This window comes from Lissotriton vulgaris, chromosome 2_1 (assembly GCF_964263255.1).
Source record: "Lissotriton vulgaris chromosome 2_1, aLisVul1.2, whole genome shotgun sequence".
Classification (NCBI taxonomy): Eukaryota; Metazoa; Chordata; class Amphibia; order Caudata; family Salamandridae; genus Lissotriton; species Lissotriton vulgaris.
In genome coordinates this window covers 70,187,859-70,259,947 of record NC_141687.1, presented here as the reverse complement: position 1 = coordinate 70,259,947, position 72,089 = coordinate 70,187,859, and positions in this window count along the sequence as shown.

Below are 72,089 nucleotides of genomic sequence, written 5' to 3'. Positions count from 1 at the left end.
GGCTATACACTAAAATGGTATAAGGTGGAGCCACTAGGTTTCTTGGGAAAATTATTCCTGACATCTTTTGAAGATATGTCTATTTGCCTGGCACAAGATGAGGACCCAGAAAAAGTTATGGCCTCCTTTTCAAAAATACAAGTAGCCGCAAAAACTCTACTGACCAGAGAATACAGGGGTGAGGCAAATAAAACCTACAGGTGGTTCGACCGCAAATGCAAGTAATACCAAGAAACCCTGAGTTAATTCGGCAGGCCAGAAAGACATATACAAAGATGATTAAGATTAGAAAGGCCACATTGAAAAGAGAGGCCTGGGTGGCCCTACAAGAGGCATCGCAAAAAAGAGATAACACGGCCTTTTGGAAAGTGGTAAATGCCCCCCACCTACAAACCCAAGAGGCCGACTTTATAGACATAGCAATATCTGGGGATACCTGGGTGACTCATTTTAAACATCTCTATAATAGAGTCACCCCTGGTTATACCGTGAATGTCCCCAGCGACAGGACGGCTAGTCTCCATAATTGTAACCAACTTAGCCCTTTCCCACTTCACATAACTTTTAGCTGCCAAGAAGTGACCAAAGCTATAAAAGACAGTCCATCAGGCAAGGCACCGGGCCCGGATGGCATTCTGGTGGACGTTTAAAGGCAGAGCTAGACCTCTGGGCTCCCATGATCACGAATGTGTTAAATAAGGCTAATCAATATGGGTTTATATCTTCCTGGCCTGATGCCATAGTTGTGCCCATCTTTAAAAAAGGTGATAGGAACAACCCCACCTGCTACCGGCCAATCTCACTCTTGGACGCATTGATGAAGGTGGCGGGCCGAATCATCCTGAATAGGATTCAAATCTGGGGGGAGGAAAATAATGTCATCTCCAACCTGCAGTACGGTTTCAGATCTGGCAAAGGGACTGTGGAACAGTGTTTAAATTTGGCCCTACTTATTTCCAAATATACCCAGGCAAAGAGCGGAAAACTTTTTATCACTTTTATTGATTTAAGCTCCGCTTTTGACTGTGTAGATCACGAGTTATTATGGGTAACACTTGCTGAGATGGGCATTGATAGCCAAACTCTGTCCTTTATCAAAGAACTATATAGAGGGGCAGGAGCAAGGGTGAGGTACGGCCGTATGGGGGAGTGTTCAGACAAATTCTCTATACAAAGGGGCGGTTAGACAGAGTGCATTTTAGCACCCCTATTATTCACCCTATATGTCAATTCCATTGGACAATATCTTAGGGATTCACAACATGATTACCCCACTATCAGCGGGACCCCTGTATCAATATTATTATTTGCCGAAGACGCGGCTTTAATGTCGCGGACTAGATTAGGATTACAGAGGACTGTAGATAAATTTACTTGTTTTATGCGGGAGAGAGGCCTAAGAGTAAATATATAAAAAACCTATACAATGTCCTGCGGGCAAGGGACAAAGAGGGTGCCCTGTCCAATTTTCCTCGATGGGAAAATAATTGAAACCACGGATAGGTTTTCTTATCTAGGCGTGAACTTCGATAGGAGGGGAAATTGGAAAGCAGTAGTAAGCCCTAGACAATTAGCCTTCACACGTACTATCAGAGCCCTGAGTAATTTCGCTGCCAAATTAGGGGAAAAACCAGCTAAAGAATTATTTTACATTTATAAAGCTAAATGTGTTTCAACAGCTACATACGGTGCTGGCCTGTGGGGGCTGGAAAATGCGCAGACGATACAACACTGTGAAAATCAGTTCATTCGCCATCTACTAGGCGTGTCCAAATCTACTTCTACGTACATGCTACATATAGAAGCCGGCCTCCCTTATATTTCTGATATCATAAGGATTTCCCACATACTTCTCTGGCATAAGGTTTGGGTTACACGCGAGACCGCATTGAACAGAGATTTAATTAATGATTGTCTTTCCCTCGACGGAGTAGCCAATATCAAATGGTTATCCTATATAAGAAACATGCTTAATGAGATAGGACACCCGGAATTCTTTGATAGACCAGCTAGCATGGAGGTGGTATCGAGAGGGTCGCTGAAAAAGATGGCACTTGACCATCTAGCGAGTACTAGGCGGAGTTCTGAAAAAAGGAAAAAATACCATCCTTAGATATCAGCAAATTCCTGCCCATGAGGGGCTACAAAGGTATCTCATCTTTGTGTCAAGCCCCTACACCCGCATGTTGTTGACTCGCTTTAGGCTGGGCACTTTTTTTCATCTGATTACTTTTCCCCTTTGTACCAATGAGGAAATATAAATTTTATGGTCAAGTTGTGTTCCCTAGCGTGTACCCCACCGACTCCATGTACCAGCTTTAAGTGCATGTAACTTCCCTCCTGTGCCAGCTATGAAGACGCAAATACATTTGCGTCTAACGTTAACATGTCCTCTTTCAGACCCACCCTGAATGGGTTGAATAGTCCGTTCCTAAGTATGCCATGCCAACGTCTTTTTGTAGTGTACTTTACACGTTTTTCAGCTCTGGCGAAGCAGGCCCTGAATTTCTGCCATCGAGCCTTTTTTCCTGGCTTCTGACTCTGAAAGTCTCAGTCCAGGCCGTCTCTGTACCCGTGAACTCTGACTTACTTCCAGCGCGGCTCACCGTGCTTAGCTCAGCCTGCTGCCTGCCAAGACTGACTACAACCTTCGAATTATCTGTTCCGCTCCTCGAAAATACATTCCTGCCTTCTAGTTTAAGTAAACATTCCCCCAGGTGCAGAGCAAAGGGCCGGCCTACTGTCTCCATGCAAGTAATTCATAGCTCTGTTACCATGGAAGGCCCATGCCCCCACGCTTCTCATGTAGACACTTAGGCGCGTATACACGCACTCACAGTCAGTATAGAATAGCTTCTGCCCCAGAGACCTTTTCCGTTCAGATAATATGGTTCCCAAACATCAGATATCAGATATGATAGAAGTACGAGTTGATCTGACATGCCAGACTTCTGTCTCTTTCCGTCAGTGAAAATGTCAAGTCCCCTGCACCCTCCAGTTTCCACGTCAATCACACGTCATGCAGCTGCGCGCGCATCCAAGCTCCAGTTTTCTGCTGACATTGCAACATTCTGCTTTGTGCCACCCCTTTGTGACACCTATCTGTGACGTTTCTAGCACACACCTCTATGTTCACGCCTAGTTCACGCCTTCTAATTACGTATCCTTACCACGTGGATGCTGTTATCTTGTCTTCTCTCAGCTGTTATGCCTACTATATTGGTTTCTATGACATGATTTAAGTATATAAGCTATGTATTGTCAATAAAAGATGGCTCTATCCCTTCCTGAACCCCTTGTGGTTGCAGGAACATGATATCCAGTTCCGGAACGATTCCTTTTTGAGGAATAAAACCCCTAAGAACTCTAACACCACGGACTCTGTTTTTTTCTTTCCGATTGAGTTATTATTGATTAAGTACTTACCTGCATAGAAATTAAGACGGTAAATTAGATATTTACGACATTTTGGCGCCCGAACAGGGACCCCTCCCCCACCCCACGCGCCGGTTGGTGCGTTGCAAGCTCTGTCCCCTGCCATCAGTTAGACGGAAACTACGCGTACTGGCAGGATTTCCTGTATTTCCCTCTGGCCCACGGAGGTGACGAAGACTGCAATCAGCGCCCAGGCGAGGCGGTGAGGAGTGCGGAGGATCCCGACCAGAGCCTAGCCGAAAGAAGCAAGGTCCGAGGTGTCAAGAGGCCCACCAGTTTCCGAAGTATCCACGTGTCGAGTCGAGTCGAGTCCGGTCCAGTCCAGTCGAGTTTTCCGAGGCCTTCAGTTTCCGTGCTTCCCGGTGAGTACCATTGCTGGGACGTATCAAGACGGGTTTGGGTACACAAGTCCGGTCTACACTGTTTTTAGACAGTGTATCTGTACTGTTTAGCAGTACATCAGTTATTAAAGTCTTTGCATTGTCTCTGACAGTGTATCTGTGCTGTTTAGCAGTACATCTGGTATAAGGGGTAGTCATATATGTCTCAAATGTCTTTCATGTGATTAATGTCGTGGTATGAGTGTGACTGTTTTAATGTGCATTATTGTGTTCTTGTGTAACTAGCTGTATTCAGTATTAAGTAGTTAGGATTGAGCATTCAGTACTAAGTAAACAAGATGCCGTTCTTCAACAAGCTAAAGCAGATAGGAACTAGGAAAGGGATACTAGAGGAAGAAATTCCTATCCCCCCTAGGGACACTCCTGGAAATTTTATGTACCACAAACATGGCTTAGATGCCATATTGTATCTAGATTTATGGGCCGATTATACTAAGCATCTAGACGAGAGACACAGATGGCCTGTTACCGGAACATGGGATGCCGAGTGCATCATGAAGGTAGAGGAAGCGCTATGGAAAAAGAAAACCAGACAATCTCAGAAAGACGCCATAGAGTTTTGGCGTAAGGAATCACACAAGCGTGCTGAAAAAGCACTCCGTAGAGAAGACAGACTTAAAGAATCAGATAAAGCCCAAGAAAACGAATTAGTTACTGAAGGGATCCGAGTAAAATCAGAGCAAATAGACCGTGCACGAAACAATCTCGTAAATGGTATGTATCTCGTGGCCGAGGGTTCGCCTGAAGCCACTTCAGAAATACCGAAAAATCTGCCACCACCATTGGTTCCAACTAAAGTAACTCACAGGGCCACAAAAGACATATTCCTGAATTCCTATCTAGAGGATGTAGCACCCGCTTACACCAATCTGCCTGTCCGCGTCCCGCCTACTGACGGTGACGGAGGTGGCAACACGCCACAACTGCAACCAGGTTTCCCCGTTCGACAGCCCACTATTCCTCCACCTCCACCACTTCCCGTACCTAAAGTTGATCTACCGAAACCGCTTCTACCTGACCCTACTAAAAGACAAAGTCAAGCACAGATACAGACTCCACAGAGAAATAATGTCCAAGCTTCCGCCTCAGGAGGTGCGATGGGGGGTCTTCGGACCCCGCCCGCAACACACAGATTACACCTTAGGGATATGCAGAATCCTTTTATACTCCAATCACCCCGTCTCGACATACTCAAAGAACCGCTCCAAGTTTGCAGATACGATCCAGTACCCGGTAAAGATGATAGGATGTTTTTAGCATCACTACGCTTACGACATGCTGCAGATTACCTATTGTTATTATCAGGAATGAAAGAGCACCTAGATAGAATATATCACTTTGTCCAGACTGGGCAAGACCCCGAAAGTATTAAGGATGCCATGGCGCATCAGAAAGTTGACATTCAAGCATATATATTACGTTTTTTCATAAATTGCCTAATCAGAGAACGAGACAGGCCTGAAACAGAACAGGATGAATTAAATGCACTCAACAAGTGGGGTCAAAATATATCCGATGGAAAGCATGATAAGGGGACTTGCATAGCCAGTATGTACAAGAAAATAAGAAACGCAGTGATAGAAATACACGAAAAAGAAAAAGAAAAAGCTTCCTCCGAGGAGGAAGAAGAACCCGAAGAATCAGAAAAGACTACAGATACGATAGCGTATGTAGGTAAGGGAACTTACCTTAGGAAAGGCATTCGTCCAGAAAGCAAGAGAGTTTTTCTCTCTGCCTTAACAAAACCGAATTCTCCTGAACATCAGTTCCAGGAGACTGATAAAAGGCTTCGAGACCGAATAGGGTACCATGTACTCAATTCTATGGATGAACAAGAACTAGCCCGGTCAGCAATATTATGGGCTGACAATCCAGACATATACAATGATGACACCGTAGCACAGACATTCCTGAACCTTTCCCCAGACGAGCAGAAATTAGCAGGTGTATACATGATGCAGCACCTTCTCACGTTATACAGAAACCAACATTCTGATCCAGGTCCCTTACACGACACATTAGAGGCACTACTCATGGATAGATGGAGAGGTCTAAGTACCAAGTTAATACAAATAATTCTAGAACAGCGACATAGATATAACACTTTCGTAAGCTCCGAATATGTTCCCGCTCCGCCCCCAGAAAGGAAAATGTATCATATAGAACGTCTGCATGGTCTTGAAAGCCAGAACCCCTTACGAGAAGTACATCCAGTAATGGGTGACGATCATACCTTGAAACGTGTGTATGTACACACGCCTCTGACTAAGTTAGAATTGTTAGAAATGAAGAAACTAGTACCCTGTCATGATAAAGACCCTGCAGGTTTCCACAGAGAACTTAAAGACATGTTACTGATGGGGGATTACACATATGAAGATATCATGAAAATGTTGAAGGTACTGCTGCCCACGGGCATTTACGAGAAACTGAAGGAAAAGGAATGGGAGGTGGCAGAGAAAAAGATTGTATGGGCCGAAATAGAAGACGAAGAGAACAAACGTGTCCCAGGGGTAGGCCTTGGAGAGAAAACTAAAGCATTACCAGGTTTGATAGTACAGGTTCTGCCAAGATTACTGACAACTAGAAAGGAAGATTGGGACGCGATTTCGGCCTGTAAACAGAAACCAGATGAAGATACTAGTGACTTCTATTCAAGATTCGAGAAATGTTTTATTATTAATAGTGGTCTTAAACCAAGTAGCGAGTCGTACCCGCATCTTTTTGTATCAAAGTTAGTCGAGAATTCCCTGTTAACAGTTAAAAACCGTGTATACAAGGTTGAGAGTACATGGCAAGCAAATACGCCATCACAGATGTTACAAATGTTACAATACCATCAGAACAGAATTAGAGAAGAACAAGATCATGAACAAAAACGTATGAAAGACACGAAGATGAAAATGTTGGTAGCCCAATCAGTTCCAGCCGACAGTCAGAGAAAGGGTACGACCCAGACAGGTCACACCGCAGCTCCCGTTAAAGGGACATGCAACTACTGTAAGCAGCCAGGTCACTACGTACATGAATGTTCAGTTCTGAAACATAACATAGCAACAGGTAAAACTAAGGAAAGATCACATCCACCAAGACAAGATCAGGCCCGGCAACAGACCTCACAGAACGTACAGCCCATGCAGAATACGCAGCCGATGCATGCTTCATCTCATACAGCACAGACAGTAGCGGTCTCACAGCCACAGCCCCTTGCCGCGACTCAACAAGTTTCCCAACAGATGTACCAGTATGCCCAATCCGCTTACCCCGATTACCAACGATACGCATGAAACTGCCTAGAGAGGGAGTTGGGCTTGCCTCCTATTGAAATTCCTGTAGATCAAGAGGGTCCTTATGTACACAGTCAAGTATTGGGAAAAGACAGAAAGTTTTTAATTGACACAGGGGCAAGCCGCACCACAATAAGCCATGACGAAGTCCCAGGGGCACCCCTCTCAGGCTCACAGAATGTTTCCCTTGGTTTTTCAGGACAGCCCATTGTAAATGAGGTATCAGAACCTGTCCCCCTGGCTGTGGGTCCGTTATCACGTGTCACAGACTTGTTACTTACGAAATCATGTCCAGAAAATCTGTTAGGAATAAAGACATTGAAGGCTCTATGAGCCATAATTTGTTGTTCCCCGGAGGGGGTTAGACTCTTTCTACGGGATTTCAAGGGTCATTATGTATTACGAGAGTTTGATGTCAGATTGAAAAATGTACCAGATCACTTGTGGGCAAAAGGCCCAACTGATGTAGGTTGTATGCATATCACACCATACCGTGTTACACTGAAATCAGGTGTTGTGTTACCACGAATCAGACAATACAAGTTACCACCAGATGCTGTAGTGGCTTTACTGAAAATCATTGAAGAGCTCATTGCACAAGGAGTAGTCGTAGAGACCAACTCCAATATCTGTAATTCTCCTATCATTCCGATTCTTAAACGTACTGATCCCAATGCACCGCCAGTATATCGGCTGGTGATTGATTTAAGAGAATTGAATAAATGCATCGTTCCGCAGTACCCTGTGGTTCCCGATATCTCTTCCCTATTGACTGCTATTGATTCTGAAGCAACGTTCTTCACTGTAATAGATCTCAAGAACGCCTTCTTTAGTGTACCGATTGATCCAGAGAGCCAATACCTCTTCGGATTCAGTTTAAATGGACGAAGTTTCAAATTTTCACGCGCACCTCAAGGATTCACAGAAAGCCCCAGCATCTATAGTCAAGCACTGAAAAGACAACTAGATTGTATTCAAATGCCAGTTAACACCGCTTTACTGCAATACGTCGATGATCTGCTGATCACCGCACGAAGTGAGCCCGAATGTGAACAAGCATCACTGACAGTTTTACATTTTCTGGCCGACAAGGGACACAAGGTGTCTCCTTCGAAACTACAATTCTGTGTTCAGCAAGTTGTGTACTTGGGTCACTTGCTGTCCAAAGTGGGGAGACAGCTCACTCCCGATCGCATTCAGTTAATTGTAAATATGCCACGACCCCAGACACAAAAGGAAGTGCGGGCCTTTATAGGCCTCACCTCGTACTGCAGACAATGGATTCCTCAATATGCATTTCTAGCTAAACCACTCATTCAGTTGACAACACAGGAGGCAGCAACTTCGACTGTCCTCCCTTGGACTCAGGAACACACACAAGCCTTTGAAGAATTAAAGAAAGCTTTATGCCAAGCACCAGTTTTAGCGACACCATGTTATAGCAAACCTTTTACACTTTTCGTTACAGAACGTGATGGTACAGCATTGTCTGTCCTCACCCAAGATCAAGCAGGTTCACATAAGCCTTGCGCTTATTTTTCGAGTACATTGGATTCAGTGGCCCAGGCACTCCCTGCGTGCTTGAGGTCCGTAGCAGCGACAGCTTTAGCAATCAGACAGAGCGACTCAATTGTTTTAGGACATCAATTAACAGTACAAGTTCCACATTCTGTAGAGGTTCTTTTAAACAGAACCCAGACTCAGCATCTGACTATAGCACGACTGACAGGTTATGAATTAACGCTATTACAACCACACATAGAAATCAGACGCTGCAGCATTCTGAACCCCGCAACATTGTTACCTTCCATTATGACAGATCCAGCTCCGCATGATTGTATAGAGATCATTAATGCAGTAACAAAGCCTCGACGAGACTTAACAGATGTTCCACTGACAAATCCAGACCTGACACTTTATGTGGATGGTTCATGTATGAGAACAAGTACAGGAGAATTAGTGGCCGCGTATGCAGTGACCACTGAAACTGAAGTTAAAGAAACATATCGTATTGACACACTGTCCGCTCAAGCGGCAGAGCTTATTGCTCTGACCCGAGCCTGTATACTAGCCAAGAACAGAAATGTTAACATATACACTGACTCCCGTTATGCGTTCGGAGTTGTACACGACTTCGGAATGTTATGGCAAGAACGAGGGTTTTTGACCTCTCATGGTGCCAAGATCCAACATGGTCCCCTCATTCAAGCACTGTTAGAAGCAATACATCTGCCTTCAGGCATATCCGTCATGAAGTGTAAAGCACATACTAAAGTTACAGATTCTGTTTCCCAGGATAATGACCTGGCAGACCAGACAGCAAAACATACAGCACTGACCCACACCCAGACAACTGATGTGACAAAGACAATAGTACCGACACATTGTATGACAGTCAGGGATCCCGCACTAGATGTAATTGATATTCAGACACATGCTACCTCAGATGAAATAAAGAAATGGACTGAACTAGGAGGGATCCAGACAGATCAAGGTTGGATGACGAAGGGAAAATCTACATGGTTTCTCCCCGACTCTATGGTTCAAGTCATAATAAATACAGTACATAGTCCAGCACATCTAGGAGAGAAAGCGATGTTAGACAGTTTACAAAATCTCTGGCACAATAAACACTTACGAGCAGCAGCAAAACAGAAAGTGCGCACCTGCATGATCTGTTGTCAGTTCAATCCAGGTAAAAGCGTCCCTGTAGAGCAAGGTGGATTTCATCCTCCCGATCACCCTTTTGAAGTCCTCCAGATGGATTATATCCAGATGGACCGTTGTCGAGGATTCAAATATGTCCTCGTAATTGTTTGTGCACTTTCCCGTTGGACCGAAGCATATCCAGTCCCAGATTACACTGCTCCGACCACTGCCAGGCAGCTGGTTCGAGAATTCTTCCCACGGTACGGCTTGCCTCGTGTCGTGTACTCAGATAACGGACAGCCATTCTCATCCGAATTAATGAAACAAGTTTCCTAGCTGCTAGGATATCAGTGGAAATTCCATTGTGTCCGGCATCCCGAAGCCGCAGGCCTTGTAGAAAGGCATAATCAGACACTAAAGACCCGCCTTGCTAAAATATGTCAAGAGAAAGGGGTCGACTGGATAGTCGCCCTGCCAGTTGCATTGTTCTATATGAGGATGGTCGCCCACTCGAGATCAGGACTATCCCCGTATGAAGTGGTTTTTGGCAGACCACCGAATATGTGGGGGACGCCCATTCCTAAGAAAATTACTGATGTTGATTGTAACATGTTGACAGATTACCTTGCCTCCTTGATGTCTGCACTCCAATCATGTCGTTCACAGGTTGCCGCAGCTTTCCCTGACAACACTGATGTAAAGCCGCATGATGTCCGTCCTGGGGACCTGGTCTTAATTAGGAACTTTGACAGGAAAAGTCCGCTGGAGCCCCGCTGGAAAGCACCGAAGACCGTCCTTCTTACTACGAGGACCGCAGTGAAAGTGGAGGGCAGAAAGGGGTGGATACACACGAGCCATATTAAACAATGCAACGAACTGAAACCAGACCCAGACTCGTCCACCCCTCCCAAAGACTGTATTGAGCCTAGTGACTTTAAAGTTTCCGAACGAGAGAAAACTCCCCAAGAGGAGTATAAACTCAAACTCCGATCTAGCAAGTCAGACAGTTTAATTGTTTAAGTCCTCCCCTAGGTGAATCGGTTAAATAGTTTCTGACATGTATCCCCTAGATCGAGATAGAGAGAGAGAGAGACAACTAAAGAAACGTACATATTGCAAATCACTCCGCAGTCACTGTATAGTGACATTATTAATTATGTTTTTCCTAAGTCTTCTGATTATTGTTGCAAGTATACTGCTTCCTATCTATTACCCTATTTTCAAGCGTGAACGATCTGCTTACAATGTTTCTGCTGAACATTCTTTTAGCGAGTTACCTCCACATGAACTTTCTTACAGACTTGCGCTGCGCAACAACACATTCATTAGTATGTTACATCACTCCCATCAGACTAATAATGCTACAAACTGCTGGATATGTGGCCGACTCCCTCCCTACCAGAAATACAAGGGAGCTCTGCCCCTCTTTCCGTACCCATTCACTCACAATGGCTCCTGTGGAGCATGGTTTAGAATAATTAATTCCTTAGATCCTGATATTGCTGTTTACAAAGGGAGCTGGGTTTGGGGAAACTTGAACTTAGTTCTGCTTAACGTCTGTTACCCTGACAAGAAGGGACTTCCCATTAGAATAGGAACTGATCTAGAAAATGAAGTATATGGATTAGGTAATTATACAATTAACCTTATGATTCTTACTGTAGAATCCGAAGCTGCACCAATTCTCCCTGCTATGTCAGTATTACCAGTCACTGGTGAAATGTGTGTCAGTAAGAAAGGTTCAGTACACTTAGGTCATAGTAAATGTACTACTGTGGTCGAATTCAGTGATCAAGGCAAGTCTTCTTTTAGAGCTACCCGTCATTCCTACTTTGTTTGTGGTCATATCGCATACATACGCTTACCTCCAGATTGGGATGGTACCTGTTACATTGCATTCCTTCTGCCACCTGTTTTTCTAGCCCCTGCTGATTATCACAGAAATACAAATCTAGTAAAGAATAGACTCCGAAGAGATCTCCCGATTGTCGACTACACTGAAACGGCATGGGAGCAATACACAGATTTCAATAAAGGGCTCTTTTTCTTCTTAGGCCCCGTCCAAAACAGTAAACTCATACGCAGATTAACTAGAACACTTGAAGCAGTAGTAAATGAAACTGCCTCCGCCTTAGGTAACTTAACAGAAGAGCAGTCCGCCATGCGGGTTGTTGTCCTTCAGAATCGTCTTGTTATTGACGTCATCTTGGCAGATAGAGGTGGAGCTTGTAAGGTCATCGGGTCAAGTTGCTGTGTTTTCATTCCAGAAAACGCGCCATCTGTATACAAAGCCATTACACGTCTTCATAAAATTGCAAATCTGATACATCAGAATCCAGGCACCTGGACTTGGTCCGGTTGGTTCTGGACAACGTTAACCGCTTGGGGATGGAAGATCCTATCCTTCCTAGGCATTGGCCTAGTCCTAGTATTCAGTTGCTGCCTGTGCCTACAGTGTGGGCCAGCGATTTGTGGACTGTGCGCCACATCATGCATTGAGCATTCCAGTTTTTTCTCAAAACGCCAAAGAAAGAAAGACGAGCAAATGATGTTACAAGAACAAACTGATCGATTCATGAGGATCGATATATCATGAAGGGTCCGTAGGGAACAAGGAGGGAATGAGGAAATATAAATTTTATGGTCAAGTTGTGTTCCCTAGCGTGTACCCCACCGACTCCATGTACCAGCTTTAAGTGCATGTAACTTCCCTCCTGTGCCAGCTATGAAGACGCAAATACATTTGCGTCTAACGTTAACATGTCCTCTTTCAGACCCACCCTGAATGGGTTGAATAGTCCGTTCCTAAGTATGCCATGCCAACGTCTTTTTGTAGTGTACTTTACACGTTTTTCAGCTCTGCGAAGCAGGCCCTGAATTTCTGCCATCGAGCCTTTTTTCCTGGCTTCTGACTCTGAAAGTCTCAGTCCAGGCCGTCTCTGTACCCGTGAACTCTGACTTACTTCCAGCGCGGCCCACCGTGCTTAGCTCAGCCTGCTGCCTGCCAAGACTGACTACAACCTTCGAATTATCTGTTCCGCTCCTCGAAAAGACATACCTGCCTTCTAGTTTAAGTAAACATTCCCCCAGCTGCAGAGCAAAGGGCCGGCCTACTGTCTCCATGCAAGTAATTCATAGCTCTGTTACCATGGAAGGCCCATGCCCCCACGCTTCTCATGTAGACACTTAGGCGCGTATACACGCACTCACAGTCAGTATAGAATAGCTTCTGCCCCAGAGACCTTTTCCGTTCAGATAATATGGTTCCCAAACATCAGATATCAGATATGATAGAAGTACGAGTTGATCTGACATGCCAGACTTCTGTCTCTTTCCGTCAGTGAAAATGTCAAGTCCCCTGCACCCTCCAGTTTCCACGTCAATCACACGTCATGCAGCTGCGCGCGCATCCAAGCTCCAGTTTTCTGCTGACATTGCAACATTCTGCTTTGTGCCACCCCTTTGTGACACCTATCTGTGACGTTTCTAGCACACACCTCTATGCTCACGCCTAGTTCACGCCTTCTAATTACGTATCCTTACCACGTGGATGCTGTTATCTTGTCTTCTCTCAGCTGTTACGCCTACTATATTGGTTTCTATGACATGATTTAAGTATATAAGCTATGTATTGTCAATAAAAGATGGCTCTATCCCTTCCTGAACCCCTTGTGGTTGCAGGAACATGATATCCAGTTCCGGAACGATTCCTTTTTGAGGAATAAAACCCCTAAGAACTCTAACACCACGGACTCTGTTTTTTTCTTTCCGATTGAGTTATTATTGATTAAGTACTTACCTGCATAGAAATTAAGACGGTAAATTAGATATTTACGACACCAATTGGTCCATGTATAACCTCGTATGCCCCTGTGACGATACTTCTTATCAATCAAACATTCACTGTGTCCTGTTCTGTAAACTTTATCACCTACCAAGAAGGGCTTTCCTGTTACCCGTTCTCAGAGCTTGGGGGATTCAAACTTGTATATTAGCCTTTCTCAAGCTGCAACAGTTAGAAGAAGATCATGTTATACATGCAGTATCAAGCTTTTGAAACTTGTGATTAAATTCCGGAACACAATGTGATGCTTTAGTAACATGTTTTAGCAATATAATCTGTCTTAAATGTATAATATTAAGCTTTTAACCAATTGAGTATATTGTAAAATGTATTTTTATATTATGTGCTTTTATGATTTTTAACTTTGAAATCGAATAAAGCTTGTTTGATACTTGATACCACATACACTGCCACAACACCGCCGATACCACATACACTGGCGCAACACCATGAAGGACCAGGTTTTTAGAACCTAGCGGCGTCAGGGAAAACGCCCGATGCCTTCGAGTTCCCCTGCCTTGGAAACAGAGACACGGGATGCTTCTTGATGACGTCAAAGACCAAAGTTTATTGGCTGCAACCAGGAACAGAGGTCTACGAAGCACAACACGGGTGGTTCGCTAGAGACTGCACAAAGTCAATGAGCGGAGCATGGTCTTTTATGCCAAAAATCACATTCCAAAGTAGCATCGATTACGTACAAACTAGCCAATCACATGGTGACATTTCAAACATATCGTATAACGACAATCCCACTTTCCGTTGTCCAGCCCACCAGAAATGACCAAGCACATTCCAATTTCTTGTTCGATCAGGCCGGACAAACCCATCATAAAACCTCAACCCAAATCAGTGATTATGTCGTAAAGGAAGGAGCAGAAACAGATTGGAAGCAAGATAGAAAGGTGGGTGCAGTGTACTGTAAACTTCGGCATGTCCTGCTCTTTGATCTTTATCTAACCAGCTGCTTAACAAGGAACTGGCTCAGCGAGGTCAGCCTCAGGCAAGGGAGTCAGTTCGGCCAGGTCATTCAGAAGTCAGCTAAGGTGTACGTGTCCCAAGAACTCGCTCGGCCGTAGTCATCGGCCTATGTGAGGGCAACCACACAAAATGGCTGCCGTTCACAAACTGGAACTTGAGGATTCAAACAAAATCCCTGAATACGTAGTGTCCTCTTTGATCGATTAATGCGAAAACACTCGTACATACCGCACTCCGACGACCTTTACTTGAACGGGTTCAGAACCACCGAACCTCATACCCTCAAACTACGGAACTACAGACCCTCCTTTTGCCCTTACATAGGCAACAAACCCAAACCCATGTCAATCTGAATCTGGATCTATATTCATCAGATCATCGATATGTGATATCATCCTAGAACTTAGTACCTCTCTCTGGACAGGTCTCCTTGCACACGAAGTAGCACAAAGGCCACAAATAGCAGGAGCACACTGTACACAGAGACAGAACAGGAAAAGGATAGCTAAGACCATCCCAATAACCATAAAATTTTCCATCCCCAAGTGGATATCAATCCCCAGAACCATCCCATCAACGACCAATCTCCTTTATCTAAATGGACAAACCTCCCTCAAACCTACCCCTTCACCGGATCTCTGTCACTCCCTCAATCACTTCTTTATCCAAAAAATCGCCATTATTAAAGCCAACATCCCCGCCCCTTCCCTTTCTTTTGTGGACCCACAGTGCCCTTCCCCCAAGGCACATCTCACTGCCCTTCCACTTCTTACTCAAGAATCTCTGACTGCTATAATCCCACTCGTCAAAACTGGTTCCCCTCTGGATCCCTGCCCGGCCCATATTCTTCGTCACATCTTCCTTAGCTGTCCTGACCCCCCTCTCCACGCTCTTAATAGTTCTCTTTCTCAGGGCGTGGTACCTAATTCACTTAAATCTGCTGTTATCGTCCCCATATTGAAAGAACCGGGCGCTGATCCCTCAGTTCCAGCCAATTTTCGTCCCATCTCTCTCCTGCCATTTCTAGCGAAAGTTCTCGAGCGCCATGTTACTTCTGCCTTGAGCTCTTTCGTGGAGAAGAATGGGGTCCTCGCCCCCCGCCAGGCTGGGTTTCGCCCCGCACACTCTACGGAGTCCGTAATACTTTCGGTCCTTGACAACCTCAGGGAGGGTATGGATACCAATCAACCTCAGGCCTTAGTCCTCCTCGATCTCTCAGCCGCTTTTGACACGGTGGATCATTCCATCCTGCTCTCCCGTGTCAGGGCGGCGGGGATCGGGGGTACGGCTCTGGTCTGGTTATCCTCCTTCCTGAGGGACCGCACCCAGGCTGTTCGCCTGGGTGACTTCACTGCGGACTTCCGTAATGTTCAGTGCGGGGTTCTCCAAGGCTCCTCCCTTTCTCCCCTTTTATTCAACCTATACATCTCCCCTCTTATTTTTTCACTGCAACAAATGGAGGTCGCCGTATTTAATTATGCGGACGACCTCCAGCTTGTCTTTAACCTCTCTTCCTCCCCTGACTCTGCTCTCAACTTTCAAACTATCATGATTCACATCCGTGACTGGATGAACCACAATCATCTCAAACTCAACCCAGACAAAACAGAGCTGGTGTTGACGGGTGGTTCATCCAGCCCCTGGTCCCCCATCTTTTGGCCCCCTTCCCTTGGTCCCCCGCCTGTCCCCTCGACCTCAGTAAAAACTCTTGGCATCAAGCTCAACTCCCAACTTACCCTTCACTCCCAGGTCAGCTCTGTGGTTTCCTCTTCCTTTCTGGCACTGCGTACCATACGCAAGGTGTCCCGTTTTTTTTCATTTGATGCACTTAAACTGATTACCCTTGCCATGGTCGTGTCCCGCCTGGATTACGGCAACGCCCTATATGCAGGTATTCCTGCATATAGTCTTCGGCGGTTGCAGCAGATCCAAAACCAGGCGGCGCGCCTGGTGTTTAAACTCCCTAAATCCCATCATGTCACTCCCCTTCTGAGGTCCTACACTGGCTCCCGGTCTGTGCCCGTGTCCAGTTCAAGCTTGCCTCTATCACTTTTCAAGCTCGACTGGGCACGGCCCCGGCTTTCATTTCATCTGAAATTATTCCCTATGTTCCCGCCAGGGAACTGCGGTCCTCTACCCAATCACTTCTTATGGTCCCACGGTTCCGGAGAAAGAAATGGGGAGGCTCTAAGTTCGCGACCCTCGCCCCGATCTTCTGGAACTCACTGCCTTTGGAGCTCAGAGCTTCCACCTCGTACCTATTGTTCCGGAAACAGCTCAAGGCACATCTTTTTGCAAAATTTCTTAACTAACACCCCAGTTCTCCCCTCATGTTTAGCTCTCTGTCAGTTTAGCGCCATGAAACCGCTGGTGTACGTGCGCTGTATAAATATTTTTAAATAGAAATAGAAATAGAAATGGACAGAATCGGAGATCTTATGTAGCTTGGAAATGGCCTGGAAGACTGTCGGAGCGTTGTCTGGAATGAAAACATTCTCTGTCCATCACCACCCCCTTTTCTGAATCGTTTTGTCCACCATAAGCGTGGAAGGGTATACTCAGATGTGAGTCCCTTGCTCATTGCACCATCAGGATTCAAGCAAGCCGGGCCGAAGACGGCTTTAATGCCAGAAACCGGTCCCCGGAAGCTTGTTCCCTTCCCATTATAAGAATTGGCTTGGTAGTTTGGTCTGCCCTGTTCCCATGATGCACTGGGCCAGGGACAGACTAATTTGCATGTAGCCAGGTTCTGAGCTGGGATGGTGCAGTGAGCTAAAAAATCGGTGATGGATCAAGCCCTGATCTCTTGACTGGGTATGAGTGTTCTGTTTAATTCAGATACTCTGTCCATCACCACCCCCTTTTCTGAATCGTTTTGTCCACCATAAGCGTGGAAGGGTATACTCAGATGTGAGTCCCTTGCTCATTGCACCATCAGGATTCAAGCAAGCCGGGCCGAAGACGGCTGTAATGCCAGAAACCGGTCCCCGGAAGCTTGTTTCCTTCCCAGTATAAGAATTGGCTTGGTAGTTTGGTCATGATGCACTGGGCCAGGGACAGACTAATTTGCATGTAGCCAGGTTCTGAGCTGGGATGGTGCAGTGAGCTAAAAAACGGTGATGGATCAAGCCCTGATCTCTTGACTGGGTATGAGTGTTCTGTTTAATTCAGATACTCTGTCCATCACCACCCCCTTTTCTGAATCGTTTTGTCCACCATAAGCGTGGAAGGGTATACTCAGATGTGAGTCCCTTGCTCATTGCACCATCAGGATTCAAGAAAGCCGGGCCGAAGACGGCTGTAATGCCAGAAACCGGTCCCCGGAAGCTTGTTTCCTTCCCAGTATAAGAATTGGCTTGGTAGTTTGGTCTGCCCTGTTCCCACGATGCACTGGGCCAGGGACAGACTAATTTGCATGTAGCCAGGTTCTGAGCTGGGATGGTGCAGTGAGCTAAAAAACGGTGATGGATCAAGCCCTGATCTCTTGACTGGGTATGAGTGTTCTGTTTAATTCAGATACTCTGTCCATTACCACCCCCTTTTCTGAATGGAATGAAAACAAAGCAGCTCGATTGAATCAGTTTACATACTCCACCTCGGTCTGCTAGTATGACATCAAGAGCAACCCTATTCTGACGTGTCATAAGTCTATCCGACTGGAGCTCAGCAGTCAAGTTACTAAGGGCACCAGCAGTTTCGACTATGGTGGACTCAACCACTCTCGTCAACTGGCGAATATTCCTGCTGTTAGCCATCGGTCCCCAGAACGGCAGAAAACCCTTAAAGAAATCTCCCAACTCTTGCCCCGCAGTGTCTTCCTGACTGAAGACACCTCTAGCAACTCTCGTCTTATGGTAATCTGCCGCAGCTGTAAAAGTGGGAGGCAACAGGAAGGAAACAAAACATGTGCCCGAAAAGTCAGGGGGCAACCATGTATATGCTTTATCGTAGCAAACAAAATAAGTACCGTTAGCGGCTAGAAATGCTGGGGAAGTCTGAGACGTAAATACATAGGTGTCAGTACAAACGCTCTTCCCTAGCTGAGCTCTCGGATTCTTGCCATTACCCTGCAGACAATAACGACCCTGATGGGGCACTATCCAAATCGGTGGAGAACTTTACGCTCGCCGGTTAACACTCAGACTTACTCCATAACCAGTAATGTTCCAACCAATGTATGCTTGTGTCTCATCTCTCGGAATAGTCTCATACGAATTAATTCCTCTAATCATATCGACTATACCCTTAACCAGAGCACTATTCTTCGGGTTATCTTTCACTGAACGTTGGAGATAGACACTATGGGCATAGATGAACATTGTTCTGTAAGCCCAAATAGAACCATTTAAACTAAAAGGCAAAACCAAGTATGGAATACCTTTATCAGTCGTATGGGGCATTAGACCACAAATCCAACAATTCGTTGTATTCATAACTAACTGGTGTTGGTGCAAAAGTTGAATAAAGGAATTATTGGCAAATTCCAGTCGTCTAACTACCTCATGTTCAGGCAAAGGATGAAAAGAATGAGAAGAAATAGTAGGTGTAGGTGTAGATTGCACAGTGGGAATAAACTTCACTTTAAAAGAGAATGTCACATAACCAATTAAAAATATCATTAAACTCAATAGCAAAAACAAACACAATATTAAAAATCTTTTCCGTGTGATTAGTTTGTATATCTTATTCTTAAAAGTCATTGTCCTTACAGGTCTCTCCAACTCGAAGAAATCCATCCTTACTAAATATGCTGCTCGCGGTGGTAGGGTGTTCTATGCTAAGGAATGCCTTTGTCAACCCAGGGCAACTCCCTTAGGCCAACCAGAACCTTCGACCTAGTGTCTCAGGCTTGCACTCCAAAGACTTGTCTACCGCGACCCTACAGCTGAACCCGGATGGCGGTTCGAAAAACAAAAATAAGTAGATCCTCTGTGGAGAGTTAACCTGTAAACAGAAAAATCATAAAAACTTCATTTATTTATTAGCCCATGACTCTCGGTCGCAAATTATAACGATCTTTTCCAGACAATGTTTGTTCTTTGAATAGAAGCTCAGGCTCAGTAGTGTTCAATCGATTCAAAGGAGGCACAGCTTCTTGCAAAATATTGTCACTTTCTTTCTCAGAGTTTGCTCCAATCAGACGGGCATCGCTGAATGGCAAAAATCGAGGCACAGTTTCTGTTTCAGAGTCTGGAAGTCCTTCCTGGACCCACCGGTCGTACGGTAAGGGCAATGGAGCCCGTTTGCAGTGTACGCCGTGGATCCAGTGTTTCTTGCCTTGCACTCGAACTGCAGAATGTGTAGACAGGAGAACTAGATGTGGTCCTGTCCAAAGGGGCTGATCGTTCTTGCTCCGCTGGAAGTTCTTAATGAAGATCCTATTGCCGGGTTCAATGGCGTGGCCTGGATCTTCAGAAGCTTGTGGCAAACTGTCATAGACCTGTTGGTGTAAAACATGCAGTTTAGCCGTCAGTTCGTGCAAGTAATCAAGCAACACAGGGTACTCAGAGTCACTAAACTTCGTTGGTCTTGGTACGCCCCAAATATTCGCCGGGCGACCAAACACAACCTCATACGGACTCAAACCCATTCGCGAATGCACAGTCATTCTTGTGGACAGGAGCACTAAAGGCAAAGCATCTGGCCATTGCAAACCAGTGCTCGCTTGGATTTTGGCCAACTTTAACTTCAGAGTGCCATTATAGCACTTGACTAAACCAGCTGATTGGGGGTGATTTGCAGCGTGGAACGTCTGCCGGATACCTAATCCCTCCCATACTTTCTTCATCACTTGACCCACAAATTTACTCCCATTGTCACTCCAGATAATTCTCGGCAAACCGAACCTAGGGAAACATTCCTTGATTAAGGCTTTCGCTGTGGACAAGGCAGTATTGTCCTTCAAAGGGTAAGCTTCCACCCATCTAGAAAAGGAGCAAACAACCACCAAAACATATTTCAGGTTGTTGCACCTCTCCATGTGGATGAAATCTAGCTGCAAAGCCTCGAACGGATACGTAGGAGGAGCAAAATGACCAGCTGGTGTTGGAGTTCCCTTACCAGGATTGTACATCAAACACACCATACAGTTCTTAACCAAATTCTCTGCACATTTGGGAATTCCCACATTCTGCCAAACCGGAGCCAACAACTTACAAATCCCTTTCACGCTGATATGTGCCATCCCATGAGCCATCGTAACAACTGGAAGCACATACGCGTCAGGCAACAACCATCTTTGATGCTCAGACAAATCAATCCAACAACCATTCGAATCCAATCTACCCTTACTTTCTCTCCATTCATTCAACTCTTTCTCTGTAGCTTCAGCTTGGATGGATTTCACACTCTCAATCGTATCTTCACACATACTTTTCTCTGGAACCCATCTCGCCGGACCTGCAACATACATTCGGCTCATCACATTTCTCGCAGTTTCTTTCGCAACTTCATCCGCAAACGCATTTCCGCGACCAACATCGTCTGTAACTTTCTTATGGGCACTACATTTCACAATCGCTACTTGCAACGGCAAAGTAAGTGATTCAAGGAGCTCATTCACCAACTGCCCATGCTGAATCTTCGTTCCATGCGAAGTCATAAACCCACGTTCACGCCACAAACGTCCAAAGCTATGAGCCACACCAAATGCATACTGGCTGTCAGTGTACACATTCACTCGTTTTCCTTTCGCCAACACACATGCTCTGGTTAATGCAATCAACTCTGCTGCTTGCGCTGAATTATGTGGGATACGTGCAGCTTCAACAATCGTATGCAAAGTCGTAACAGCATATGCCGCAGTCGTATCACCATTCGGCAACTTAAAGCACAAACCATCAACCCACAAAGTACCATCACACTCTGGAAGAGGAGTATCCCTAAGATCTATCCTCCCTTTCGTTTCTTCCTCAGTTCTCAAAAAACAATCATGTTGTTCTATGTCATTATCTGTCTCAGCTGAAATCGGCAACAACGTAGCTGGATTCAACGTATTGCATCGTATAATATGCACATGACTCGCTAACAAGGTCAACTCATAACCCGACAACCGAGCACTAGTTAAGTGCTGTGTCTTGGTACGGTTCAACAAGGTATCCACTGCATGTGGAACCATTACGATCAATGTGTTGTCCATAACCAAACCAGCAGACTGTTGAATCAAAACAGCTGCTGCTGTTGCTCTCAGACAACTCGGCAACGCTCTAGCTACCGGATCTAAAGTCGACGAAAAATACGCAAATGGACGTTGCTTATCGCCAAACTGTTGAGGCAACACTGACAATGCACATCCCTCTCTCTCATGGACATACAATGTGAAAGGCTTACTGTAGTCGGGAGTACCCAACGGAGGAGCCGAACACAACGCTTTGTGTAATTCGGAAAAGCTCTTCTGACATTCATCAGTCCAAGGAATAGGATTTGGAGTATCCTTAACAGTAAGAGCTATCAAAGGCTTCGCTAGCAAAGATAAATTAGGGATCCACTGTCTACAGTACGACGTAATACCCAAAAACGCACGTACTTCTCTCTGTGTTGTAGGAACACTCATTTTCGCAATCGCCTGAATTCTCTCTGGGGTCAGTTTCCTTCCCTCCTTCGATAAGAGGTGACCTAAGTAGGTTACTTCTTGTCGACAATATTGCAACTTGGAGAGAGAAACTTTGTGATGAAAATCAGACAAGTTACGTAACAACGACAAAGTGGCTTCTCTACAAATCTCTTCATTGTCAGCAGTCACTAACAAATCGTCAACATATTGAATAAGGGCAGCACTATCTGGTAAAACCAATAAATCAAGTTGTGTTTTCAAAGCTTGGCTATAGATCGATGGACTCTCGCAATAGCCTTGAGGAGCGCGCTTAAAGCGGAAACTTCGTCCTCCTAAAGAGAATCCAAAGATGTCTCTACTCTCCACGGCAATCGGGATGCTGAAGAAAGCATTCTTCAAGTCAATCACCGAAAACCACGTGGCTGTAGCCGGGATCAAAGTCAATAAAGCAGTGATATCAGGTACAACAGGGAATTGCGGAACAACGATCTTGTTCACTTCGCGAAGATCGATCACAAACCTATATACAGGAGGCTGTGAAGAATCAGTTCTCTTCAGAACAGGCAAAACGGGACTATTGCACACATTACCTCTCGTTTCCTCAATCACACCCTTATCGATCAGATCATAAATGATCGCCAAAAGTGCTCGCTCACCATCACTCGAGATACGGTACTGTGGAATGCGCGGTAACTTAGCATTCGATTTCAGTGTCACAACATATGGTGGAATCTCTAAAAGACCGACATCGTTCGGACCAGTAGCCCACAATGAATCGGGTAAAGAAGACAATTCAAGTGGAAGTCTGTCTTTCGATATGTACATCGGAGAGATCACTCTCTCACCCAACGTAAGATGTACTCCTGACGGAGAACAATACAACGTGGCATACAATCTCTTCAATAAATCCAATCCCAACAAGTTCTTACCACAACCTGTAGTCAAAATGAGGGGCGCTTCAAATCTATGAGGTCCAACAGAAAGAGACAACGGAGTAGAAATCGGATTCGTAACCGGGGCGCCAGAAAAACCTACAGAAACATTCTCAAAGCCAGACAAAGGTGCGCCAGATAGTTTAGAGTGCATTATAGAACTCTTCGTAGCACCAGTATCTAACAGAAAAGGCTCTGACACACCTGATGCAATCACTTCAACATAAGGTCCACTCTGATCTACCGGAACTGAAACAACTCCCTCTCTTTGTCCATGGCTGTCCTAGCATCCATTACCATCCACTTCCTCACCTTCGACGTAGTAATCATCCGTATAGTACTGTGCTGTCCTACCAGACGAACCCTGCTGCTGATCAAAACTATTCATTGAATTCTGTGGGGGCAAAGAATGCCCATTCTGTCCGCGACCTCTACCTCTAGGTGCTTGTTGAACACCTCGACCTCTCACACCAGAAGTACGATTCGTGCACTACAACAAAACCGGACAACTATTCTTAAAATGGCCCTCTTCGTTACAATACGCACACTGATTAGGCCCATACGGAAAACGCTGTTGAGAAGGCTTGTTTCTTTGCGAGTTTCTCGAATATTGCTGATTCTGCTGATAATCACGTTGATTACTAGTACGGGGTGGATAAGCTTGTTGGAGAAGAACTTTAGTCTTCAATTCCTTAGTCTTCTTATCCGCTTTCTCTATCTCATCTTTGTGCCTATTTTCATAGTACTGGGCCGTAGCTAAAATCTGCGCTGACGTGGAAACAGCCCAAGCACTCTCAGAATCTTTCACCTTAGTACACAACTCGGGAAGCAGATTATGTACAAATTTGTCGACGAACAATCTCTGGCCACCCTCAGTAGCCATATCCTGACCACTATGATCTACAAAGGTCTCTTCAAACCGCGTGAAAAAATCGGACACCGTTTCATCTTTCTTCTGTTTACATGCAGACAACTTATCCCAATTGACACGCACTTCAGGCATCAAAGTCTTCATATAATTAATTATCCTACCAGGGAGTAGAGTAATGATATCTTCAGGCTTAGCACCTCCTACTTGTCTATCATTCGCAGCACTGATATTATCCCATGTATCGCCCAATTCTCGTGCATGATCCGTGTGACAAATCGTACCCCAAATAGGCTGTGGAACAACATTTCCAAACAACATATCTATGTCTGTTAAATTCATGATACACAAACCCACAGTCTGAGTGAGCTCTTTATAATATCCTACCGGATTTATGCGCGGATCAAGCAAAGACTGCTTAGTTGCCAAAACTTCAACACGCTTCCAAGGAACATGTACCCAAACACGCTGGAAGTGTGCAGCAACATTTCCATCTTGAGGTCTCCAAACTGGAGGAACCTCACGCATCGGATATTGACGCGCTGCTCTCCTAACTGACGAATCAGGCTAAAAAAATCGCTCAGAAGGAGTGTCACTACGAAATGACAATATAGTCGCAACTGCTCTCCCAACATCATGAGGACCCACAACGGTCCCTTTCGCAAATTCTGAACGTATTCGGTACAACTCATTAGGAGCTTTACCTACTTCTTCAAACCCATTGTTCATGGAGGAACCCACACATCATGTCAAAGACGTACCGCTGCTTTGGTGCTTCCCATTGAAGGAAAACATCCATAACACCTTCAAGATCATACTGAGAAGCGTACGTAATCCATGTACGCGCCAAATGATCAAAAACTGTACGCTCATCTGTATCAGGCAACTGACTACGTGATTGTCTACGTTCACTAACAGGAGACATACCCAATTGTCCCAACAAAGGAGAAAAGAAACCAGAAACTGCAGCAGTCATTCTCTGTCTAGCAGAAGGAGAAGGTGAAAGAATAAGAGAAGACGGAACAATAGTAGAAGAATCCAAAGGCGGAATAGAAGGAGTATTATAGATAGGCATAGGAGTAGCAGACGAAGAAGGAGGCAAAGTTGGCGGCCCCTGAGGAGGCTGCACAAAGGAATAGTAGCCAACGGAAGAGAAGCTGGCTGTGAAGGATTTGCAGGTGGCACAACAACCGGAGGATGCGCAACTACAACTGGTGGTGGTGGTGCCGTAGCAGTTTGTACATAAGGGGGTGGCGAACTCAATAGATGCGACATTAAAGGATCTTTTGCAAGATCTTTCTTTGCTTTCTGCTCTTTAAGCGGCAAAACTGGGTAGCATTTATCTACCGCTAGCTTCCTAACCCTAAGCATCTGTTCGCTCTCTTGCTCTTCCTCATTATCCCTATATGCTATAGCAGCTTGCACCATTGACATACCTCGTTCTCATTTATTTTTCTTCGCTAATTTAATTTATTTCTGTTTGGCTTCTTTGCGCCAGATGCGAAAAGAGTCAAACATTGCCAGCCGGGCTTTCTTCTTGAACAGTTTCACTTCGAGATTATCTAGAGCAGGGGTCTCCAACCTTTTCTGTAGTGAGAGCTACTTCTGATCAGCGAAAACCATTGTGAGCTACTAAAGGCCAACCAGCTAGCGCATTTTACAAGAGACCCCCCTCGACACCCTCGCAATGCAACCAAGCACAGAAGCCATAGTCGTCACAGTACTGCCTGCTAACCTGCTGAAAAGCACTTTTCTCTATTCACTCTGACACATCCTGGGTTAGAACCTTTCAAATAGTTACCCAAATATGACACTGGAATGCGAAACCTCTCACACAAGAGCTCACAGCCTGGCTAGGAATGTGGTATCATACAATCAGTACAGGCAGCACCATGGACAACTGACCACTCTTTGACCACTAAAGGGCAACGCTGTCACACCCATCTGTAATTAGAAGTAATATAAGCACCTAATACAATATATAGCGTTCTACTTGGTACATGTACTCGCTCCCAGGGTCCATCACAACTTGATATATATAACCGGTTCTCAACTGGACTCCACGCACCATAATCACCTCCTTCTCCAAAATAAATGTTCTTCATAAAGCGCTGCGCTGCACACTTGCAATTAGTTCCACACTATTCGATGGCTTTTTGTCCACTGACCGGCCTACTAACTAGTCAGAGGCACCTTGGACCTGTTGTTGATGGCATTGCTACAATCAGATACATCTTATCCAGATTTGTACCTCTCCAAACATTTGTGTTCCAGGGTGAGGGTCCGCCCCTGGCACACCTCACTCCTCCCGCTCTATATAACATTTGCATTGGAACTGGCATCTCTGATAACCTCTGACAGCAGGGGCATGTAGGTATTGAACCAAAAACATCCCTCGTGGTACCTTTAGGTGCCACATGGACTCTGTCCTGCAGTAATGCGAGAGGGCAAAGTTTACTTCTGTTCCACCAGTTGTACCCGCGGTGCAGCACACAACCTGGGGTCCTCTTGAGGAATACTGTAGCAGAGCTGTAAGACAGCTTGTCTGCAGTGCTCTTAATGTAGCACTGAACCTGCACCTTAGATCACCGCTAAGGCCGGAGCTGAAGTTGCTTTTCCAATCCTTTTCCATTTAGGGTGTTTCTGTCACCTGCTGAGGGAGAAATCCAGCCGTTTTTTTTTTAAGTCAACCGAGATATTTGGTAACAAACGCAGCAGCGCTCCAGCTGTCTCTAGGCACCAGCATTCACACCACAAGAAGCTGACTCGAATCCATGAATAATTGTCTCCTAAAATATGTAAATGTACATTTCTGTTGCTCGATTGTTAAAATGCACACCAGTTATTGACAGCAGTCTTTATTATGAGTGTAAGAATCACGGGGTAGGAGACATTAAGTAGGGAAAATTACCCTTTCAGGCCAGGCAGACTGCTCTTGTTTTTTTTTTCCCTCGCTGCCCCTCCAGCTGCCACTACTCGCAAACTAACAAACTAAGAAATCACAACTTTTTGTGGCCAGGACTTACCAATTGATCGGCTGCTCCTCACGCAAATCAGAGACGTGGTGCTGGACTTGAAAAGGTAGGCTACTTACAAGCTACCAAACTTTCCGGCACCTTCTAGCACACGTTGTGCAGGTTAAAAGCGTGGTGCCAGACTGCAAAAGGGCGAGGTAGGTGGCGCAGAGATCATGCAGATGACGAACTACGTCCTACTCTTAAGCCCGGCCCAGCTATTTATTGCTTCCTGACTATTGTTCTGTTCCTGGTTTCTTTGTACTGTCCGAATTCAACAACTGCTGCCTGCCTGCAGAGGTTGAAAGGAGCACTTTGGGTGCTCTGTGGGCGAGGTCGGGTGCGGTGGAAGATTGTATAGCGCCGAAACGCCTTTCCAGGCTCTACATTACCTCAGAGATCAACCCTCCACCGGGAGTAGCTGCTCCATTTCGGTGAGCTACGGAGGCGCGGGTGGTTGAGAGCTGCCCCGTATCAGTGATGGTGAGGAGCATGGGGGTGCGGGCCAGCGCCGATCACCGCTCGCCAAGGCCTCAGTGACTTGAAAAGTTAGGCTACTTACACGCTACCAAACTTTCCGGCCCCTTCTAGCACACATTGTGCAGGTTGAAAGCGTGGGGCCAGACTGCAAAAGAGCGAGGCAGGTGGCGCAGAGATCACGCAGATGACGAACTACGTCATACTCTTAAGCCCGGCCCAGCTAACTTCAATTCAGCCTATCGGAGCAGCTGATTTTGGTGAGGGCGGGCAACGGCTATTAAAAAAAAGCCGAAAAACGTAAAATGACCAAAAGGGGTTACACAACTAGGATGCTGGAGTGAGCTACTCACCGGACCTCGGCGAGCTACCGGTAGCTCGCGATCGACCGGTTGGAGATGCCTGATCTAGAATCTCTGTTTCAAAGCTACCGTAACGGGGACACTGTAGGACACCGTCTTTCTTCGTATATTTTACCCAGATGTCATTATAACCAATAGGGCCCACACCATGCTTCACATAGAGTTCATACGTAGGAGTTCCAATCGGAGGAACCGGACACGAATCCTCTAACCGGGAATCCTTAGAGCAACCACAACCAAATATCTTTCCAAGTCTGCTAAGCCCAGGCATCTTCAGTCACTAGTCTAGCTTCAAACTTCAAGGGAAAATCTGAAAACGATAGTCTCGTGAATACACGAGTCCCTCTGCTTTGGGGCCTGCAGGTACCAAATCAAAACGATCCACGAAGGATACCAAAAACAAACTAAGGACTGGGAGACGATCCACTCATACTTAACTGAAATGTCGATGGCGTCACCAGAAGACCCGTCTATTGTCTCGCTCTACAAATCATCTAGGGCTCCAAGACAGGGCGACAGTCAGGACAGCAGTCCTTCGTAGCCGTCGGAAAGCGGGGAGCCTCGCAGCAAAGACTTTCGGACCACGACGACATACAGGGGTCGATGAAGTGGCAGGCCTTCTTTCAGAATTTCCACACGAAGCTCTCCACGATCTTCAGGCTTGGACCGGTATCGCTGAAGTCGCCCCACGTTGGGCTCCAAATGAAGGACCAGGTTTTTAGAACCTAGCGGCGTCAGGGAAAACGCCCGATGCCTTCGAGTTCCCCTGCCTTGGCAAACAGAGACACGGGATGCTTCTTGATGACGTCAAAGACCAAAGTTTACTGGCTGCAACCAGGAACAGAGGTCTACGAAGCACAACACAGGTGGTTCGCTAGAGACTGCACAAATTCAATGAGCGGAGCATGGTCTTTTATGCCAAAAATCACATTCCAAAGTAGCATCGATTACGTACAAACTAGCCAATCACATGGTGACATTTCAAACATATCGTATAACGACAATCCCACTTTCCGTTGTCCAGCCCACCAGAAATGACCAAGCACATTCATATTTCTTGTTGGATCAGGCCGGACAAACCCATCATAAAACCTCAACCCAAATCAGTGATTATGTCGTAAAGGAAGGAGCAGAAACAGATTGGAAGCAAGATAGAAAGGTGGGTGCAGTGTACTGTAGACTTCGGCATGTCCTGCTCTTTGATCTTTAACCAGCTGCTTAACAAGGAACTGGCTCAGCGAGGTCAGCCTCAGGCAAGGGAGTCAGTTCGGCCAGGTCATTCAGAAGTCAGCTAAGGTGTACGTGTTCCAAGAACTCGCTCGGCCGTAGTCATCGGCCTATGTGAGGGCAACCACACAAAATGGCTGCCGTTCACAAAATGGAACCCGAGGATTCAAAAGAAATCCCTGAATATCGTAGTGTTCTCATTGATCGATTAATGCGAAAACACTCGTACATACCGCACTCATGATTTGCGGTCCGCTGACACCAAAATCGTTTATTTTCGACGACCTTTATTGAACGGGTTCAGAACCACCGAACCTCAGACCCTCAAACTACGGAACTACAACCGCCAATACCACATACACTGGCGCAACACCGCCGATACCACATACACTACCACAACACTGCCGATACCACATACACTGCTGCAGAACCGCAGATACCACATACACTGCAGCAGAACCAGCGATACCACATACACTGCTGCACAACCGCCGATACTGCATACACTGCCGCAAAACCGCCAATACCACATACACTGCCGTAGAACCCCTGATACCAAATACACTGCTGCAGAACCGCCGATACCACATACACTGCAGCAGAACTGCCGATCCAACATACACTGCTGCAGAACCGCCGATACCACATACACTGCAGCAAAACCGCCCATACCACATACACTGCAGCAGAACCACCGATACCACATGCACTTCCGCAAAACCGCCGATACCACATACACTGCCGCAGAACCCCCGATACCAGATACACTGCTGCAGAACCGCCTATACCACATACACTGCAGAAGAACCGGCGATCCCACATACACTGCTGCAGAACCGCCGATACCACATACACTGCTGCAGAACTGACGATACCACATATACTGACGCAGAACCGCTGATACCACATGCACTGCAGCAGAACCGCAGATACCACATACACTGCAGCAGAACTGCCGATACCACATACACTGCAGCAGAACCGCCGATACCACATAGACTGCCGTAGAACCGACGATACCACATGTACTGCCGCAGAACTGCCGATACCACATACACTGCTGCAACACCACTGATACCACCTACACTGCCGCAGAACCTCCAATACCACATATACTGCCACAACACTGCTGATACCACATACACTGCCGCAACACCGCCAATACCACATACACTGCTGCAGAACCACTGATACCACATACACTGCCGCAACACTGCTGATACCACATACACTGCCGCAACACTGCCGATACCACATGCATTGCTGCAGAACCGCCGAAACCACATATACTGCAGCAGAACCGCTAATGCCACATACACTGCTGCAGAGCAGACAATGCCACATACACTACTGCAGAGCCGCTGATGCCACATACACTACCGCAGATCCGCTGATGCCACATAAACTAGAGTAGAGCCGCTGATGCCACATACACTACCGCAGATCCGCTGATGCCACATACACTACCGCAGATCCGCTGATGCCCCATACACTGCTGCAGAACCGCTGATGCAACATATACTACCTCAAAGCTGCTAATGCCACACACACTGCTGCAGAACCACCAATGCCACATATACTGCTGCAGAACTGCCAATGCCACGTACACTGCTGCAGAACCACTGATGCCACATAGACCACTGCAGAGACGGTGGTGCCACATACACTGCTGCAGAACCACCAATGCCATATATACTACACAGAACTGCTGATGCCTCATGCACTACTGCAGAAATGCCAATGCCACTTATGCCAATGCAAAGAGCAGAACTGCTGAGGAAACTTACACAGCTTCAGAACATTCTTTATGTAGGAGTAAAGCCTGAGCAAAAATCAAGGCACAAATTACATTGCACACGCTGCAATTCCAAATGACGATGCAGCGTGTGCAATGTAATTTGTTTTATTTATTTATTTATGTACTTATCCCCTTTCGGCCGTATGCCGGAGTTTACTACCCCCACTCTGCCCCTCCCCTGCCTCACCGCCCACAGCATTCCCTCCAGGAGCCGCTACTGATCGATATGTACCTTTTGCCCATGTGTTAGTTCCACTAAGTGGCGCGTGTGTAACTTACTTTTGAGCGAAGAACCGCCCACCCCCTCTGCCCAAGGCCACAGGAATTATGTGCCAGGGGAGGGCAAATTATGAGGCTCGGTTTAGTAAATTATGGAGCAAGATAGACCAAATTATACGGCATAATGCAGCAAAAAATTTTTAATAGTATTACTTCATACTTAGTAACACTTTCTGGGCCTCAGTTGCATTACATTAGTGCCAATTTAGCACTCAAATATATCAATATGCAACAGTAAAGTGACCAGCCCAGCTTTGCAAAGGTCCTTACACTGCGTAGCAACATGTGTGGTTGCATTCTTAGTAATTTTAACCGTTTGAGCTACAAACACCTTTTTGTGTGTTAAAATCTGCAGATAATGCTTAAGATGAGGAAATATGTGTCAAAATCGGCAAATTTATAATTATGCAAAAATCGCAGCTGCCGCACAATTGCATAATCCCAGCAGCCCTGCCCCCTCCCGCTCCCCCCCCACCTTCAACGCACGCACACCAACTTGTTGGTGTTCCCTCCCAGTCCCACCTTTCAGACACACTTCCAGTCTATTAACACCTTGGCTGCTAGGTGTTTTCCCCTCCTGTGCTTATTTGTGAGCTTTCCCATTATACATGACGAGCTGAGCTCGTCATGAGCATCGAAGGGGTTAAACTATTTCCAATATGTTATTGAAATAGGTGCAAACTCACAAGTTTTTGTGTGTTCACCTACTTTGGCAGTCTGTCCCATCCACGAAAACCCAGGAATCCATCTCTAACCTAAATATAGAACTGGGCTAATTTCGTCGTAGTGCCAGAATTTCGCCATTCTGAGTATTGGGATTTAGGGGCATATTACCAACAAGTAGCAATATTTATCGCTAAATAGGCTTAGCGATGATTTTTTTATCGCCGCGCATCGCCGGAATTTATCGCTCAGATAACGTGCTATTAGCAACGTTTATCTCCAAAGCGATAAATTTTCCGGCGATAGCAGCGAAATGCGTGAATATCGCTGAGACTACAGCGATATTCACGCATTAGCGACAAAATGCTCTTAGCCATGTTATCCACCTCCCATTGGATAACATGGCTAAGAACTGGTCTGAGCAGGCGTTAGTTTTTGGAGATATTCGCGCTTAGCGCAAATATTTCCAACGCCACGCCTGTGTTGGTAATAGGCGATAACGATGTTAGCGACTGCTGTCAGTCGCTAACAGGTTGGGAACGCCCACTTTTCATGTCATTAGCGATAAATATTTCTGACATGCAAAGAGGGCCCCAAACCGCTCGCTATCGCCTACAAGCTGTCGCTAACTGCTGTTAGCGACAGCTTGCTAATAGGGCGATAGAATTATCCGCGCTTACTGCCGTTTTGGCGATAATTCACTATCGCCACCTTTGATAATATGCCCCTTAGTTTTGAGAAGAGCCGATTTTTGCATCCTAACTTCAGCTGAAGAAAACAAAGTGTTTTATGAACTGGGTTCTCAGTGCGTACACGTGGCTGTGGGCACTTAAACAGACGCTGGGCCTGGGGACAAAAAAGTTTGCTTAACTTGTGAAACTTTTTCTTGCTCTTGGCCGACAGGTTCATGGAACTGAGGGAGACGTGAATCACTCGAGTGACTTTTTAAGCCAGAAAGGGGAGGGGAACACCTGGAGGTCTAGTTCCTTCTGGGGGATGATATTCCTTGAAGTCTCAGCTTCTTCTAAAGTACAGGAGAGTTGGACCCGTTCTGATGTTGGCGCGGGTGCTGTTCCATATCTTGGGGCGCAGACAGAGGAGGCCAGCCTTCTGCGTTTCTCTTTCTTGCTCATTCTATTTCAGTTTTTAATATGTGCTTACATTGGCTCCTGGTATGCCATGGTTTGCCCGAGGTTGTTCGTTTCCTGGGCAAATTAATTACTATTTTTTCTTTCATGTGAATTTCAGCTAAATCTGGGTCAGCTGTGAGGCAATACAGTTGTGTTGATCTGTTTGTTTGAGGTTATTTAAAAATGTGTTCCAAGAAAGAGAATGTTCACGCCTCGTGTACTTGGCACGAGGTGGCCTGGTGACAACCGAGAATGGAGTTTAAATGCGAGTTGAAGTGTGAAAATGGCCTGGGTTCAGCATCTCGTGGCCTCGAGACTGAGGAGGAGGAGGAGATGGGGATGAGAGAAGGATGAGCAGCATGGTGAGAGGTCCAGCTGTTGGAGGTTGGCACCAATGGGAAGGCAGCGTTGGAACCACCACCCTTCAAGCTGACCAATGAGGAGTGTAGCTGGACCCTCCTGTAGATGGTGTTCAGAGCATCGACCAACGAGGAGCTGCAGGTTCTCTGCACAAGAAGGGACGTGCATGTTTATTAGTTTATGGGGCTTCAATGCCCCCTCCATCTGTGATGCTGTTAATAGATACCACAGCTCACAGTGCAAGTTGACAGAGGAAGACCCGTGGTCAGCCGGGGCCGGCAGTGGGAGTACCTGCAGGGCGGTGACGTGGGGAGAGGGAGGGGGAGGGGCAGGGTGGGGGGTAGTAATGAATGGATTACGGAGTTTTATAGGTACGTAATCAATTAAATAAATAAAATTAATTTCGTTGCGTGCACTGCATCGTTTTATTTATTTAAATGTTTACTTACCTGGGAAGCTCATACATTACTACCCCCCACCCTGCCCCTCCCGCTCTCCACGTCACCGCCCCGCAGATACTCCCATTGCCGGCTGCGGCTGCCCGTGGTAGCGACATAAAGTACGACACTGCCAGCGAGACTGTAGCCCTTCATTGGTACCCTGCACCAGGAGACTCTCGTGCATGCGAGATGCAGCAACTAGCTTCAGTAGAGCGCCCATGCAGCTCAGGACCGCCTTGAAAGAGAGAGAGACGCCACAATGAGCACTGGAAAAAGTGTTCAAGAAAAGGAGACTATGGGTCTGATATATATTTCGATGGGCGAGATATAAGTCCTTGTTGGGATGGGGTAACCCATCTGCTGACATCTAAATCTGGCCCTGAATGCAAAGTCTGAAGGGGATACTGAGAGGGGTTACCAAGAACAGAAGGGCTGCACGTGAAACTAATAGTCACATGAGGCAGAAAGAAACCACAAGGAACTAGAACCTGTATTTAGATCCATGTCCACATAGTAAAAACCTCCATCGAGACAATAGGAAACACGTGCCAGCGGGGAAACAGCCTTAACATCGCTGCTCGAACCATGTTGCACCTTAACAACATGGTCCGAACCACAAATATGTCCGTATAGCATATTTCTTTACCACACAAGTCGTTACAACTTGCCATAAGGAAGGCGTTGTTGGACTGATGTGTGACTTTAAGTCCAACACTTTCCCTACTGCTGCGTAGACTGGAGTTGGAATAGTAAATTAATTATACCAAAGTCCGGCACTTTTCTTAAGGCAAGTCTTTGTAACAAGTTGAATGGCTAAGGAATGTGTTGTACAGACGCATTAGTGGTTCAGACCGCGTAGTTAAGGCATTCGTGGTAAATGCCTTTGTGGTTCCAACATACGACCGTGCCAGAGAGTGGGATTTAACCTTATTGGCATGGGGCAAATTCTCCCACGGCGCGGTGGGGAGGGGGGCCGCGTGCGGCGCCGGGGTGCTGATGAGGAGCTCGACTCGTCATGCAGCACGGTGGCCATGTGCTGATGACGAGCTGAGCTCGTCATGGCCACGCCCGCTCAATGGAACGCCCAGCACAGTGGGGTAATTATCCCTGCGTGGGCGTTCTGCGGAGGCCATGACGAGCTCAGCTCGTCACCAGCACACGGTCACCGTGCTGCATGACGAGCTGAGCTCGTCATCATCATGCAAGGAGTTAAATACGGAAATCAACAACACTTGTAAATCCATCTTCATCACAAGCTGCAGAGTGAGGCTGTCAGCGAGTGAGAGTCACTCCAGAAAGTCGAGTCGTAGAAAAGAGAACCCCAAGAATGAGTGATGCTAAGGCTTCAGTAACTGCCCCTGCTTGCAAATGACCCCCAAAATCGCATAGCGGCTACAGTTCTAAGCTTAATGATCTGCTGTGATGCCGAAAGCCAGAGACCAATGTAAGTTCCACTGAGCTCCTGTCTCACATCTCTTTACCAGACTTGTCTGCGTTTGAGGCAATCATCAAGATATCTCATTCAATCCTTCCCTAGCACAGATGGCCAGAGATCCCCCAGTCCACTGAAGCAGAGATGCGTTCATTAGTGCAGAGAGGTGCAAAGAGATGTATGTAAATCAGCACAGAAAGGAGGCAGAAGTCAGTGCAAAGCAGCGAAGGGCCAAGTGACTCTAGGCGCTTGTCTGCACTTCATGCATGTGTGTGCTTGCGTGGAGAGACGATATGCTGCTCAAGGTCATTATTGCTCATTTTATCACATGGTGATGAATTACTAGTTTTTAAATTCATTCCTGCCTGCTGTGGTCATCATTGCTAACCAGAGAGGATGTGGTTACTGACAGCCTTGAGAAGTGTCCATCATCCTTCAGCACCGTCAGCACTGACCTTGCAGATGTCAGACGCAATGCATGAAGCTAGGGCGCGGGTTGACACAAACCAGAATAAACCTGGCTTGAGTGAAGCCTTCACAGAAAGCAGCACAATGGAACACATTAGAGATTTTGCAGAAGGAAAAGGCCATTATGGAGTGAATTTAGAGCATGTGGAAAACAACTGTAAATAGTTCCAACGCCCTGCACAAAGCAGGGACAAGTGTGGCCAGACCTGCCATAAAGGACGCATGACGTCACTTCTGTGCCAGCAGGCCGGAGGGCAGGGCGCTGCTTACTGGGAGAGGTGGGGTAATGGTTTCTCGGCCCATCCTGCCACCACATCAGTCTGAGGGGGCTGCACACTGTGTTCCCCTGACCGCAGCAAACAATTAGAATTAAAAAGACAGCACCCCAAAAAGTAGAGACATAAAGTAGGAAACTAAAACAGTAAAAGATAAAACCGGCAAAAAATGTGAATAAATGCATGGAGCAGGACTGGGATTGTGGATGGGGTTAGGGAGATGGTTAGGGTTGGTTAGTTTTAGGTTAAGTTTAGGGTGAATGTATAGCATTACAGTAAGGTATCAAAAGGTGGACGATATGTGGTATGTCTTAAGGACTAGGGTAGCAGTAAAGACTGAGGTTAAGGTGGGGCAAAGCTAGAAACAGTGTTAGGAATTGGGACAGGTTTAAGGTAACTGCTAGGGGTTGGGTTACTGGTTGAGGGGGGTGAAACCCTACTCAAGAAGCAACCACAATTCTTTGCTAGCGTGATGTCACAAGCAATCCCTACATTTACCTGTGCTCAACCCTTTAGTAGCCTGATACAGAGCAGCAAAGCCTTAATTAACTTAGAGGCAATATGAAAAGTATTTATGCAGTATTTCAAACAGTAATAAAGTGAAACACAACACAACAAAAATCCCACACAATTTACAAAAAGAGAGTAAAATGTAATAAATAATTTAAGATTAAAATGAAAAATTCCAATCAGTAGATCCTGAGATATGCAATTTTAGAGATTTAAGTGAATATAGCACCAGGAAACGCAAAGTGTCAACCTTGGTTAACTGGTTGTGTCCGACTGGACAAAGTCACAAGTTCAGGCTGACAGGGATTAAGCGGGGCGAGCTATTGGAATCCAGTTAGGTCTGTTGAGCAAAAGTCCCTTAAGTCCTGGTTGTGAGCATCAAGGATACGTCACGCACCAGCGATTCCTAGGAGCTGCGAAGCTGAGATGCGGGTTTCAGCATCGAAGTTGACGATGACATCAACAAGGGGCTTGCGATGCGAAGGCCTGTATTGAGGCTGCGTCGTATAGCGTTGGTTCCTGTAAGGCTGCAATGCAAAGTCCGGGGTCATGCAGCTGTCTCAAAGTGGAGTTTGGCGAGGTGATGTGTCGCGCAGGGACTCCAAATCAGAGTTTTGGTGAGGCGATGCAGTGCGCAGTGGCTCCAATCCATCTGTTTTGCTGTTATCACAGCTCAGTTGGCAGAGCACCTACAGGCCAACTTCCAAGAGTCCAGGACTGGAGTGGCACCACTTGGGAAGGTAAGGCTTGCAGCTGGCAGAGTTCAGGTGCTGGACCTAATTTGGAGGAAGATAGTTCTGTCGCTCTGGCTTCTGATTAGGAGGCCAGTCAACTAGCCCTTGGAGTTACTATGGTGGTCCTGGATTCAAGATGCAAGTCCACTCCTTCTTAATCAGGCATAAGCGCAGCAGGACAGCACATCAGGGCAGCAGCATGGGAAACCTTGCAGCATAGCAGCACAGCAGTGATTATTCTATGTCTTCCACAGGTGCAGATGTGTACTGAAGAGTTGCATCTGAGGGCCCATTATTTATAGCAGGTGCCCACTTGAAGTACGAGTAGGTTCTGGAGGTTTCCACCCCACTGATGTGGCAGGCGTCCCCTTCCTCCTTGTCCCAGCCTCAGCTTGTCTGGGACACAAAAGATCACTGACAAACCCTTTGTGAGTGTGTTCAGACATGGCCTTTGTGAGGTCCAAGGGAGGTAGGTGACCGCTCCTCTACCACGTTAAGTCAGAGTGGCCCATCCTGCCAACACCTATCTTCCCTTTGTCTCAGTGCCTGGGAGCAATACAAGTACCAACTGCCAGCTACACTAAGTCATGTGACCCAGGGATAGCTGCAGACTACAAATGGTTAGAAAAAAAATGCCAACTTTCTAAGCAGACTGAAAAGTGGTGAAACCCCGAAACCAGTCCTAGGATGCTTGTTTCCAGTCCAGGGAGGACCTGGCCTGGCAGTTCGGGCTGGACTGTTCCCAATGGGCGCAGGGTCAAGACTGATTTGCATAATGCTGGGTCCAAACTGGAATGGCATGGTGAGCAAAAAAACAATGGATTTAGGCCCAGATCTCTGTACTGGGGTGAATGTATGACATTGTTCTGCATTCTGTCCATCAATAGTTCTTTTTGCAATTGTCACCCCGAGTGGGACGGGTATGCTTAGACGTGAGTGCCGTGCTCTCCATGCCACTGGAATCAAGCTATCCTGGCTAAGGAGGGGTGAAACCCCCAAACCGGTCCTAGGATGCTTGTTTCCAGTCCAGGGAGGACCAGACCTGGCTGTTCGGGCTGGACTGTTCCCATTGGTCGCAAGGTCAAGAGAGACTGATTTGCACAAGGCTGGGTCCAAACTGGAATGGCATGGTGAGCAAAAAAACGATGGATTTAGTCCCAGATCTCTGTAATGGGGTGAATGTATGACATTGTTCTGCAATCTGTCCATCAATAGTTCTTTTTGCATTTTTCACGCCGAGTGGGACTGGTGTGTTCTGACGTGAGCCCTGTGCTCTCCATGCCACTGGAATTAAGCTATCCTGGAGGAAGAGGGGTGAAACCCCCAAACCGGTCTTAGGATGCTTGTTTCCAGTCCAGGTAGGACCTGGCCTGGCAGTTCGGGCTGGACTGTTCCCATTGGGTGCAGGGTCAAGACTGATTTGCATATGGCTGGGTCCAAACTGAAATGGCATGGTGAGCAAAAAAACGATGGATTTAGGCCCAGATCTCTGTATGACATTGTTCTGCATTCTGTCCACAATAGTTCTTTTTGCAATATTCTAAAAGTGGAGTTTTCTGAAGTGTGACTTGAAATCTGACTTAAATAGGCTCATAATTATCATTTTTTAGACACTAAATTCAAACTGCCTACCTGCTCCCAATTGAAAGTTGTCACTTATTAAATGTATAAGGAACCCCAATTTCAACCTATGAGTTTGATGGGGCTTGCAGTAGTGAAAAAAAGAATTAAGATGTTTCACTACCAGGATATATAAAATGTAACCCTTTTGGTGCATCGGACGGCTGGGAGCCATCCGACGTACCAGTTCTCATGTGCGTCGGATGGCTCCCAGCCATCCACACATTCCCTTTTGGTCAACACACCTTCGGAAGCTGGGGAAGAGCTTCCCCAGCTCCCGACGGTGTTCTGATCATTTCTCTGAAATGACGGTCAACGCGCACGTCGCGCTAGACGTCATTCGGAGAAACTGAAACTCAGTTTCAGTTTCAATGCCTCGGTGCTCAGGGGGCTATCCCAGCCCACTCAGCACTGAGGCAGACGGGAGGGGTATCATTGGAAAAGGGAGTTTCTTCCTTTTCCAATGGTACCACTCCCTAGTGGATTCCTACTCAGGGATCGCCTCAGGAGGGCAATTCCCAAGCAGGGTGCGGACCCTTGGGCAAGGGCGTTTGCTCCCCCCATTATTTTGGGCACAGACAGTCTTTCTGCCACCTGGAAGGCAGATGTGTGAAATAGCCCCCAATATGCCCCCCCACAGGGGTGAGGGCTGCCTAAAATTGGCATGCATATGCCCTCACCCCCTGGGGGAGCCTGGGAGGCAGATGAGGGGAAATAGCCCACAATCTGCCATGCCCGGGAAAGCAGAAATCGCACTAGGCACCAGGGATCTTTTTTTTCTTATGCCTATAGGGCTGGGGGCTGCCCAAAATGGGCATGCCAATGCCCCCCCCCCAATTCCATAGTCTTTATGCCCCCCCGGGAAGAAGATGGGGGCAATAGTCCCCAATAGGCTCCCCTGGGGGGGCAGAAAGCACACTAGGCACAAGGGATTTCTTTTTTGCTTTTTACATCAGTCGGGGAGGTGGATGCCTAAAATGGGCATGCCAATGTCCCCTTCCCTCACCCCCAAATTCTAGTATTTTTGCTCCCTCCGGAAGGCAAATGGGGCAATAGCCTCCAATCCGCCCCTCCGGGAGGGCAAGACGCACACTAGGCACCAGGGGTTCTTTTTCTATGTATGCCTGTAGGGGTGGGGACTACACAAAATGGGTACGTCAATGCCCTCCCCCGCCCCCAAATTCCACAGTCTTCCTGTCCCCCCTGGGAGGCAGATGGGCCATCGCCTCCAAAATGCCCCCCAGGGGGCAGAAAGCACACTAGGCACCAGGGATATTTTTTTCTTTTTACGCCTGTACGAGTGGGGGTTGTCCAAACTGGGCCCCCACACCCCAGAAGTCCAGTCTTTCTTCCACCTTAGGGGCAGAAAGCCCACTCCGCATCAGGGATTATGTTGTTTTTGATATGTAAGGGTGGGGGCTGCCCAGAATGGGCATGCTAATGCCCCCACACCCAAAAAAGTATTTCTGTCTCCCCGGGAAGGAATATCAAGACAATTGCCCAGTGGTTCCCAAACTTTTTCGACCTGCGGCTCCCTTGACTTATTGGCCTTTTGGCCGTGGCTCCCCCTTATGTCATTTTAATTGTATTCGGGTGGGTAGGTTATACGCTCAGCCTCGGCTCACTACCTTAGGATCTCTTGGAGCAGATATTTAAATTACCCTAGAAAAGAGCCATATGTAGTTCCTTTTTTTGAAGGAGCCAAGGAAGGAGATTTCCCAGATGTTTCTGGGTAGGAAATTGTGGGAAAGCAGAATCTTTGCCTTTTGAATCGAGTTCCAGCCAGGGAGGGTTAGGGAGTTTATTTTTGCTCCTTAGATACGGTCTGAGTTATCTAGCATGGGGAAAGTCAGTGAATACATTTGTACATTTGAAGAAATGGCAAACTATTCTGGCCCTCCATAACAAGGTCTCTTCCTCCTGAGAGCAAATGGACAACAGAATTTTGAGGTCCTTGGAGAGTGTGGACTCATAATGCAGGAAGACAGCAAATACTTAATTACAGTAGTAGTAGGGGATTTCTCTAGAAGCAGTTAGCAACGATGATGGCTTCAAGTAGGAGTATAAAACAACCAACCAATCGGAGCCCGTTCTCACCAGTGCCGATGTGCGCAAAAAAAGCTGCAGTCCCGCCCGAGTGTGAGGTGTCAGACAGTGAGAAAAGGACTGTCTGGTTTAATTTATTTTAAATATTTATAAAGCATATGGTTACCGAGTTACTGTTTTTCTGGCGCTAGATTTAGATAAAGTAAGAAAGGAGTTATTCAAAATAAATATAACACATGCGTTTTATTGCTCTGTTGAAAATGTCCCCCATCCAAGTGGTGCACATTAGTGAGAGGGCACACACGGTGGGTTCATTAGTGAAAAGGAACACGGAAAACTCTAGAGGGAGAGAGGACACGGGGTTGTGAGTGCAATAGGGAAGCGGCGTCAATTACCCGTACATCTGTAAAACGTATTTTATCTTTACTATTTGGAAACCACCCAGATTGTGAAGTTAACAAGTGCATAATGGGCGCGGATGCTTTGACGGAGCAGCCCTGTCAGAAGGTAGGTGATGGTATTTAATTTCATTACACCTTGAAGGACCAGGCAGGGGTTGGGGAGGTTTCAATCACTATATGTGCAGTGTGACGTCCGTGATAAATGTAATGTTGACTCTGGTTAGCAATACGTCACGCACTCAAGTTTGTTTCAGTTCCTCGTGTAGCCCTTCAGCATTTCTGTTTTGGCGGATGTACCCTGACGCCAATCCATGTGGAAACCTATCAGCTCGGGAAACAGGAAGCAGTTCCGTAAAAGTGAAGCCTCTTTATTGCATTGAAGCATGTTACGCACTCGGCCAAACCATGATGCAGACACCGACAGGTGGGCATTCCGTAACACCCACACATGACACTGCCAAAAGGGTTACTCAGGCCTGCAAATAGTTAATTTACAAACTTGTGCATTAAATGTTATTGAGAACATACTACCTTTTCCAGGTTCCCAAAATGTGCGCGGCGCTCCGGGTATGTTCTAATGGCGCACCGGGGAGCCGAGGCGCACAGTTTGGGAACCACTGCAATAGCCCCTTATCTGCCCCTCCCGGTGGGGCAGAAAGCCCACTAGGAACCAGGGATATATTTCTGGGCATGTCAGCGAGAAGCCCCATAGGCACGGGTCACACCCCTTTTTTTAGGCACACATTTTGGCTGTTGCAGTATTAGTTTAATCTCATCTACCCCCAAGCGGTCCACGAAAACCACTAGAACCCAGGGAAAGTTTTTGTGTGTGTGAACTGGAGTTTGTCTGACGGTCTGCGTGTACTGACCTTTGAGTGGCATTTTGCTGGCTGTGTGTGAGCTTGCACTTGGCTACTAGTATGTGTGGACTCACGCTTGTTGATGATGTGTGTAGATTGGCACTTGCCTGGTGGTGTGTGTGGAGTGGCACTTGAATGGCAGTTTATGTGGACCAGCGCTTGGCTGATGGTGTGCATGGATCGCGCTTGGCTGGTGAAGTTCATGGATGGCGCTTGGCTGTTGGTGTGCGTAGATAGCCATTGACTGTTGGTGTGCATTGATGGCGCTTGGCTTGTGGTGTGCATTGATTGTGTTTGGCTGCTGGTGTGCATGGATGGCGCTTGGCTGGTGGAGTGCATGGATGGCGCTTGGCTGTTGGTGTGCGTTGGTAGCGATTGGCTATTGGTGTGCATTGATGGCGCTTGGCTTATGGTTTGCATTGATTGCGTTTGGCTGGTGGTGTGCGTGGATGGCGCTTGGCTGATGGTGTGCGTGGATGGCGCTTGGCTGATGGTGTGCGTGGATGGAGGTGTGCGTGTACTGACTCTCGGCTGTCAGTGTGGCTTGCATGGATCTCACAGTATTTTCTTACCTAGAATCCCCTGCCAACCTCCAATTTACTTACAAAGTCACATTTTCCTCACAATTCTGTGTGGGTACGTTGTAGGATCACCGCACAGACACAAATCTACTACCACCCAGCGTTCCCTTTGGTCTGGCAAAAAAAAAATGTATACCTCCTTGTGTGGGTACCCAAAGTAGCTTCAGCCTAAAAACATATAAATAAACTGCCCTTGTAGAGCCGCCTTGGGACCCCCTCAATCTCCACATGGTTTTGGCCCTTTCATGTCATAGGCACTCGGCCCATCCACACAAGTAAGGTATCATTTTTATCGGGAAGCTGAGGAGAACATTGCATGGTATGAAATTTGTGCTGTGCAGAGAACTCAAAACTTTCCCACACAGATATTATAGGAAAACTTGAGTTTTTAGCTAAATGTATGGTTCGCAGTGGATTCTGGGAAGGAAAATGTCGATGGATCAACGTAAGCCATACCTCCCTGGATTTCCATGAGTGTCTAGTTTTCAGACAATTCTGGGTTTTCAGGTTCCCTAGATGTCTGGAAACCCAGGACCTAAATTATAGGTGTCCACATATCTATCACATAATGACCTGGTTTTTGAAGGGTGTCATCTGCATTTTTTGTCCAGGGCTCAACAGCCATCTAGGGAGACATACCAAACCCAGACATTTCTAAAAATTAGACACCTAGATGAGTCCAGGGCAGTGTGGTGTGCATGGATCTCCCAACATTTTCCAACCCATCATTGCCTGGAAACTTCAAATTTAGCTATAATAAATCAGACTTTCCTCACTTTTCTGTGTTGGAAAGTTATAGCATCACCAGACCGCCACAAATTTCCTACCACCCATCGTTCCCCCCAGTTTCCTGATAAAAATGGTACCTCACTCATGTGGGTTGGCCTAGTACCCACTACAGGAAACACCCCAAATGGAGACATCAAAATTACCTATCACAAAACTACCTGGTTTTGCAAGGGGGGTCACCTTCTGTTTTGGCCCCGGGCTCAGCGGTCATCGAGGGAAACCTACCAATCCCACACATTTCTGAAACCTAGACACGTGCTGGAGTCTAGGGAGGTATGGCTTGAATGGATCTCGCAACGTTTTCCCACCCAGAATCCCCGGCACACCTCAAATTTAGCTATAACAAATCATATTTTCCTCACTTTTCTGTTTTGGAAAGTTGTAGGATCACCAGACCGCCACAAATTTCCTACCACCCAGAGTTCCCCCAGGTCTCCCGATAAAAATTATACCTCACTTGTGTGTGAGGGCCAGGTACCTGTGACAGGCAATGGCCCAAAACTTGTTGTGGAGAAATCAAAATTACCTATCACACAACAACCTGGTTTTGCAAGGGGGTCATCTGGGTTTTTGGCCCTAGGCTCGGTGGCCATGTAGGGAAACCTACCAAACCCCCACTGTTCTGAAAACTAGACACCAGGGAGAGTCCAGGGAGGTATGGCTTGCATGGACCCCCAACTTTTTCCCACCCAGAATCCCCTGCAAACCTCAAATTTAGCTGAGAAAATAAAGAATTTCTCAAATTTCAGAGTGGGAAAGTTGTGGGATCACCGGGCTGACACAAACATCCTTACACTCAGCATTCCTCCAGGTCTCCCAATAAAAATGGTACCTCACACGTGTGGGTGGGCCAAGTACTTGCAGCAGGCAAGGGCCCAAAATGTATTGTGGAGACTTCAAAATTACCTATCACAAAACAACCTGATTTTGCAAGGGGGGTCATCTGGGTTTTAGGTCCCAGGGTCGGCGTCCATCTAGGGAAACCTACCAAACCCACACATTTCTGAAAGCTAGATACCCGGGGAGTCCAGGGAGGTATGGCTTGCATGGATCCCCCAATGTTTTCCTACCTAGAATCCCTTGCAAACCCCAAATTTAGCAGAAAAAATACTTTCTCCACATATTTTTGCCTGGTATCACCGTGCCAGCACAAATGTCCCACCACGAAGCATTCCCCTCAGTCTCCCAAGTAAAATGATACCTTTAATAAAGTCTGAGGTTTGCAGGGGACTCTGGGTAACAGACCCTGTAAGAGCCACACAAGTCACCACCTCCTGGATTGCTCTGGGTGTCTAGTTTTCAAAAAAGTATAGGTATGCTTGGTTTCCCTAGGTACCGGCCGAGCTAGGGTTCAAAATCTACAGCTAGGCACTTTGCAAAAAAATGGTCAGTTTTCCCTGTAAAAACGTGGTGTGTCCACGTTGTGTTTTGGGTCGTTTACTGTCACAGGCACATGGCCTACCCTTGCAAGTGAGGTACCATTTTTATCAGAAGACGTTGGGGAATACGGGGTGGGTGGAATTTAGTGGAGCCACACAGATCCCAGAACTTTTCATCACAGAAATATTAGGATTCTTTTAAAAAAATAAAATTTGAGCTTTGCAGGGGATTCTGGGTAATAGAACCTGGTGAGAGACTCTTAAGTCACCCCCTCCTGGATTCCCCTGGGTGTCTTGTATTCAAAAAAATATAGGCGTGCTAGGTATACCTAGGTGCCGGCAGAGCTAAGGTTCAAAATCTACAGCTAGGCACTTTACAAAAAAAAACTGTGGAGTTTTCTCTATGAAAATAAGGGGTGTCCATGTTGCGTTTTGGGCCGTTTCCTGTTGCAGGCATTAAGCCTACCCACACAAGTGAGGTACCATTTTTATCGGAAGACTTTGGGGAATGCTGGGTGTGTGGAACTTTGTGGATCCATCTTGATTCCAGAACTTTCCATCACAGAAATATGGGGAAAATGTTTTTTCTTTACAACGTTTGAGGTTTGCAGGGGATTCTAGGTAACACAATCATGTGAGAGCCACACAAGGCACCCCCCCTGGATTCCCCTGGGTGTCTAGTTTTTAAAAATGTATAGGTTTGTTAGGTTTCCCAAGGTGCCGGCAGAGCTATAGTTCAAAATCCACAGCTAGGCACTTAGCGAAAAAAGGGTCAGTTTTTTTCACTGTAAAAATGTGGTGTGTCTATGTTGCGTTCTGGGCCATTTCTTGTTGTGGGCACTAGGCCTACCCACACAAGTGAGGTACCACTTTTATCAGAAGCCTTTGGGGAATGCGGGGTGGGTGGAATTTTGTAGACCCACGCAGATTCCAGAACTTTCCATCACAGAAATATGAAGATGTTTTTTTTAATAAAGTTTAAGGTTTGCAAGGGATTCTGTGTAATAGAATCTGGTGAGAGCTACGCAAGTCACCCCCTCTGGGTGTCTAGTTTTCAAAAATGTATAGGTTTACCAGGTTTCCTGAGGTGCTGGCAGAGCTAGGGTTCTAAATCCACATCTAGGCACTGTGCAAAAAAGGGTCTGTTTTTACTGTAAAAATCTGGTGTGCCTACTTTGCATTCTGGGCCATTCCTTGTCGCGGGCACTAGGGCTAGTGAGGCACAACTGAGGTACCATTTTTTATCGGGCGACGTAGGCGAACCTCAACATTGGAGAGCAACTGTTATTACCTATTGACTTTCTATGCATTTCTGCCATCCTAATGAAACACAATGTGTAAAAATGAAGTCACTTAGAAAGATTTTCTACAATTCACAGGATAGTATGGGTACTCACAATTTCGGAGATTTGCAAATTGCTACTGTTTCTAAACTCTATGTTTTATTATCATTACAAAAATACATAGGTGTCTTTTATTTAAAAAAAAAAAATCTTTATTGCATTTTATCTTTTCCGCTACATTAATCCACAAGTATCTGTACGTATCAATATATCAATGATATTATTTGTCCCATAACACTATGCATAAAGATCAAAACATTTCCTTCATTTTACTTCAATGTTAGCCATGTCTGGGGTGTGGGGGTTGTATATACGTATACAAATCTATCTGGGCTCCCACGGCCCGCACATCCTAACATCTCCAGTGAAGGGCTGGGACAAAGGTGCTGAGTACGTCTCACCATGACAGTGAGAGTTATTTGTAAGAACATCAATGACTACAGATAAATGTATTTCACAATGAGATACAACTCTAGATTTGCATCATAGTGCGTGTCACAGGTAAGTAGATTAATATACGGTTCAATATCAGGTCTGTGCATTCGATATTATTGTGAGAAGTTGGCCTGGTATATGATGCTCACTAGTTCTAGTGATCACCTTGTACCATGCCAAGCAACCCTTATGATGATTGGTTGTAAGTCAACCTTTTAGACCAGCTATCCTAGTGGTAGCGTGGACAAAGCAGTCTTAGGCTAAACTCTGAAAGGCATGTGAAGCAAGCTGTTTTACCACATACAACCCCCTTGAATACCAAATGAAAGGACACCACACAGATATATATTGAAAATATATATATATTTATTAACTAAAAATATGCCCTATACTCTTTATGAGCACAGAAGCACTAGCGTTAAAACAAAACACAGTTGAAATACACAAAAGTTGCACAATATGGATGAGCCCTAGGGGCCACCTAAACCATATACTAAGAAAGTGGTATAAGAGATACCAATCGAAAAGGAAACAGGCCTAGGGCCTTGGGAATCACTGGAGCTGATCGGGACTAGCAGTGACTAAGTCGGGAAAGGCCCGCGGGACTCGGGTGCAGTGTTTAAAGTGCACGCACTCACCAATGCATTGTCTATGGTGCGTAAAAGTTACAAAGTTAGTTATTTAGGAACCTTCCGAGTGACCTAGAGGAGTGAAACTTAAGACACAGGCACTAGAGGTGTGTACCAGTGTGGGAACACCGGCGTTGATGAGTGACCTCACCCACAGGAAGCGGGTGCACTGGTGCGAAGTAGTGTCGGGTTTCGCCACGCAGGTCGATGGTGCTTGGAGCTGAAGATGCTGCAGGCGGCTCGAGGTGAAGAGTTCCGGTGTATCCAAGGGTGGATCTGAAGTGGTGAAGACCTGAAAGCAGAGGGGACAATGTTCAAAGTCACTAGCAAGTGACTACCGTGGAACCAGATTGGAACCAGGCGATGTCGGGTGCAAACAGGCGATGAGGTGTAGCTTCTCTCTGCAGCCACGTGGACACGAAGAGGTCGAGGACGTCCAGGAGTCGATCACGAGCTGTCCCAAGCAGGCTTCTCGCTGTTGGCGGTGTCGGCAACTTGATTGAAGCAAACAGGCCTTGGCTAATGCAAGCCACGCAGGAATCAAAAAAGGTTTATCACTCGGACCAGCAAGGTCAGAGCAGGTGCTCCCTTTTACAGGAGCGAGGGCAAGTCTGAAGCAACCAGACCCGCAGTGTAGTTTGTAGGTTTCGTCGCCAAGATGGCCGCTGACCACGTGGCAAGTGGCCGGGATGGCGCATCGAGTGGCACGATGCAAAAGGGCCCCACGCAGATCGTGGAGATGCTGGGGGGCTGATCTTCGGTGCAAGGGCTGCTCGGTGGAAAGCTTCTCAGTCCCCAAAGCACAACGTCGAGGGTGCCTTGGATGCTGCGCAGTCAGCTTCTCTGGGGTCGTTCAAGAGGTCCGGGCCCACGTCTCTCGGTGCTTCCACGGGTCCCTTCTTTGCAGGGACTGTGGATCGGGCTGTGAGAATTCTGGGAGTCTGAGTCTTGTCAGGTTCTGGGCTCGGGCTCCGGCGGGAGGCGGCGGCAAAGCAGACGTCGAGTTGCTGGATGGTGCCTGTGTTCACAGGGTGGCCACTCCTAGGCCACAAGGGAGATGTTCTTCAGTCTTCTGTACAGCAGAATGTCGAAGTCCAGTCGTCTTCTTAGTTTCAAGTTGATTCAGGATGATCTGAGGTGCTATGGCACTGCTCCCATTCTTATTCCCAATCTGAGGGGTGGATCACCTGCTAGGTCCCTCCTCTGGGTGGGACCAGGAAGGGGGGCGGTTACACCCCCTTTCCTTTGTCCAGCTCCTCGCCAGGCCTGGGTCTGGAAAGTCACAGGACCGGTTTGGACTGGCTTATGCACGGGGACACCTCGTGTGCCCCGGGCATGTCTGATTCTATTCAGCCCTGTCCTACCCAATACACAAAACCCTGTCTGGGGTGGTGCTCGCACCTTCCAAGGCAGGAAACCCTTTGTCCAAGCCTCCCTCGCTGGAAGGACTCCCAGCAGCAGGAGGTCAGACTTGTGTCTGTGGTGGCAGCATCCATTTTGTGATGCTGAGGCTCTGGTTAACTTTAACCGGGGTTAAGGTTAGGTACATGTCGTGTCCCTATAGAAGGGTGGAATGCTATCCCCGTCGACAGAACTGTTGAGGGGATAGTATTCCAAATCGTATGACACCTTACTCGACATGTTTTGATAAAGCCAAACCAAAGTTAGCATATAACCGCGAGGATTATAATGCACTTAAGAGTATATGGTATGGCAATATCCCGGAACAGCTAAGGGAGTTGTTCCCGACAGCTGCAGACAGGCTCAGCTCATGCTAGAGCACCATCTCACATATTTCCAAGCACTCTGCCTCAAGGATTGATGAGGCCTTCCATAGGAGTGGCTGATAGGAACATATGTGTCCAGTTAAGGTTAGATATAGGGATACTATATCTAAACAAGAGGTGATTACACCAACTTACCCCAGCTGAGTGATCAGCCAGTTGTGTCAAATATGGAGGCCAGGCCAGGGGTGGCACAATACATGCTGCAGCCCCTGCTGGTAGGCCTTGGAAACACCTATGCCCTGGGTACCTAGGGTACACTGTTACAGGGGCCAATAAGGTGAACCAGTTCCAATTCGTAATGCACCTAGAGTGCATAGACAGTAATTTAGAGAGAGAACAGCAGGCTGTGGGTCTGATTAGCAGGCCCACAGCCACATTAAGTCATAAACCAGTGAAGCAAAAACAAAAATTTGGGGTGACCATAGGATAGCAGACCCTACTCTCCTACACAACCCCCCCCCCCCAAACGCAGGGACATTAGACTAACCTTGACCAGTTGTGTCTTCATGTTCTAAGTGGAAGTACCTGGAGAGACCATCTGCATTGCCATGGTCAGTCCCTGGGCGGTGCTCCACTGTAAAGTCCATCCCCTGTAGGGAAATGGACCACCTGAGTAGTTTGGGGTTTTCACCCTTCATCTGATTAAGCTATAAGAGGGGCTTATGGTCGGTCTGAATCTTGAAGTGAGTGCCAAACAAGTATGGTCTCAACTTCTTCAGGGCCCACACCACAGCAAAGGCCTCCCTCTCAATGGCTGACCAACGTTTTTCTCTGGGGGTCAGCCTTCTGCTAATAAAAGCAATGGGTTGGTCTTGACCATCTACATTAAGCTGTGAAAGCACTGCTCCCACTCCCAACTCAGAAGCATCTGTTTGGACAATGAACTCTCTTAAGTAGTCAGGACTCTTCAGGATAGGTGCAGAGCACATGGCCTTCTTCAGGTCCTCAAATGCCTTTTGACAGTTTACTGTCCACTGAACCTTTTTGGGCATCTTCTTGGATGTCAGATCATTAGGAGGAGTAACAATGGACCTATATAAACTTCCTGTAGTACCCAGTCAGGCCCAAGAAAGCTCTGACCTGAGTCTGGGTAGTTGGAGGGGACCAGTCCTTTATGGTCTGGAACTTACTCTCCAGTGGTTGAACTTGGCCTCCACCTACAAGGGGACCCAAGTATACAACTTTACTCTGCCCTATCTGGCACTTTGTTGCCTTGATAGTGAGGCCTGCCTTTTGCAGAGCCTCAAGCACTTCCTTCAGGTGGACCAGGTGATCCTCCCAGGTGGAGCTGAAGACAGCAATATCATCCAGATATGCTGCGCAAAAGTCATCCAACCCAGTAAGGACTTGATTCACCAACCTTTGGAAGGTGGCAGGTGCATTTTGTAAACCAAAGGGCATCACCACAAATTGATAATGCCCACCTGGGGTAGAAAATGCAGTCTTGGCTTTAGACTCCTCAGCTAACCTGATTTGCCAGTAGCCAGCTGTCAAGTCAAATGTGCTCAAATATTTGGCAGAAGCCAACTTGTCAATGAGCTCATCTGCCCTTGGAATAGGGTGTGCATCTGTCCTGGTGACAGCATTGAGTCCTCTGTATTCCACACAGAACCTCATTTCTCTCGTGCCATCTTTGGTGTGAGGTTTGGGGACCAGAACCACTGGGCTAGCCCAGGGGATCTCTGAAGGCTCAATGACACCTAATTCCAGCATCTTTTGCACCTCAGTCTTTATACAGTCCCTGACGTGGTCAGGTTGCCTGTAAATCTTGCTTTTTACAGGAAGACTGTCACCAGTGTCCACCACATGGGTACACCAGTTAGTCTGACTGAGTGTCAAGGAGAACATATGTCTGTATGACTGCAAAACTTGTCTACAGTCATGTTGCTGATGTTCATTGAGGCTGCCATCTAAGGCCACACCATCAACTGAGCCATCCTCAGGGTTCTGCATGAGCAGGTCTGGGAGAGGGTCACTCTCTTCCTCCTGTCCCTCATCTGTAGCCATGAGCAAGCCCATGTCTTCCCTGTTAACATATGCCTTCAGTCTGTTGACATGGAGCACCCTGTGGGGGCTCCTGGGAGTTCCTAGGTCCACCAAGTAGGTAACCTCTCCCTTTTTCTCAAGAATTGTATGGGGTCCAGACAATTTGTCTTGGAGTGCTGCTGGGGCCACTGGCTCCAACACCCATTCCTTCTGTCCTGGCTGATACTCAATCAAGACAGCCTTTTGGTCATGCCAAGCTTTCTGCAATTCCTGGCTAGCCTCAAGGTTTTTGGATGCCTTTTCCATATACTCAGCCATCCTGGAACGGAGACCAAGTGCATAGTCCACTATGTCTTGTTTAGGCTTTTTGAGAGGTAACTCCCATCCTTCCTTCACCAGACATAGGGGTCCTCTTACAGGGTGCCCAAACAACAATTCAAAGGGGCTGAAGCCAACCCCCTTTTGAGGGACCTCTCTGTAAGCAAACAAAAGGCAGGGTAGAAGGATGTCCCATCTCCGCCTGAGCTTTTCTGGTAATCCTTTGATCATACCCTTGAGGGTCTTGTTAAACCTTTCAACAAGCCCATTACACTGAGGATGATAAGGAGTGGTGAACTTGTAGTTGACACCACATTCCTTCCACATAGCTGTCAAGTATCCTGACATGAAGTTGGCATCTCAATCAGATACTACCTCCTTAGGAAACCCCACTCTGGAGAAAACTCCAAGTAAGGCCCTGGCCACAACAGGAGCTGTTGTGGTCCTAAGTGGAATTGCCTCTGGGTACCTGGTGGCATGGTCCACCACCACCAGTATGAATCTGTGCCCAGATGCTGTAGGGGGATCCATTGGACCTACAATATCAATCCCCACTCTTTCAAAGGGAACCCCCACCACAGGTAGTGGTATCAGGGGGGCCTTTGTGGTGCTACCTGCTTTACCACTGGCTTGGCAGGTTACACAGGAGCGACAAAACTCCTTGGTGTCTTCAGACATGTGAGGCCAGTGAAAGTGAGGGACAAGCCTGTCCCAAGTCTTATTCTGGCCTAGGTGTCCTGCTAAAGGAATATCATGGGCCAAGGTAAGAAGGAAGCCCCTAAATTGCAGAGGTATAACCAACCTCCTGGTTGTACCAGGCTTGAGGTCTCTACCCTCTGAATAAAGGAGTCCATCATCCCAATATACTTTATGGGCACCTTGAGCATTCCCAGCAGCCTCAGCAGCAGAATGCTGTCTGAGGGGTTCAAGAGAAGGACAGGTTAACTGAGCCTGCCCCAAGTCTGCCCTAGAAGGTCCCCCTGTCCCCAGAAACTCAACCTGATCAGGTTCAAGTTCTTCAGAGACAGTTCCTTCAGGGGTCTCAAGACCAGCTTCCTGTGAAGGCTGATCCTCACTTGTAGACAGTTGGGAAGGCACAGCCTTTACCCTCCTGTTCTTCTTCTTGGAAGGTGCTTGGTCCATTGTTCCAGGATCCAAGACCTGAGGTTCAGAGAGGCACTTTTTGGCCTGTGACCTGGTCACAGCAAGGACATGTGATGATATCCCTAACATCTCTTCATGAGTCCTGTACTCAACTTCTGACCATAGAGAGCTCTCCAGGGCATTGCCCAACAAACATTCAACTGCGAGATCAGCACTAACCACAACTCATTTTAGGCCAGTTACCCCTCCCCAGGAAAAGTTAACAATTGCCACACTATGGGTAGTGGTGACATTGCTGGCATTGGTCACCAGGTAATTATCACCTGGCATGTATTGTCCAGGGTCCACAAAGCTAGGTGTCACCACAGTGACACTGGCACATGTGTCCCTGTATGCTTGAGCCACTTTGTCATTAATCAAAGGTGTCTGTCTGTATTTGCCCAGATTACTGGGACTGATGGTAGGGGCCAAATCTATGTCCCCCTCACAGATCAGAACACCCTGTGTAAGGGTTCTGACTAGGTCAGAATCTCCTTCAGTTCCCAAGGTGATACCCACTACCCCCTTGGTTTGTGGACCAACACTGCCAGCTGTACTAGTGGGTGCAGGTGCTTAGGGGCTGCAGTTTTGGGGGCTCCACCCTTTTTACACTCACTTGTCCAGTGAGAGGTGTTTTTACAAGTACTACACCAGGGTTTTCTTTGACCTTCTTTCTTCTTCTTCTTGGAAGTTTGGGACCCACCCTCTGTATTAGTTTGGGGCCCTGTTGAAGACTTCTGGTCTTTAGCTTTCTGCTCCCCACCCTTCTGGTCTGTTTTCTTTTGGTCACCACCCTGGTTCTGGTTCTGGTTCTTTTGCTTAACTCTGGTTCTAACCCATTTATCTGCCCTCTTTCCCAATTCTTGGGGAGAGGTCAAATCTGAGTCAACCAAATGTTGATGCAACTGCTGGTTCTGACAATTATTTAAAATGTGTTCTCTCATAAGCAAATTGTACAATCCTTCATAGTCTGTAACCTTGCTTCCCAGCAACCATCCCTCCAGAGCCTTAGTGGCACACTCAACAAATTCAGACCAGTCCTGAGTCTGTGTCTTCTGGGTGTCTCTGAACATTAACCTGTACTGTTCAGTGGTTAAGCCTAACCCATCAATCAGAGCACTCTTCAGGACCAGGTAGTTTCTAGAATCCTCATCACTAACTGTGAGGAGTCTGTCTCGGCCTCTTCCTTCAAAGGAGAGCCACAAGATTGCTGCCCACTGCTCCTGAGGGATCTGCTGTACCTTGCAGGCTCTCTCAAGTGCAGTCATCCATTTGTGGATATCATCCCCAGCTTTGTAGGGGGGCACAATCTTACTCAGGTTTCTGTTATCAAAAGACCTGTCTTTATCCTTGTGGATAATGCTGCCACCAGTGGGTTCTATTACCCCACTCTCTTTAGGCTGTCTTGCTCTAGCAAGTTTCTCTTGGGCCAGGGCAACTTCTAATTCTTGTCTCTAGATCCTAAGCTCAGCCTCTCTCATTTTGGCTTTATGTTCCCTTCTCTGAGGGCTAGTCATCTCCCTTCTGGAGTGACCATGAGAACCTCTAGAAGCCTGGGAGGTATTGGATTCACCTGAGTGATTCCTCCTCCTCCTACGCTCCTGGTTAAGTCCACCTGGGTGTCTGGGCAAGGTCATCCTTGCTTCAGTCCCAAATACACTTAAGTTAGCCTGGTTAAGCCTGCTGACTATCACCTGACTATTTCTGCCATCATCAGAATCACTGCTCCCCCCTTCTGTCTCCTCTTCTTCTTCCTCCTCCTCATCTACCTGAGCTATGGGGACAGGGGCATCAGTATTGTCATCTTCAGTGGGAGAGCCTCCATCAGCATTCCCTGTGGGGTCTGCTTTAGAGGTCTTTAGAGCCTCAGACTGGTCTAAGAGCTTTCTAAGGTGGTCTGTAGTAGGGGATGGCCCTGTCTTCAGACCTCTTAAGGCACAAAGCTGCCTTAGTTCCTTAAAGGAGAATATAGCAAATTTGGATGGTGCCTTTGGAGGGTCACTCTCAACAGAGACATTCCCAGTGGAACCCTCTGCTCCAGACATTGCTCTAGTGTGGGTGGATATGTTGCAATCTACCTACACTGGTGTTTACCTACTAAACCTATCTAGTAGTTGTAGTCAGGGTGTGCTACTCCCTATCCTCTACAACAACTAAGTTCAGTAGAACTTAAGTATACTAGTCTTGTTTTATATGTACCTAGCAGGTACCTGTATGATCTTTCAAATGATAATCTCAAAGATTGCAATGGTAAAACAACAGCAAGCTCAAATCCCAATCCGCTGCTCACCAATGTGAGAAGTTGGCCTGGTATATGATGCTCATTAGTTCTAGTGATCACCTTGTACCATGCCAAGCAACCCTTATGATGATTGGTTGTAAGTCAACCTTTTTAGACCAGCTATCCTAGTGGTAGCGTGGACAAAGCAGTCTTAGGCTAAACTCTGAAAGGCATGTGAAGCAAGCTGTTTTACCACATACAACCCCCTTGAATACCAAATGAAAGGACACCACACAGATATATATTGAAAATATATATATATTTATTAACTACAAATATCCCCTATACTCTTTATGAGCACAGAAGCACCAGCGTTAAAACAAAACAGAGTTGAAATACACAAAAGTTGCACAATATGGATGAGCCCTAGGGGCCACCTAAACCATATACTAAGAAAGTGGTATAAGAGATACCAATCGAAAAGGAAACAGGCCTCGGGCCTTGGGAATCGCTGGAGCTGATCGGGACTAGCAGTGACTAAGTCGGGAAAGGCCCGCGGGACTCGGGTGCAGTGTTTAAAGTGCACGCACTCACCGATGCATTGTCTATGGTGCGTAAAAGTTACAAAGTTAGTTATTTAGGAACCTTCCGAGTGACCTAGAGGAGTGAAACTTAAGACACAGGCACTAGAGGTGTGTACCAGTGTGGGAACACTGGCGTTGATGAGTTACCTCACCCACAGGAAGCAGGTGCACAGGTGTGAAGTAGTGTCAGGTTTTGTCACGCAGGTCGATGGTGCTTGGAGCTGAAGATGCTGCAGGCGGCTCGAGGTGAAGAGTTCCGGTGGATCCAAGGGTGGATATGAAGTGGTGAAGACCTGAAAGCAGAGGGGACAATGTTCAAAGTCACACGCCAGGGACTACCGTGGAACCAGATTGGAACCAGGCGATGTTGGGTGCAAACAGGCGATGAGGTGTAGCTTCTCTCTGCAGCCACGTGGACACGAAGAGGTCGAGGACGTCCAGGAGTCAATCATGAACTGTCCCACGCAGGCTTCTCCCTGTTGGCAGTGTCGGCAACTTGATTGGAGCAAACAGGCCTTGGCTAATGCAAGCCACGCAGGAATTAAAAAAGGCTTATCACTCGGACCAGCAAGGTCAGAGCGGGTGCTCCCTTTTACAGGAGTGAGGGCAAGTCTGGAGCAACCAGACCCGCAGTGTAGTTTGTAGGTTTCGTTGCCAAGATGGCCGCTGACCACGTGGCAAATGGCCGGGATGGCGCGTCGAGTGGCATGATGCAAAAGGGCCCCACGCAGATCGTGGTGATGCTGGGGGCTGATCTTCGGTGCAAGGGCTGCTCGGTGGTGGGGCTTCTCAGTCCCCAAAGCACAACAACAAGGGTGCCTTGGATGCTGCGCAGTCAGCTTCTCGGGGGTCTTTCAAGAGGTCCGGACCCACGTCTCTCGGTGCCTCCACGGGTCCCTTCTTTGCAGGGAATGTGGATCGGGCTGTGAGAAGTCTGGGAGTCTGAGTCTTGTCAGGCTCTGGGCTCGGGCTCCGGCGGGAGGCGGCGGCAAAGCAGATGTTGAGTTGCTGGATGGTGCCTGTGTTCACAGGGTGGCCACTCCTAGGTCACAAGGGAGATGCTCTTCAGTCTTCTGTGCAGCAGAAGGTCGAAGTCCAGTCGTCTTCTTAGTTTCAAGTTGATTCAGGATGATCTGAGGTGCTATGGCACTGCTCCCATTCTTATTCCCAATCTGAGGGGTGGATCACCTGCTAGGTCCCTCCTCTGGGTGGGACCAGGAAGGGGGACGGTTAAAACCCCTTTCCTTTGTCCAGCTCCTCGCCAGGCCTATCCCGGAACAGCTAAGGGAGTTGTTCCCGACAGCTGCAGACAGGCTCAGCTCATGCTAGAGCACCATCTCACATATTTCCAAGCACTCTGCCTCCAGGATTGATGAGGCCTTCCATTGGAGTGGCTGATAGGAACATATGTGTCCAGTTAAGGTTAGATATAGGGATACTATATCTAAACAAGAGGTGATTACACCAACTTACCCCAGCTGAGTGATCAGCCAGTTGTGTCAAATATGTAGGCCAGGCCAGGGGTGGCACAATACATGCTGCAGCCCCTGGTAGGCCTTGGAAACACCTATGCCCTGGGTACCTAGGGTACACTGTTACAGGGGCCAATAAGGTGAACCAGTTCCAATACGTAATGCACCTAGAGTGCATTGACAGTAATTTAGAGAGAGAACAGTAGGTTGTGGGTCTGATTAGCAGGCCCACAGCCACATTAAGTCATAAACCAGTGAAGCAAAAAGCAAAAATTTGACCATAGGATAGCAGAGCCTACTCTCCTACAATTATTTTTCATAACAACAGCTCCATCTCATTCAACTACAATAAATAATAGTTCAAATCAAAAAGAGAGACATCAGTTAACCTAGGGTGTATGTTTCAAATGTTCAGAGTGTCTTCCGAGTGGATCCACAATTTGACTGGCGTGCAAGTATGATGTGTGGGCCGCTACCGTAATTGCCTGTATGATCATGGTTGTGGAGATGATGCGTTGCAGGAGCTGGTTTCGAATGGTGTGTTTGGGGGAATGTGAGGTTCCCGCCTGATCCAATGATCGCAGGGAAGGTGGCATGTACAAATAGTGCAGTGTTGGCAACTAGGTGGCCCTTCAGGAGTCAGATCCTGCTTGTTGTACCGGGGGTATCTGTAGTGTGGCATTAGAGCATGTTAAATGTTTTAGCATTCCATCCCAGGTCTTTGCAATGGGATACTTTGGCAACCCTGCCTTTCCCTCCATGTGTAGGGTGGTGCCCTCCGCTCGTGCGCAGACCTTAAGGGATTGTGCCCAATGTGACACTGCTGGTAGATCCTTGTGCTTCCACTTCTTGGTTATGAGGTGCTTTGCTGTTATGAGGCCCAGGTCCCGGAACCTGGAGCCTGCCTTATTAGCTTTGTTCTCTTATAAGACCCCAGGATGCAAACTTGGAGGGCACCTCAGTGTACGTGCAGTTATTGAGTGCGTCCGATATCGTGCGCCAATAGGGTAAAAGCAGGGGACAGGACCACAACATATGCAGTATATCAGCGCCCAAGAGGCGGCACCTCGGAAGTATCGACGTTAAAATATTTATTAATTTTGTCTGGTGAAAGATACGCTCTATGCAATATGTAAGTCTGTATGAGTTTAAATCGTGAGTTCTGCGGTATGTGCATAGCACTAGCTATAACACGTTTCCATTCTTTATCCGTCCAGGAACGGCCTATGTCCTCAGTCCAATATGCGCGGAGTCTCTGTAATGGTTTCAGTACGTGGATAAGCAAGGCTTATACTAGCCAATGTATCACATGCGATCCCTCCCTCATCACATGCAGGTACTGTATTAACTGGTGTGTCGGCGGCTCGTTGGTCATATCACCCCACATTTATGTGAATGTACTTACCATGGCCGCGTGCAACAGAAACTGGCCCGCTTGTAATCCAGTTTCCACCGTCAGTGTCGCGAAAGGTAGTAAGGCACCATCTGCATACAGATCTCCAAGTGTCTCCACACCCACTGCAACCCAGGGCGTCAATGTTGTGTCCGTTATAGGGTCCCTGTCTCTGGGGGTCCCAAGAAGCGGCAGTACCTGGGCATATGAGAGTATATCTTTTGTGAGGTGAAGGCTTCTCCTGAAACACATGTGAGCCAGCTCGACATGTAGTTGCCTAGGGCGAGGGGTATCACCCAAGGGGTGAACAATCCACAGATCTGGGCCTGCTTCCAGATTGCGTCTCCGGTTGCCATGTCCGCTAGGTTCTTACCACTGAGCCACTTTTCAACCCACTGTAGTTGCGCCGCTAAATAATATAATTCCAGATGAGGGACTGCTAATCTGCCACTCTCCGGGGGTGCATATATTTTCTGCTGTGCTCTCCTGGGTCATCCCGCGTTCCAGATCAAGCCACGGAGCATCCCCTCTAGTTCCCTGGAGAGCTTCACTGGGTTACACACCGGGAGGTTCACAAAATAACATAATAGCCGGGGCAAGACTATCATTTTGGTTAAAGTGACACGGCCCATCACATTAAGTGGCAAGGACTTCCAGAATTGCATCTGTGCTCTGACTGAGGAAACTGCACAAATCAAATTGCCGCTCCAGTATAACAGTCAGGGAACTGTAAATATATATACCTAGGTATCTGAACGTGGTCGGATACCAATTAAGTACAGTCCCGCTAAAGATTATATCGGCAGCAGCATCTGATTTAGCCTAATTTACCCTGAAACCCGATACCATCTCAAATCTACAGAACAGTGCTGCCATGTCCGGTGGCACAGAATGAAGATCGTGTATATACAATAACAGGCCATCCGCATACAGGCAGTCCATTGCTTAAGCGGATGCCCCATTCAGCGCCCCCTCACGGAGGAGAGCTGCTATTGGTTCCATAGCCAGGGAAAAAAGTAACGAAGACAGAGGGCATCCCTGTCTGGTCCCTCATCTCACCCTGATTTCATCTGATAGGAGCTTGCCCGTGCGAGCCTGCACTGTGGGTCGTTTGTACAGCAATTGCACCAGCTGTAGAAAGTCATCCCCCAGCTCATATTTACGTAAGACCTCTGCGAGATAAGGCCACTCCAATGAGTCAAAAGCCTTCTCCAGGTCCAGAACTAAACAGCCAGATCTGGGCCAGTGCTCCGTGGCATACTTCTGAACCCGGAATAATTGCTGAATATTTAGAGAGGTGCTCCTAGTAGGTACAAATCCGTTCTGGTCGGTATGCACCAGAGTCAGCACAAATGGAGCAAGACGTTTAGCTAGAGTCGAGGCCAACATTTTATAGTCTGTGTTTAACAGAGCCAATAGGCGGTAAGATCCCAGGGAGTCAAGGTTCCTCCCTGGCTTCAAAAGAGAAACCAACGTTGTCTCATTTTGTGTGGGGGTAAGTGTTGAATATTCCAGGGCTGCCGTGTATACCCGTAACAGTTCTTATACTAATACCACTAAGTATGCCTTGTAGAATTCGTCCAGCAGGGCATCCAGACCCAGTGTCTTGCCATTCGACAGAGAGCATACAATATCCCTTATGTCCTCCGGCAACAAAGGAGCACCTACTTCTTCCTGCTGACAATCCGTAAGTTGTGGCAACGTCAGTAAAGATAGGAAATTCTGTATATCTGTATCCGTGGCTGGGAAGCAAGACCTGTATACTGTGGAGTAATGTTCCTCAAAAGCGCGGTGTATATCTTTTTGGGTGAGCACCATGTCTCCTTGTGCATTTTGTATCGCTGTCACGGTGCGGTAGCCATGTCTTGCCGTATCAGCCATGATAGCAACCTACCAGGTTTGTCTCACATGTGATGGGTGCGCGCTGAATGTGCTGCATAAATTAAATTGCGGAGCCGATCTAGTAATCTGGAGTGTTCATCTCTGAGGTGTCCCAGAGGTCCAGTGTTACCCTCTAATGCTTCTCCCTCCCCTTGAAGCAGGTCAGTTTCTAGGCACGTGAGATCTGCTTCCAGTTGTCATTGCATGCCTGCATGCGCACCAAGGCAGTACCCTCTTATCACAACTTTGAACGCGTCCCACTCCACCAAAGGCGTTGTGGTAGTACCAGCATTCTCCTCAAAATACCGAGGGATATTGGCAGCTAATAAGTCCCAGAAGGGTGCATTCAGTAAAGGTCTGGTTGAAGTCGCCAGGTTGGGATCGGAGGGCGGGGGCGCTCCCATGACACCTCCAAGACATGCAGGTTATGGTCAGAGTGCGTCCGGCCTAAATAATAAACCGCCAATACATGGGGGAGCAGCTCTTCCGAGAGCATATAGCGGTCCAGTCGTACGTGCAGATCGTGGGCTCCTGAGTAATAAGAATATAGCCTGTCTTGGGGATGACGATGTCACCAGGCATCCTTCAAATGTCAATGTGCAGCCCAATTGGTCAGTGCCTTCATAGCGTGATGCGTATTTTTACCCGGAAGGGGCGGGAAAGAGCGGGTACCTAGGTGTCTTTGATACCTATTTTTCACTCTTTATATTTTACCAAATTAATTGCTAAATACCGTTACACAATGAAAAAATATTTCAAGACACTGCTCAGTTATTGGCTCTTGATTCCTCTGGTTATTGGAGAACTTACAAGTCCTATATATCCCCACATCCAGAAGGGTCCAGTGGATGTAACGATATATTTCTTTTACACATCTGTCATTCTTTGAAGAAGTTAGAAGTGAAAACGTTAGCACAAATGGCTATTTTTTTCAACTACTTTTCAATTTTTTTTTATTTTCAACTGTTAGCGTCTATAAAAAAAACCTTTAAGGATGTACACAAATAACCCTTTGCTGAATTCAGAATTGTGTCTACTTTTCAAATCTGTATAGCTTTCCGTGATCCATCACTGCTTTCACACCCATTTCTACCACTAACGGGAAGGAGATTGAAAGAACAAAAAGTAGCAAAAATAGGCTATGTCCCAGTAAAATGCCAAAACTATGTAAAAAATGTTGGTTTTCTGACACAAGTCTGCTTGTCCCTGAAAGCTGAGAAGAGGATTTCAGCACCACAAACCCTTTGTTGATGCCATTTGCAGGGGAAAAAACTGACACTTTCTTCTGCAGCACTTTTTCTCCATTTAAAAAAAACATTCTGGGCTTCCTCTCTCCCCCCTCCCCCTCTCCCTAGGAGAATCCACAAACCCTGGATACCTATAAAACCCCATGATGATGGAAGAAAAGGGAGCAAATTCGGGGTGGATACCTTATGTTGACAAAAAGTTAATAGGGCTTAAGCAGCAGCCAAAAAAAGGCTTAGCACAGTGGGGGAAAGGCCTAGCAGTGAAAGGGTTAGAAGTATGTGTCCAACTTTTGATTTACACTGCACCCTGCCCGCTGGGCTGTTCAGATCTGCCCTAGGGAAGGATTAGGCCTGATAACAGATTTATTTTGCCTGGTCGAAAAGACAGTTTAAAACGAACTGCACACACAGGCTATGATGGTAGGCTACTTGAGTAGATGGAATATTGAGAGCTGCAGGCACACCAGTAGCATTGAATCTATGTTAGCTGGGAACTTGCAGTACCGCTTTACTAAGGACGAATAAGTCAATGAAATGTGACAATTGGGTGTAAAACAACTTTACCATGGATACTGGAGCGCACAAGCACTTTAGCACTGGTTAGCAGCAGTAAAGTGCACAGAGTCCGAAAAGTCAACAAAACCGGGTTAAAAAAACAGGACAGTGAAGGCAAAACATTTGGAGATGACCCTTTAGAAATGGCCAAGTACAACAGTAACCTTAGCGTTAATGTTACGATTAAGGAGGATGTAGCAGTCACTCATTATAATAAGGTCTAAGGGATAAGGTTAAGGGATAAGGTTATGGTTAAGGGTAAGGGTAAGGTTAAGGTATAAGGCATTGTTAAAGTCAAGGTGAAGAGATAAGGTTATGGTTAAGGTAATGTTTAAGGTGATGGTTAAGACTGAGGGACAAGGCATGTGTAGGGTACGAATATATATAATTCACAGCGATGTGCACTTTAACCTCTGCATATTTGTATTTTTTATGTCACACGTGTTACTCATGAATTTGTTATTTCCTCTTTTATACCGCAACTTTTATCAAGTCTATTTTGTTGCATTTTGTACACATAATCTGTCTTTTTTAAGGAATGTACAGGATTTATGTCTGCAGGTAATTAAAAGTTTGTAGGCACGGATTCTCTTCAAAACAAGCTGCAATATCTGTGACATTTTAAGTTTAAGGAAATATATTTGGAAAAAGTCACTGTAAACTTATTCACTTCGTCCCACAAAAAAGCCTAAAGGGGGAACTGCTGTGTCCTTTTCTGTGAGGACAGACCCCCTTCAAACTCTCGCTCTCTCCATGCTACTCAAGGTTGGCACTGAAACTTTTCTTGACTGCTTTATACTGACAGCTGAGCCATGGGTGCATGTCTTTTAGGGTCAATGAGAAATTGTCTTGAACATTAATGATTTGTTGTCTTTATTATATGTAGAAAAAGTTTAGAAACTATATCTAAAGCAGATGCATTTCGTGGAAAAGTCACAGAAACCAGTTGAGTTTGGAGAGCTTCCATGAATTTGCACGGATCTGTAAAAGTCTTGCCTAAAATTCACAGAAAACTGAACACAAGAGACATTGGGATGCTACATTTAGAGGCAGCGGCACATGACTGACACAGGTCAGGTAATGTATCTTGAGAACTCCTAGCAGGCAAACATGCATCTGAAAAAGCACTCAGAATGCAGAGTCCAACTGAAATCCCACTTAAAGGGTCCAAAAGGCTGCATATACCACATACAGCTCTTAGGAGGATCCCGAAAACACAAGTCAGTACAGCTCTTAGAATGGGTGCAGGAATCTGGATAATCCTGAAATGACGGGGGGGGGGGGCTGGTGCCTACTTAGCTGCAATGTGCAGTTCCAGTCATTTGGAGTGACCAGTGAACTACCAAAGCTCTCCAGTTTGCTGGTTTTGTTCTTTGAATTGTTTCATGCAGTCGGACTGGAACGTGAGGCATACAGTTTTGGTACCTGTTGGCCAAGATTTAAATATCCTGCTAGAAAAATATTGATGGACAAATTATCTACAGTTTTATGATACAACCGCACTTGCCTAAACAACGCGGTCTGAACCACACCTTGTCTTTACCAGGCATGACTTTACAACAAATTTTGTCGTGGAGACATGATTTACTAAAGAGATATGTGTGGTAAAGTGCACAAACCAGCCCCCCCCTCCCTGAACGCTAACACCCAATACCCCAGCCCTGGAATCCTCTCCACCCTAGCCCTTAATACTACCCCCCCCACCATCAGCCCTTAAACTCTGCCCCCTTGATAAAAAACTATACAACTCCCCCCTGCCCGGAGCACTAAAATTGACCTCCAACCCTTTAAAACTACCTCCCCAAACCCGGCCCCAGCCCCACTTACTAGTCCATGTCCTGGATCTTCCTTTCCTGATCCTTCCTGTTCCTCTCCCCTCCATCTGCACATCTAGGCCGCTGACTGCCTAAACGATGGATATGCGGGTTTAAGGCAAATGCAGGGTTAAGGCAGATGCGTGGTTTAGGTAAGCGTTGTTCCGCTTGCATGGAAACGGCACGCATTGCTTAGCCCGCGTTGTAAAGGCCATTTGCCATTATCAATAACAACAACCACCTGAACTGAGCGTCTTAATGTACATCAAGCCACCAGGTGCTTATTAAGTTACTAGCGACAGAGTTAGAAAAGTGAAAATAACAGGAATAGTAGAGGAATCAGAAAACATTGAGCTGAATTTGGATTCCCATCAATATTCAGAGTTATCAATCTTACCATCTGGTTATCCACTCAAATGGAAAATATGTCTCCTGATCATGGAGACAGATCACCAACCAAGGCATTCACTCAATGGAATTAGATTGGGGACCACAGAAAAAAAGTAAGGCAGACTGTACAATCTTTTTAGTCTGTGGCCACTTGGGAATCAGAAAGCAGTGCAAACACAAAAAGTGAAGAGTGTGAAGTTTAAATAGAGTCATGATGAGAAAGTGCAAAGTTTATTACCTCACCCTCTAATTTAAAAACAGAACAGTGCAGAGAGCAGTATTAACAAATAACTGCTAGATTAACAAGGTCAACATGTTTCAGTAAACAGGGTAAGAGTTTCCCATTATCAACAGCCAAAATATCAATAACGTAAAGGCCTGCACCAGGAACCTAAAGCAGCCTCTTTACGGTGCTCGCAAGAAGCGAAGTGAGCTAGTCTGACCACTGCAAGGAGCTTTTGTGGGGTTTTCCTCCTAAGAATATTTGGAAAATATGGCAAAAATGCTGCATTTTATAACACATATTTTACTATATATTCAAATGCATTTACTTTTAAAGCATAGTAAAGTATAACCGTACAGTGCACCGGGATACCCAGTGATATCCACAGACATTGTGGGTACTCCAAGCTGGAGACTGTCCTGCTGCGAGGAGTGTCACTGCACAAAGGCTGTGTCTGCAGAACAGCCTAGAGAGGCCCTGGAAACAGGAACCCACCCCAACCCAGTGCTGAGTATCTAAAATAAAATCATGTGTATCTGGGCACATGCTGCTTCAAATACTAATTCACGTTTGTGAAATATGCTTAATGTTTGTAAGCGCACATTCTATCTAGAGTACGAATTTGCCCTTATGTCTGCACATTCTACTATTGTTCATGTCTGCGCCTGATAATTGAAGCTTTCTCTTGTGCAGCGCTTCTTGTTAATCAGTTAAGCAGCTTCTTAAGCCCAAGAAAACGTGTTATAAATGATTTTAAAAATTGCTTTTTAAATAGCCAGTCTCTAATATTGCTAAAAGCGTCAGTTTAGCAAGACTGAAAAACCTATGAGTTATTGTCGCGTTACCAAAGAACAAATGCACCTTTTTATCGTCTTTAATGGCACCTGAAACATATTTGGTCTAAAACAACAAACACTGTTGTCATCCAGGGGCCAATTTGTTTTTTAAAAAGCTGGTTCCTGCTGCATGATTCAGCTAGAGGCAGTCTATAAAGATGATTGAGGAGAGCAAATAATACAAGGCAGATTGAAGAGGCATGAACCTGTGAAGAGGGACCTGTGTGGCCATCCAGGGGCAGAGCTTATCGCTGAAGTGCAGTGTGGTATCGTGTTGGTGTTGCGCGCGTGTGTGTCTCGTGTTGTGTGCGTGTGTGTGTCTGTATGCGCGTGTGTGCATGTGCTCGTGTGGAATGCGTGGAATGTATGCAAGGGCGAATGCTGGCGTAGTCAGTTACTGGAAGGGAGGACGGAGGACGTACTATCGTGTTGCTGTATTGCCATTACTTAAATGTTAATAAAGATCAATTGAAGAACCTACATGCCTGCGGAACTTCTTTACAACACATGGCGACGAGCGGGATTTGGCAGCAGCAACATCGATTTTCTTAAAGGAAAAATTTTTTTTTTTCTACTTTTAAATTTTGTTGGACCAGTGAATATGATCGCTATCAATTACTAACCAACGGATTACTTCTAAGAGACTTTCAACTACAACAGTGAGTAACTTCTGGCTGAACTTTTGTGAAAGTGAAGAGTTTACCTTAAAACCATCTACTGCAACGTATGATGCATCTTTTAAACTGAACGACTCGTGAAGAACTGTTGCGCGTGCAGTTGAACTCCTAGTCTTCCCGTAGTTGATCGTCATCGTCACGTGATAGTGTCATCACGTACTACGCACAACGTGTGGCCATTTTGGATGTATTTTCCTTGCATCAACGCGTCAACAGAGTAACATAGCGACGCGATCACGTGGTCATTTTGGATGTATTTTCCTTGCATCAACGCGTCAACAGAGCAACATAGCGACGCGATCAAGACAACATCTGAGTAACGCGTTAGACAGTAACATAGCAACGCGATCAAAACAACATTTGAGCAACGCGTTTGACACTGCATTTTAGCAACGTGTTCAGATGTCAGCTAAATAAACACATACACGGCGTTTATAAGCAAAATTAACGCTGGCCATCCAGTTGGTTCTACGTTGTGGGTAATATCTTTATGTACTATTTTATTGTTTTTTGCTACAACTACAAAATCGTATTTTCTCTTTTCTCTCATACTACTTAAACTTTGGTGAACTTTTTGTACAAGTGGAACTTCATATCAACCTGGACTTTGGTGAACTGTTTGCGCAAGTATTTGGAAAAAAAAAAAAAATTTTTTTTTCTTTTATTTTTGCAAGTGTTAAATTATATTTCCCTTATATTGTGGTTATAATGTCTTCAATTCATCCACCTCCATTTTTTCTGGCGGAATCTGGTGAACCTCCTATTGCATGGGATCTTTGGATTGATATGTTTGAGGCTTATGTTGAAGTGTTAAATGAAGAAGAACCTTCTCAAGATAGGAAGGTATCACTACTTAAACATAGATTAGGTGCTGTAGGGTTGAGGGAGTTTAAAAATCTACCAAAAATTGAAAATGCTGGTGATATGGGCGCTTATCAGTGTGCTGTCAAACAGATGCAGGAAAGATTTGGAAGGAAAATTAACGTAGTGATGGAAAGGTTTAAGTTTTATTCAAGGGCTCAAAAAAGCGATGAGTCAATTGATCAATTTGTTTCTGCCTTAAGGGGTTTAGCAGTCACCTGTGAATTTGAAACCATCACATATGATCAGGTTTTGCGGGACCAGATTCTTATGAAGACTAAATCTAAAAAAATCCAGGAGAAATTATGGTCGTCTGGCAGCACTTCATTGAAGAATGCAATTGAAGTTGCTAGAGGTGTGGAAATTTCTGACCAATGCATTCGTGAAGTCAGAAATGAAAAAAATGATAGTGATTCTGCATCTATCAATGCTGTGAATAAGGTTGACAGTTATAAACCCAAGACCGATAGTAAGACTGACAGTAAGATGACTAGTTATTCATCTTATTCTAATAAAAAGGGGAATGAAAAAACTTATGTAAAAACTGGTGAATCAAAAAAGTTTGCATGTTTTAGATGTGGATCTTCGACGCATCTAGCTAATTATAAGTGGTGTCCAGCTCTTGACAAAATTTGCACTAATTGTAAAAAAAAGGGACATTTTACTAGAGTTTGTCGAGATTTCAAAGCTAAAGTTAACTATTTACAAAGTGATGAACAAGATGATATTAATTGTGTTCATGCTAATAACCAAGATGATGCTTTCTATGTTGTAGGTGATGTATGTAGCATACAGGATGAATCTTTTAAAGAGACAAGTAAGGTAAAAAAATTACCGTCATGTCTGGTCACCATTGATGGGTTGGAGGTAAAGGTCATGGTAGACTCTTGTGCGTGGTACACCATTATGGGCATGGATTTGTTTAAATCGCTTTGGCCTACTAGACCATTATTAGGTCCTGATGTACGACCTGGTAGTTACACTGGGCATAAAATACCTTTAGAAGGGTTCATAATTGCTGAAATAACCTTTGGTGGTAATTCATGCCAGGGTAAAATTTATGTGGCCGACAAAGGTGCAACTATTTTGGGGTGGCCACACATTTTTGATTTGGGCATGAAAATTGACCCCAGACGGGAATGTCCTGTTTATTCTATTCAAGATGAATGCATTCAGAATAACATTTATTCAAATTTACAAGAAAAATTTCCTGATGTGTTTTCGAATGGGATTGGCAAAATGGTTGGGTTCAAACATAAAATAATATTAAGAGAGGGCGCATGTCCTATTCGACAAAAACTTAGGAATGTTCCCATCAGTTATAGGGAAAAATTAGGTGAGATACTTAAGAAACTATGTAGCGATGGCATTGTTGAACCTGTGGAAAGTTCAGATTGGGTTTCGCCAGTCGTGATTTCGCTTAAATCCAATGGCGATTTACGACTGTGTGTAGACCTAAGATGTTTAAATGAAGCTATTTGGGTGGACACATTCCCTCTTCCTAATTTGCAGGAGCTTACATCATCTGTTGGTGGCTCATCTTGGTTTTCCAAGATTGACTTAACCAGCGCGTACCATCAAATTGTATTAGATGATGATTCTAGACATTGCACTGCCTTCATAACTACAGAAGGAATGTTCAGGTACAAACGAATGCCATTTGGTCTCGCCAGTGCATCGGCTGTTTTCCAAAGGGAAATGTGCAGAGTTTTACAAGGCATTGAAAATGCCAAGGTCTTTCAAGATGACATTTTAATATATGGGAAAGACAAAGAATGTCACGATAAAAGTTTGTTTGAGGTTTTAGATGCATTGAGAAGGAGTGGTTTGACCATAAAAGATGAGAAATGTGTTTTTGGAAAATCTGAAGTTGAATATTTAGGACATGTGATATCTAAAGATGGGATCCGACCTAAAATCAGTCATGTTGATGCTATCTTAGCTGTTCCGGAGCCCAATAGCAAAGAGAAATTGATGTCATTTCTTGGACTCACTGAGTTTTATTCACGTTTTATTGAAAACTATGCCTCAAAAGTTGAACCTTTGAGATTGCTATTAAAAAGAGGTGCAGTGTTTACATGGGGTGAGCAACAAAAGACATGTTTTGAGGAAGTGAAGAAGGAGATAGTCACCACTCCTTGTCTGAAACCTTTTGTGCCAACGGCTGAATGTGTATTGTCTGTGGATGCATCTGGTTATGGAATTGGTGCTGTATTTTCCCAGCGAGTTAAATCTGAAAAATGGGTAGTGGCATATGCTTCACGCACCTTGACCCAAGCGGAGCGAAACTATTCCGTGATTGAGAAAGAATTATTGGCGGCTTCATGGGCAGCTGAAAGATTTCGAATGTATGTCTGGGGGAGGAAATTTAGAATTTGTACGGATCACAAACCATTGGTGAATATTTTAAGACCTGAGGGAGGAAAAAACTTAACTCCAAGGTTAGCTCGATTAGCTTCAAAGTTGCAGATGTTTAATTTTAGCATAGAGTATATCCCGGGTAAAGATAATGTAGTTGCTGATGGATTATCCAGATTACCCAATGCGGATCCTAAGGAGGTTATAACCAATACTGATTGTGAAGTAGCATTCACCACTAAGGATGTATTTCTTGTTGGGATGCAGGATGCCATTAGCGGTATCTCGGAAACATCATGGATGAATGAGATGGAGAAAGACGTGGTCCTGAAGGAGATTAAACGTTTTATCGTTGAGGGTTGGCCAAGGGAGTCCAGTTTACGTGGTGAATGTGTTGCATTTTCCAAAATTAAAGATGAATTGTGTATAGTCAATGATATTATCCTAAGGGGCGACAGGATTGTTCCCCCTGTGGGCTTAAGAAAAGTTATTGCTGAGAGAAGCCACTTAGGACATGGTGGTATGTCTAGTTCGAAGAGAAGGGTCAAGGAGTGGTTTTGGTGGCCAGGGTTAGATTCTATGGTGGACCGACTAGTAAGAGATTGCAAGGTTTGTTGTACTAGCGATAAAGTAGTTAAACCATTACATGTACCATTAACCATGGTTGAATTACCTGAGTACCCGTGGCAAAAAGTAGCTATTGATTTTATGGGGCCATTTTCTGCTTTATCATCTATGGAATGTTATGCCATTGTACTAGTGGATTATTATTCTAAATGGCCCGAGGTAAGGATGGTAAGTGGGATGTCATCTGATGTGGTTATTGAGTTTTTAGAGGACGTATTTTCTAGAGAGGGTGTTCCTGAAATATTAGTTTCTGACAATGGTCCCCAATTTGTGTCACAGAAGATGGAAGAATTTTTACATGTGATGGGTATCAAACATGTTAGATCTTCATTATATCATCCAGAAGGCAACGGCCAAGTTGAACGCTTCAACAGAGTGGTCAAAGAAGCAATCGAGTTGGCTTTAAGTGCAGGGTTGCCTTGGAGGAAAGCCTTGCAAGAAAGACTGACTGCTTATCGTGTTACCCCCCATTCAGCTACAGGGAGAACGCCTTTCGAGATCTTGAGGGGCAGGAAACCCTTTTCTGGGTTGGTGCCTTGGTGGTTGAGGAAAAGGAATGATAAAATGCAATGCGACACTGGAAATATTGATAAAGAAATTAGAACCGAGGTTAAGAAATATCAAGATCGCAACCAGCGGCATCATGGTAGTAAACCAGCTTGGCCTTTAGTTAGGATTGGTCAGTTGGTCAGGGTGAAGAACCCCAGGAAAGTGTTGAAGGGTGAAAGTGTATGGTCCAAACCTTTAAAAGTGATTAAGGTTTTTGGTAGTGCTGTTGAATTAGAAGATGGTAAAAGATGGAATTTTCGTCAATTGAGTTTTTGTAATGAGAGGGGTGGTGTGGCTGGTGCACATCATGATCGTGGATCTTGTAGTGGCTATTTTCTGGGTGATGATTTTGGTTTTGCAAAAGATTTGGAGTTATCTGGTGATGCAAACAGTGGTAGTACTGGTAGATGTAGTACTGATTGTGATCCTGGTGATGGTGTTGAGGACGTTGGTGATGTTAGGCCTGCTTCCTCTCATTCCGGCGTTGATGATGGGTGTCTCCGACGTAGTGATAGAGTAAGGAAGTTGCCTGCCCGGTTTTCTGATTATAGATTAGGTTGATTCTGTGTGGGTGCTTAGATTCTCTGAGGAGGAGGGTGTGTGGTATCGTGTTGGTGTTGCGCGCGTGTGTGTCTCGTGTTGTGTGCGTGTGTGTGTCTGTATGCGCGTGTGTGCATGTGCTCGTGTGGAATGCGTGGAATGTATGCAAGGGCGAATGCTGGCGTAGTCAGTTACTGGAAGGGAGGACGGAGGACGTACTATCGTGTTGCTGTATTGCCATTACTTAAATGTTAATAAAGATCAATTGAAGAACCTACATGCCTGCGGAACTTCTTTACAACATGCAGCTTGAATGCTGGCTGTTCGAGGGGAGGAGCTGTGCAATTGCCAAAAGGGGTGCTTTTTTACAAAACTCCAGAGACATGAAGAGTGCTTGATTTGAGCCGGTGTGCTCCGGGGCTCCAGACGTGCTTAATTTGAGCCGGTGTGTTCCGGTGCTCCGCACTGGCTCTTGATTGCCAACACCAACACTTCTGATTGTCTACCACATGGTGGTACTGTTTGACTAATTTAGAGACAAGCACAACAACAGCTGTTCATTAATTCAATATGCCTTAAAATGATCAATACCTACTGCCAAAGCCATTCTAATAACTATGTGGGCCTGGAATAGTCAGAATTGTTACAACTGTGGGAGTGTGATGGGCAGTAGATGTGCTGTTACTGTCATTGGCAGCACAGATGGTGGACACTTTATGTTTGCTTTTTTTTTTTTACAAATTCAGTACTGCATGAAGGTGCGCATAGGAAAAAACTTTAGAAACACAAAGCAGTGGAACTAGAACTTTGGGGGCCTGGAAAGTCGAGCTTATTCATGTAGCCTTCACAGTCTTATATCATTATTTCCGCACCCCATCTGAAAAGATATCCGCATATAAAAAAGAACGATCTCTGGAAGAACACCAGATGGGTGAGTTTCAAGAGAAGCTGGTGGTAGCTGGGCTTAGAAATCCGGTTCTATTCGGACACAACTCAACCTACCGGGCACCAATGGGAGCTGACCGCGCCAGCTGATGTTTAGAAAATATTGACCAGGTCTCTGGATACTCCAGTGGGGGTAGGGGGTGGGGGGGGGGGGGGCACGGGGTCTCCATATTTCGTTAAACAAAGTGATTCAAGTTCGAAATTTGAAGCACTTTTGGAGTTGTATCACCTTATCCTGGAGCACCTCCTGAACTGTACATTGAGGTACCATTCATGGAACCTCGATGTATATTGGTGGTGTGTCCATGGGTGCTACAGTGTATACTGGTAGGGGTCCCCTGGTGATATAAGACCCGGGTATTAGTGTAAACACAGGATTTGCTACAGACTCCGCAACGTCAGCTCTGGATCCTGATGTGTTGAACTTAACCTTGGGAGTTATGCCCAGATGTTGCTGTACAGATCTATTCTGCCCCCAATA